The sequence below is a fragment of the Neolamprologus brichardi genome, chromosome 11 (assembly GCF_056152115.1).
Source record: "Neolamprologus brichardi isolate AB-2024 chromosome 11, ASM5615211v1, whole genome shotgun sequence".
Classification (NCBI taxonomy): Eukaryota; Metazoa; Chordata; class Actinopteri; order Cichliformes; family Cichlidae; genus Neolamprologus; species Neolamprologus brichardi.
The window spans coordinates 3,516,156-3,588,098 of record NC_142114.1 but is presented as its reverse complement, the minus strand read 5'-3'; the positions used below and the strand labels follow the sequence as shown (position 1 = coordinate 3,588,098).

General features: G+C 40.7%; 4 protein-coding genes and 1 pseudogene across 4 annotated transcripts in view; all 5 read left to right on the top strand.

The window, feature by feature from the left end:
• Nucleotides 1-2,008, top strand: part of tent5ba (terminal nucleotidyltransferase 5ba) — a 4,564-nt gene extending 2,556 nt beyond the window's left edge. Inside the window, exon 2 of the mRNA XM_006795911.3 lies at nt 219-2,008. Within this exon, the coding sequence (XP_006795974.1) occupies nt 219-1,247 (1,029 nt within the window). The 3' untranslated portion in view covers nt 1,248-2,008. The remainder of the gene's footprint in view (nt 1-218) is intronic.
• Nucleotides 2,009-21,932: 19,924 nt separating this feature from the next.
• Nucleotides 21,933-33,637, top strand: tcea3 (transcription elongation factor A (SII), 3). Its single transcript, XM_087847979.1, has 21 exons — nt 21,933-22,161; nt 22,910-22,972; nt 23,059-23,164; nt 23,296-23,401; nt 27,055-27,564; nt 27,647-27,757; nt 27,961-28,062; nt 28,164-28,235; nt 28,345-28,452; nt 28,552-28,620; nt 28,779-28,838; nt 28,985-29,056; nt 29,169-29,225; nt 29,319-29,381; nt 29,503-29,577; nt 31,582-31,742; nt 31,847-31,908; nt 32,072-32,221; nt 32,319-32,465; nt 33,058-33,129; nt 33,241-33,637. Exons 1-21 carry the CDS (start codon nt 22,093-22,095, stop codon nt 33,247-33,249), a joined length of 2,244 nt encoding a protein of 747 aa, XP_087704105.1. The 5' UTR covers nt 21,933-22,092; the 3' UTR covers nt 33,250-33,637.
• A 12,934-nt stretch (nt 33,638-46,571) lies between these two features.
• On the top strand, nt 46,572-47,118 carry LOC148100438 (thymosin beta-12). The gene has a single exon (XM_087847682.1). The coding sequence runs from the start codon at nt 46,638-46,640 to the stop codon at nt 46,767-46,769; it is 132 nt and encodes a 43-aa protein (XP_087703808.1). The 5' UTR covers nt 46,572-46,637; the 3' UTR covers nt 46,770-47,118.
• A 14,856-nt stretch (nt 47,119-61,974) lies between these two features.
• Nucleotides 61,975-65,270, top strand: oprd1b (opioid receptor, delta 1b). Its single transcript, XM_006795913.3, has 3 exons — nt 61,975-62,518; nt 63,776-64,131; nt 64,306-65,270. The coding sequence occupies exons 1-3, from the start codon at nt 62,307-62,309 to the stop codon at nt 64,833-64,835; spliced, it is 1,098 nt and encodes a 365-aa protein (XP_006795976.1). The 5' UTR covers nt 61,975-62,306; the 3' UTR covers nt 64,836-65,270.
• A 4,372-nt stretch (nt 65,271-69,642) lies between these two features.
• On the top strand, nt 69,643-70,520 carry LOC148100437 (uncharacterized; annotated as a pseudogene).
• The last annotated feature ends 1,423 nt before the right edge of the window (nt 70,521-71,943 follow it).

Sequence of the window (71,943 nt, the reverse complement as noted above, 5' to 3'; positions counted from 1 at the left end):
CTTTTCAGATGTGGCTACACAAAGAGAAGACGCCTGTGTTTAAATATCGTGCTGATCACTGGAGCAAAGGAAAGGCTATTGACCCTTAATGCCAGCTATTGATTTGACTTGAGTCTTTTTAAATGCCATTTTTGATCCTATGAAGCAATTACTTTCGCCTCCTGTTCAAGGAACCTGTATGTTATTAATAAGATTGTATTTGTCTCGTCCCTGTCCAGGTTGTGCGAGCGAGGCTTGAGGAAAGAGGTGTGCATGTTAAGGATGTGAGGTTGAACGGCTCGGCTGCCAGCCACGTGCTCCATCAGGACACGGGACTGGGCTACAAGGACCTCGACCTGATCTTTGGTGTGTCGCTGAAAGATGACCAGGCCTTCCGTCTGGTGAAGGACGTCGTGCTGGACTGCCTGTTGGACTTCTTGCCAGCCGGGGTCTCTAAGGAGCGCATCACAGCACTGACCCTTAAAGAGGCCTACGTGCAGAAACTTGTGAAAGTCTGCAATGACACGGACCGCTGGAGCCTCATCTCGCTGTCCAACAACACAGGCAAGAACGTGGAGCTTAAGTTTGTGGACTCTTTACGGCGGCAGTTTGAATTCAGTGTAGACTCCTTCCAGATTTGCCTCGATTCTCTGCTCTTGTTCGACCGCTGCTCTGAGACGCCCATGTCTGAGAGCTTTCACCCCACCGTAATTGGCGAAAGCGTGTACGGTGACTTCAAAGAAGCTATGGAACATCTGTGTCAGAGGACCATAGCTACTCGCACCCCTGAAGAAATCAGAGGGGGCGGCTTGTTGAAGTACTGCCACTTGCTCGTGCGAGGCTTCAGACCCTCGTCAGAGGCGGACATGAAACAGATGCAGCGCTACATGTGCTCGCGCTTCTTCATCGACTTCCCCGACATAGGTGAGCAGCAGAGAAAGCTCGAGGCTTACCTGCAGAACCACTTCGCCGGCATGGAGCACAAGCGGTACGAGTGCCTCACGACTCTGCACGAAGTAGTGAACGAGAGCACAGTGTGTCTGATGGGCCACGAGCGGCGCCAGACGCTCAGCCTCATCTCCATGCTGGCGCTGAAGGTGCTGGCTGAGCAGAATGCTATCCCCACGGTAACCAATGTGACCTGTTACTACCAGCCAGCGCCGTATGTGCAGGACATAAACTTCAGCAACTATTATATTGCACACGTGCAGCCGCCACAGGTCGCTGCGTGCAGCGCTTCATATCAGACGTGGCTGCCCTGCAGTTGAGCTGGTGTCAGGGCGCGGAGGTCACCGTGTCTCCACTGCATCGCTCTGTCCAGGATGTGGACTGAAAACAATCAATAAAGAAACCCATTTGCCAAATGTGACTTTATAAAAACAACCCTGTACTGCTGTACATCTGATTGAGCCGACAAGTTTTTTTTTTCCCACTTGTTTTCTCTTGCAAGAGAAAAGAGTCTGTAAGATTGCTGGTCATTTCTGAGATGTAGCGATAATATCTTTAAGTATTAAAAAAAATCAACTTTGTCAGGTGTGCATTTTTGAGGAAGCAGACAATGAAGCTGGTGGTGTTTTCATACCCTGGCTTTTATTTTGTTTTATTTTTTTTAAATTGCATACGGACCAAAGATATGTGGTTTTTCTTTTTTTTGTTCTTTGTTCTGAAAGGGAATGTAATCACACTTCCAAGTGCCTTAAAAAAAAACAACCAAAAAAACCCCACAATGTTCTGAAAACATCTGTAAAGTGAGAATTGTGCATCCAGTGTTTTCTAGATTACTGTTTCTCTTTTCAAGAACAGAAGCATTCGTTTTTGAGGTTCCCCCCCCCCCCCTCCTTTTGTATTGTGGTTATTTTCTGCTGGCCTGTAATGATTGTTGATATTTTAATCTTTGGTTTTTAGGACTGCAGTTGGTTCCAACTGGTCATTGTCTGAGCTGCTTCAAAATTCACACAGTTGAGTTTTTATATTGTTACGTGTCCACAATAAACGATGTGCTTTGGCCAAGACGTGACACACACAGTGACTCCAAAGTCTGTCCTCTTTTCCTCTCGGTGTTTGGTCCCACGCTTAATAAACTGATGAGTTGGTTCGTTTGCAGTAACCAGGACCATTGAAATGCATACACTGTTGGCCGGAGTCACTTACATTTGTTAAACTGGGGCTGAGGATCCATTACAATCTGAGGACATGAACCATAAGGAGGCTTTTCTAAAGCACAATGGCTGCTCTCTGTGATACTAAAGCTTTATAACAAAGGCTGGCTTGTTCTCCCAACCCATGTTACTGCTGGAAACGCAGCCCAGTTTGCTTGACTGATACTATATCCATGTCATTTTGTCTGAGTCAAAATCAAAAATCCTTAAACACATAGGTCTTTCTTTTTTTAAACACTGAGTGACTGAGCCCGTATGGATTCATAGCAGACCACAGATCTTCTTATTTGGGCCAATAATTACATCTGCTCAGAAAACTGAGAACAAAAAACATCATTTTTGCCATATGTGACTCTCTCACACATGTTCTTGTTTTTTAAACAGAACTACTCACGCTGATGCTGAAAGGCAGAATTAGACATGTGGTATTATTAAAGCGATGCACAGCCCTGTCTTTGCATAAATCTGTTAAATGCAGGGTATTGGTCTTGGTCACAGAGTCAGGTCGCTGTGGAGTAACAGTGCTGGAGCCAAGATAAAGTACAGTTAGCCTGATCATTTTTGCAATATGAAATTATTTTACTTATCCTCTTTCACACATGGCCAGAATAGCCTGTTTAGAGACTGTGGACTCCCAGTGCCTTCAAATCCTTAGAAAGGCTTGCAGTTCTTTTCCACTCTGCATTTAATCATTAGTTATTTATCTCTAAATCTTTTTTTTTTTGGTACCGTCTTCCTTCCATCATCCCAAACTGGTTGCGGTAGAGGTTATCACCCACTGGTTTGTGGTCTTGCAGCTATGGTGGTCCTGAGAGGTCAAACACTCCATCTTAATAAAAAACTGACCAATAGAAAAATGGAACAGAAGTGTTTCTGGGGGCACAATAAGGTGATGGAGCAGCTGCAGAGGTAGAAACCAAAACATGCAAAAGATAACACTGAAAAAGAAGTGTAAGATTCATCGCTGTTGTGACCGAGAAAAAGACACAGGTAGTGTGTGTTTTAATCACATGATTCATTTAATCGTCTACATACATCTTTGCTTTTAGCCACTTACTGTTCTGCGCTCTTCCACCTCCAACATCCTTTTTTTGGGTCTATTTTTGTTTCGTTTTGTTTTCTTTTGAGCTGTCAGGGCCACCATACCCATCTCTCTTTCTTAAACGCAAGAAATGACAAATGAGAAGTTAGAAACCGACTCTCGGTCACAATGCAGAAAAATCAGTTTAATGGTACATTTGACTCTAAAATATCATTTTCCACAATATATATATATTTTTTAGCTCCGAGTGACTTGAGCGTAAAATCACTTACAAAATATTTCCTGGTGTAATAAAGTTTGACATTTAGGGGTTAAAAAAGTCTCCTTATTTAAAATGATGATGCTACTTAAAGGACAAAATATAACATTAAAGTTTCTCACAGATCTGATCTGTGTATAGTTAAACACCGCCAACCAGATCTCTTCCTGTTAAACGGGAGTTTTTCCTTCTCACTGTTGACAAGTGCTCGCTCAGAGGTGGTCGTCTGATTGTTGGGGTTTCTCTCTATTATTGTAAGGTCTTTACCTTACAATGTCACGCACCTTGACTGTTGTTGTGACTATATAAATAAAAGGGAATTTAATTGAATTCAGTCATTTTACAATAAGGGCAGGGATAATACAGTCACGTTTCCTTGATTTTCATTGGTAGACGAAGCATTTAAGAGTTGAGTAAGAGATGAAGGTTACAGGGGAAACATGATGTTATGGTTCGCACTATGCCTCAATGCAAAAAGACCCTGGGTTTGAATGCACCAGTCTGCTGAAAGCTTTGTGTGTGGAATTTGCATATAGGTAGTCCAGCTTCATCCCACACTGAAGACATGCATGTCAGGTTGCCTGTGGTCCTTGTTAGCCCTGCAACAGACTGACTCCAGTGCAGCCGCCACCCTGAATAGAATAAGTGTTTACCATCGCAGGTTGCGAGAGGGTTGCGTCCTCTTAAAGGTACACATAAAAACCTACACTCTTCATTCATTGTCTTTTCTGCATTCAACCCTGAACATGATCATCTTTTCTTACGCTCTATAAAATGAGAGCTTCAGGAAAATTGAAATTTAAGAGCCACAGAGTTACATTGGGTGTAAATAGCAACAAGCTTACTGGAAATGATTTCTTGCTGGTTTGAACCCCTCTCCAATGACAATCCCCATTAATCTGTCATGATCACTGGCCCTGCTTGCTCTGGAACACTGTGTGCTCTCTTTTCTTTTTTTTCTTTTTTTTTTACCCGCGAGTGATTCACCACACGTCCCAAAGTGTGCGTTCATTTCCCATTCCTATAATGTTTGCACACTAGTCAAGCGGCAACACAATCGTTTCAGTGGTTCTAAGGTCAACATTAATCCTTGTGTGAAGATATTGTCAATGGCTTCTAGCTAAAATTCTGACCTGTTATGGTATTATCATATGAAACATTAGGATTCAAAGAAAGGAAAAGTGAGCTACGTTGCTGATAGACTTATAATAATAGTGGCAGTAGTTGAAATGAAACATTTTATCATAGAGATAACAAAGCAATTTCTGTGAGAGATTTAATTCAGGCTTTAATTAGGAGTTTGTGTGCGGGCTGAGGTTCTGCGCACGCCTGTGCGAAACCAGGGTGAGGACAGGACAGAGACGCAGTAATGACAGAGATTTCGCAAATTTCTTGCCACAACACAAATCAAACTCACCCTGTCCTGGTATGTGTGCTATTATCTCGCCCAAGAAAGGGTTTATTCGCCCAAGGGAGCGATTATGAAGTCCCACTAACCCATTATCCGCAGGAAGTTTCTCACTCTGTACCTCTTTCTGTTGTTGTTGTGTACTTTTCCCTTCATGTTAGCTCTCTGATGCAAAACAAAAATTTAAGAGCGGATCACACTGACCTGACTCAGGGATGTGGATATGTTTTAAATTAGGCTGTACTTGGGGAGCACATGACTCTGTGGATGTGACATCATCCTCAGGGTGCAAAAGGGAAACACATGTCTCGGTTGAACTGGATGATTGGAGCACACTGACAGTGCAGCTTCAGCTGGTGGAGATATGTGTTGCGGTCTGTGTGTTGCTGGTTGCTGGGGTACAGTGCTGAGAAATCCATGAGCTCAACAAAAGTTCTGCACGAGGCGAATTTGTCCGAGCGGCTCTGATCTCTGCATCCCGTTTAATGCACTTTAAAGTGTCACCCGGTTAGGACTTTAAGCATGTTGCTACCAAAATGACAAGTTTCAGAGGGGTGGTTTACTCTCTGCTTAGAAAGTGTTTTATGAGCATATTTCAGAAAAGTCGGGATGCTGTGTAAAGTGTAAATAAAAACAGAATGTACTTTCAAATCTCATAAAGACCCCGTATTATATTCACAGCAGAACATAGAAGGCACATCAAATGTTTGAGCTGAGAAAATGTATCACATTAAGAAAAATACTAGCTCATTTTCTATTTGATGGCAGCCACATGTAACAAAAAGTTAGGACATTATCATGGTACATCTGTGTCAGTAAACATCTGGGAACTGAGGAGAACAGCTGGTGGACGTCTGGAGAGAAATGCCGCTCCATTCTGGTCCTATAAAAGATTCTTAGCTGCTCAACAGTGCTGGGTCTGCTTTCTCACGTTTTTCATCTCCATTGTTTTTTATTGGGTAAAAGTTGTCAACTGCAGGCCAGTTCAGCACCCTGACTCCTCTAACATGAAGCCATGCTGTTGCAATAAATGCAATACGTGATTAAGCATTATCTTGCTAAAATATGCAAGGCCATACCTGAAAAAGACACAGCCTGGATAAGAAACCTGTATTTGCCTTTCAGCATTGATGGTGCCTCTTCAGATGTGCAAGCTGTCAGCTCCATCGGCACTGACGCACCCCAATACCTTCAGAGATTGAGTCGTTTAAAGTGAGCGCTGATAAAAAGCTGGTTGGTCCTTCTGCTCTGTAGTCCAGATGACACGGCATCTGTGCTTTCCAAAAATAACGACAGATTTTGATTCATCCGACCACAGAACAGTTTCCTGCTTTGCCTCAGTCCATTTTAAAGCTAATGAGCTAATGAGCTAATGAGCTACGTAGCAGAAACGCCAGCATTTCTGGATCATGTTCACATACAGCTTCTTTGAAATGGCAGAGCTTTAATCTGCATTTGTGGATGGCACGGGGTTCACAGGAAGTTATCTTCCATGCAGTGATTTACATCACAGAATCACTGCTGTTTATAACGCGGTGCTGCCAGGCGGCCCCAAGGCTGATGTTTGACATTATCCCTACGGCGCAGCGATTTCTCCAGATTCTCTGAGTCTTTTGATGATATTTGAATGCAGATGATTATATATTCATTCTTGACAATTTTTTGTCGTTGAACGTTATTTTGAAATTGTTCCACATTTTAAAGCTGTAATCTTTTCTTTTTACAGATCTGCCCATCTTTACTTCTGAGAAACTCTCTCTAAGAGTAACCTAATCAGCTGCATAATGTTCCTCCAGCTGTTTCTTTTATTTGTTGCCCTCATCCTTTGGGGGTTTTTTTTGACATGTTGCTGGCATCAAAATCAAAATGAGCTAATATTTTTCATGAAATAGTTTAAACATTTCAAATGTTTTATGGTCTAATGTGAATGAAATATGGGGTCATTAGCAAATCTCTTCTTTTTATTTTCATTTTACACAGCGTTCCAACTTTTTTGTGTGTGGATTTAGTTTCTTTTTTAGATTTTATGCCAGAATGAATGAATAAATAAATAAATTAATAAATAGCAAGCTTGCAATTATTAAGTTACCAGATCTGGAAAACACAAGGTTTTCACAATAAGAAGATGAAGAAATGACAGTCTGCCCTGAGTATTTATTGATTTCTTTTATTTATTGATTTCTTTTAGCCCAGACTAAAGTTTTTCACAGCGTACTAGGTATCCTTAATAACTTCAAATCGCTCTTAAACTCCCCAACACATTTCGAAGGAGAGAAGCAAGATGTGGATTCAGGACACTACTTCGACCAAAGCTGTGAATCATCAGAGTGGCCTGAACGATCGTGTACATCTGTATGTGCATTCGTTTAGAGGGTGATGTCATTATGGGCTGGTGGAACAAACTAGAAAAGCCAATGCAGAGTTTAAAGTGAACAGTCTGGGTTAGCTGGCTAAAGGAAGGGGTAATCTGAAGGAGCGTGTTGAGGTACAAAGATAGCTCACAGGAGAGGAATAGACTCTATGATTTCACCTCAGGGTTCAGGGAGCATGAGTTGTCACCACAGCTGCTGGAGAGGCAGAAGTGTGAGAGACACTCACACACACAGGGGGAGGCAGCCCTGAGCATTCCTGGCATTACAGCCCACTGACAAACAATCCTAACTTTATCCAGTGAGCCGGTCCAACTGAATGGCTGCAGTGTGTAGAGTTTACCCACTGAGAGGGCCACTCTGTCCCCATCCGAACATTATGATGTCTCAGGTGGGACTGTCAACTCATTTTATTATCAGCAATTGATAAGCATTTAGTCAGCTAAATTACTACAATTTAATTTTTGCAAATAAATCTCCCGTGTCCTGAGATTTAGTGCATAAATCTCTTTAAAGATTTATGCACTAAAGCACATTCATAAATCCTAAGAGAAACAAATAAGCACATGGCTGTGTCTATAAAAATAATATTATAATAAAAAAAAGTTCTGTCAGCACGATTTTAAAAGATTTGAAAGCAAACGTTACCACTTGTTTCATTCAGCTATAAAAATGATTTTATGAGAACACAACGACACAAAGCTATTTTGCAACCACACGCCCAGTCACGCACACGAAAAAATCCACACTACAAGGATGCTGCATAATTTATACTGTTGTTGGGATAAAATGTTACATGTTACTAGTAAAATAAGCAAATACTGTAAGATTATCTGCATTTTTTTACTAATATTTGGAATATTATATTTGGAACAAAGGGTCAGAAGGCCAAAGACTACACACAAAAAAAAGATCAAAAAGATCAAAAAAGTGATCTCACAGGACCTCGCACTGAGGAGTGGTGATTTGAATCATCCTGCAACAGGCTACAAAGTAGTGCAGAAATAGTTCAGATGAAATCAGTGTTTCACAACGAACTGTGATGTGCAAAAAGACAAAACTTTTGCAGGGTTTTGGTAATATTTACCCGCTTCAGTAGCTCATCTTTGAACCATCATCAATGTCCCATTTCCTCTACCTTTTATAAGTATGCACCACCTGCTGCTCTTACTGGACTAAAAAGGATGACACATTTGTTGTAATTCGAGTTATGGCTGATACTTAATGGCACAGGATCATTGATGTGTTTGTCACAGCCAACTTTCAAACCTGACAGTTTTTTTAAGCAGAGGTAAAAATGTTAATTTTGTGATTTTCTCCGCCCCGTGCTAGTCATCTTTGGTCCGTTCAGTCTTACTGGATGAATTTGGAGGCTTTTTAAGATGGAAATGTTCAGCCTGGGAAAAGGTCTATAATCTCAGAAATAATATTAATTTTGACAACTACTATTTAAAAGCAACTGGGCGAACTTCCATCTTCTGTGGAAGTTGACATGATTAGATCAACAGCTCTAGACGAGCCACCAAATGGCGCTTGTGGTGGCAGTTTTTCTAAAATTTATATTTCCAAGATTTTTCACGTGAGAGCCCATCAAGAAAGCTCCTTTCACTGGTGTCCCCCTTCCCGCATTCCCAAAGCAGGACAGGAAGTGAAATGTTGACAAAGGGGCTTCGTCGCACTCTTCATCAACGCTAGCCGAACATCCTCGCAGGAGGGGGTTTCCAGGAGGAGAGGCGGGTGACACATGCGTACCTGGGTCCAAACTGTTGTGTATTTGTTTACCCACAGCCCAATAAAAGTCATTGTTCCACATTTCAAGTTTTCCACGTCTCAAAGCAGCTCTGTATTCCCAACCACCGCCGCTGTCTGGCTGCTCAACCCCCACAATCTGCCTCCTGCTGCGAGTGGCTGGAGTTTTTTGGCTACCAGTTTGCTGAGCACATCAGGCTGATCTGGTTATAATAATTCCATGGCTTTGTGTTGATATTAATGTGAGCAAAATCATTAAACGCTCCACGTCTTGGTGTTGCTCCAAGGTCATTGGAGAACGTCTGAGGATGGCAGTTTCCCCACTCAAAACCAACATTTCTATCAAACTGCGTTTCTTCTCCATCTAAAGCTGAGATCAGATGGAAAAACGAGGCCTCGTCAAAACACATGAATCAGACATTTATTTTGGCAATGCGCATTTTACTTTTACTTTTTTTTTGTTCCAACCATGTCCATCTGTAACACGGATCAACGTCAGTATCGGGACTCTCAAATAAATCATTTCAGTTTAAAAAAAGCTTTTTTAAATCGTAAGTTTTCTTTGATTTGACATGTGAATGACAATGTTTTGAAATCTAGTGGAACATTGGTTTTCACTGATTTAGATCAGATTTGGAAACGTCGCTTGACAAACCGTATTTCTTTCAATTAAAAAATAAAACTCAATCCATCTTCACTATCTTCACTTATCCGAGTATAAATTTCATAAATGGCAGAGGCTGTCAGAGGAAGAAATGATTCCAGATGCATTTAAGAAATCACACAATTCACTTGGATTAATTTTAAGAAAACAATATGAAATGAGTTTGAATGAGACATTTAATGCTGAGAAATCTGTTCCTGGTGACACAAAGATGACTCCCAAGATAAAACTTTTCTGGTCCCTGGGATGAACACGACGGATTTTCCATTTTATTACTTGAACGCCTTTCGAAACATCCAGCCACACTTGTTAAACAGTCAAAGGGGAGTGAGTTATGAGCATGTAATAGCCGTTGTGTGTTCCAGCTGTTTTGTTGATAATTTTAATTCTTGTACTGTCGAGCAATTTTTATAGTGAGATATAAAACTGAGCAGTTCTCTTTCTCATGAAATCATTTTGTCTCGCCACCAAAAAGGTTTAAAGTTCATTGTTAAAAGCTGTGACATGAGCGGGAGAACCCCAAGAAAAATAACTATTCGAAAACATAATTTTCCTTTATGCCACAGAGTCTGTAACTCATCATTAGCTGCTTTTTCAAATACCCAGCTGACACAGTGTTTCAAGAGGATAAGAGGATTTAATATTTGAGTTATCCAGTATGCTCTGTTGACTTTGGTCAGTCTGTTGAGTGCTTTGGACGCTGTGTTTTCCAGTGCTTAGATATTTATCTCCCTGGCAGGAAGTGAAGACCAGAACACATAGATATGAAAACAACTTTCTTCATTCATTGGTATCAGACTCATTGGATACAAGACTGTAGAGACTAATACCATCAGATCTGGACAAAGTAAGGACAGGGGGCACATGAGGATTCAGTCGTGCTTTCGCTGGATATTAGGCTATTAGCATGTCCAGCATTGCTGTTTTCCCCCCAGATGGCTTTATGTTAATGGCTCTCCTCCACAGTATGTTGTTTGTTCTATCTCTCTCCCATCACCCCCAGCAGGTTGCAGCACAGGGGTCGGCAACCTTTCTGATGATGAGTGCCATCTAAACACCTTCGACTTCCTCAGAAGTCAATGTGCCATATGATTGCATTAGCAATAAATTTCATAACGCTCTATAGTAACAGTAACACACTATATAGAACCACTTTGTAGAATTATTTGTTCGCAGATGTTGGCAGCTATCAGCGAATAGGTATCAGTTATTTTGAAACCAAAAAAAGACACTTTTTATCCATAACAGCAAATGAACTGTACAACAGAAAATGCAAATGATATTTATGGTCTCCTCACAACAATGAGAAGAAAAATAAACTGGGCCAATATGGCATGTTTGTTAATACAGAGACACACATGTTAATGTGATCTTAGATTAATTCGCTGCGTGTCGTGCCCAGGGCTAGACTGGGACCAAAAAAATCAGCCCGGGCATTTTGACTAGAGACCGGCCCACCAGGTATTAAAGCCATAAAGCCTTTGAATGAAAACAAACACTGTTGTGACAGTGATGTACAGTCTTGTTGGTATATGTATGATTTCTATGCATTTTACATAATAAAAGCTTTGGTTGTAAGATTCAGATAATTATTTAATGAAAGCGACACATTTTAAATAAGAATAAGAAAGAAAAGTATTTCTTTGTGCCCCCCTCTCCCTGTTAATGCCCTACCTGGCCCCCTGGCAAAACCTTGCTAGACCCGCCCCTGCACAGTTACCAGCTGTCAGTTACGTACAAAAGGATCTTGGTGTTATTTGTCTCTCAGAAACAGTTCATAACTTCCCTTCAAGTCATTTATGTCACCAAAAGGGTAAACCTGTTTCTCCATCACAGCTCTGATGATTCAGTAAGGACATCTCCTGGATCATCTTCATGTTTCCCTCTCATCAGACATCCAAACCGATACCTGTCTTCCTTCTCTCACCCCAACCGGTCGCAGCAGATGGCCGCCCCTCCCTGAGCCTGGTTCTGCTGGAGGTTTCTTCCTGTTAAAAGGGAGTTTTTCCTTCCCACTGTCACCAAAGTGCTGCTCATAGGGGGTCATATGATTGTTGGGTTTTTCTCTGTATCTATGAAGCGCCTTGAGGCGACTTTTGTTGGGATTTGGTGCTGTATAAATAAAATTGAATAAAATTAAATTGAATATCATGACCAGCAGCTTTTACAGCTGTGGCTCCAACATCAGCTGATACTAGAAATTAATATTAAATAAATTTTAACAACAGCTGATCAAGCTTAAACGTGCTGCTGTTGTTTAGAGCAACATCCGCTGGTTTCCTCTTTCTGGCGCAAAGTGGGCGATAAACAAACACGAGAGAAAAGCCGATCAGCTGATCATTGATCAGTTTCATGACTGAAGTAGAAACGGGAGAGGGAGGGGGGAGAATGAAAGAAGAAGAGGCAGCTGACAGCGTAACAACAGAAAAACTCCAGCTTTGTGTCTTTTTCCATTCTAGCTGAAGTCCGGGACAAACTGTGTTCCTTTGCGGCTCAATATTTTCTCTGAATGCGGGACAGTTCCATTTTTTACGGGACAGTTGGCAACTCTACTAACTTATGAATAAAATAAAGTTCACTATCAGTAACATCATAGCACCCACCCAGCTGTAAACTCCGTCATGCTAGCTAGTACGCAGTACGAGTTATTGTAACTGACGGTAAAAAATCAGCACAACGAAAATAAACTCCACCTAAACTCGGTTTATATCTGACCCAGATAGACTGCAGGTCATAACTTCTTACCTGAAGTTCAGTTCACCTGACACTCGGACCGGCAGCCACCTCGGGTCTCTGCTCCACCTGCCTCCCCTTTCCCTCATCCACCTGCTGACCTCTGTGGAAGCTCCGCGATAGCCACCACCAAACAACTGAACAAGTTATTTTTACACATGTGCCAGCATCTGGCCAATGCACCACCTTTCGTTGTTTATACCGTTACACACACACATACACACACACAAAAAAACATCGGCCCATAAAAACGAAAAATCACCATCGGCCCACCGGGGAAACCCGCTATGCCGGATGGCCAGTCCAGCTATGGTCGTGCCATCACTTAACCCTTCGCGTGCCAGCTGTGGCACGCGTGCCCAGGGTTGCTGACCCCTGTTGCAGCAGATGGCCATCCCTCCCTGAGCCTGGTTCTGCCTGAGGTTTCTTCCAGTTGAAAGGGTTTTTTTCCTTCCCACTGTCACCAAGTGCTTGCTCATAGGGGGTAATCTGATTGATGGGGTTTTCTCTGTATTATTGTAGGGTCTTTACTTTATAATATAAAGTGCCTTAAAGAAGCTGTTCTTGTGATTTGCCAGCATATAATATTGAATTGAACTTGCCTAAACTGAATTGACAGAAAAAAGACCTTTCTGATTGTACCATCTGCTACTTCCTCCTTTGTTGTGCACCAAGTTCCCTTAGAACCCTGTTAATTTGCTATCTACATGTTTCTGTGAGCCAACTATAGAAGCTATAGAAAGTTCAGTAAATGCATCACTGACTACCTGATAGATGGGCCGCAGTATAAGTCTGACTTGGCGATGGGTGCACAGGAGATCCACAAGAAACTGTCTCCATTTCTGTCCACCTCGTACACCTTAGACCATGCCAGCTATAGAAATGCTAAATTAGATGATTTTGCAGTGGATGGATGTATCAGTGATGCACTGGTGGATGATTTTGTGGAGTTGTTTGGGAGGAATCTACTGCTTCTGAATGTGAGTAAAACCCGAGAGATGGAAGAAGGAAGAGGATAGTCGCAAAGCTCATGTCTGTTGTGGGAAAGGATGCAGTGGAGTGCAGCTACCTGGGTCCTCTGAACTGGAATACAAACACAGGGGGTGCAAAATGAAAACAACGAGGGAAGAGCAGGACTTTAAACTTTAAAGCAACTTAAATGTTTGTTGCAGTTCAAACATTGAATCCTTACTGGTACAAATAACTGACCTGAAATGAGGTTTGTCCACCAGTTAGTGGCGAAACTGATGTGATTCTCCTACAATTTATTTTTGTTTTCATTGTATTTAACAGTCTTCTCTTAAACAGACAAGTAACAAATAACTACATTTACATGAAAGTTTTCAACGTCATTTAAAGGGCGAGTAACACAGCCCTGCTAAAGCACGCTGTAGCAGACTTATGGTATCCTTTGGCCTTCAGCCAAGTGATGTAACCCCATAACCCGATTTCCCCAGCTCTGCAGACACAGATACATTAATGGTTTGATTGGATAACATTGCTTTTCCTTGTCTTAATAATCTTTTTGTTTTCCTGTTGCTTCACTGTGTCCTCCTGTGTCCTCCTGAGGACAAACAGATATCCTGTATCTGTCTTCATCTATCTATCTATCTATCTATCTATCTATCTATCTATCTATCTATCTATCTATCTATCTATCTATCTATCTATCTATCTATATATATATATATGATGGCTTGAATGAGCCTATGAGGCTTAAAGTTAGCTTAACCCAGGTTAACCTTGGGGTGATCTCTAAGGCCATTAGGAGGATATTTTTTTCCTCAATAGAAGTTCATTGGACAAAATTCCTTTTCCTCTGGGCAGCTGAGTCTCATGTGGAAACAGTAAATCCACCACAGACTTGAAATAAGCTAAGCCAAAAGATGTTTGGATAACTAAGCTCATTTTCTTCATCTTTTTCTTTTCCATATCATATCCTGATTTTCTTGCTTTTGGATGTTAGTTTTTGTCCTGTTAGTTTTTTCTCTCCACAAAGCAGTGGAGAGAAGAAGTTCACGTTAAATAGTCAGTGTAGAAAATATACTGTGACATGTCAGTATGCTGCATTTGCTAAGCTACCGTGTAACGTTTCAATTAAGAAGACAGAGAAAAAAAGTTTTAAAACAGTTTTCATTTTAAGACAAAGCAACCTGGCAGATGAAGCAATGAAGCTAAAAGAACAAACAACGTAATAAGAGACCAGATGAACCCCCAAAGAGAGAAAAAAACCTCTCATACCCTGAGAGCAAATATACAAAGTTTAAGGGGTAATTGGTTTAAATAATGTTGTCACAACTGTTAATGATATCATTAGTCAGTGTTTTGTTTCAGCCAGTCTCAGAGTGAGGCTCTTCATTATCTTTTGATCAAATGTTTTTTTTCATAATTTTCACACATCTTTCCCCCCAGTTAAGCACGAACGGCCTACTGACTAAACCACTGTCTTTTTTTGGGTTGCTTTTAGTCATTTTTGCACTTTCCTTAACGCTTGGAGAATCTGTTTCACAAACATGCAGGAGCACAAAGTTCTTGCTATAGCAGCTTCTTTCCATGCAGCAGATCCTGAAGATCCATTAGGGTTAAGTAATTGCAGACTCAACTCTTCTGGACATTATGTATGATTTTCCAAAGGTTTACCTGTTTAATGTCAGTTAGCAGGTACTCACTCTGACCTGCTAACTGACATCAAAGAATACATGTGGATTTCTGTAAATGGGCATATTCAGTAAGAGAGCACATGTATGCAAGCTGTGTCAGAAAATTGATTCTTCTTGTTCTTCTGGCTATTATTCAATTTCAATTCAGTTTTAAATATATAGTAACAAATCACAACAGCAGTTGTCACTAGGCGCTTTATATTGTATGACAAAGACTGTACAATATTACAGAGAAGACAGAACCAACCCCAACAATCAGATAACACCCTTATGAGCAAGTGCTTTGGCGACAGTGGGAAGGAAAAACCCCCTTTCCAACAGAACCCAGCTCAGGAAAGACAGCCATCTGCTGTGACTGGTTGTGGGTGAGACGAAGAAGACAAGACAAATGCTCTGGAAGATGAAGAGGTAATGATGATGAGGGACATGACAGCAGATGACCTGCTCCCTCTCATCTTAACCCTCGCATCCTCTTCACTCATACCAACATCCATGAACTTTCTCTGTGGTCCTGTTTTCCCTCCTACCTGGCAGCTTTAGCTTCAGCTATGGCAGCGATGAAGCCACAGACCCCCCCCCCCCCCCCCCCCTCGTGGCTTCATAAACCAGTGTGCTCTTATTGCCTGTCCTAAGCCTGAATAAATGGGGAAGGTTGTGTCAGGAAGGGCACCCGGAGTAAAATCATCGCCAAATAAAAACATCAGCTGCTTGATTAGGCTGCTGGAAAAAACGACATCCTCTCTCAGATCTGTTAACTGTCAGTCACAAATGAGGAAGTCCAGTCCAGACATCAGCAACTGCACTCATGTTATGGGAAACTTTTTAAAAATTTGTATCTAGTTGCATTAATCAGCTGATAAAGGTCTGCCTTACAGCTCTGCTGATAACTTACGCTACGATGTTTAAACAAAGCCAGATGTGCTATTGTGTATAGCAGGAAGAGATACTACACAAAGTTTCCATTCCAGCTTCTCTTAAAACACAGTAGAAGGAGAGTTCAACAGAAAGCTCGGCAATAGCTGCAAATACAGAGGAAAGGTGTAATCGATTTTGTAGCTTTAGAAATATGGTGCAGTAACTGGATTAGTGAGCATTTGAAAAGGAAATGAGACTAAGAAGGGATTTACACACTAACACAATTCAGCCTGCTAGCATGCGAACTCAGCTTTGTCAGTTTCACAGGTTCATCTAAAGGGCTCATGCACTGGGATGTTTGCAAACAGCCAGGTTCTCCAGCACAGAGAGCGGGGATCGAATCCCACCCTCCCATCCAAAAACTGCAGCATCCGTCTAAGCTGCGCTTCCATTCACGACTAACTGATTTGTTTCTGTGTTTTGAAGGACTTTCCCCATCCCTCTTTCAGTCTACAGTGAGAGGCTTTCTGAACTTGTTTGTCAGCATAAAGCAGAAGCTCAAACACAAACGAGAAAGAGCTCAGAGATCAAATCGCAGCCTTTGGAAGAACCACAGGATCTTTTTGCAGACACACTATACAAATGACTCAGTGTCTGTCCAGAGTGCCAGTGTGTAATTGATGGTTCTGGATAAGTTATAGTACATATTTTACATATCCCTTTCCAGTTTTTTTTCTGTCTTTGAAGGCATATTTGGAGTATTGACCCTACTTCAATTGCAGACTGAAAGATTTCTTTATAATCTGCACATAAAATAATGCTACATTTTGTTCTCAGAAATTGGGTCAGTCATCTCCTTCTCCTTCTAGTTTATTCACTCATTTGGTTATTTTGGCTGGATTGTGTCTAGCAGTGGCACCACCAGTTATTTTGGTCAAAGGTAGCCTGAAACTGCGGCACCTGCCAAAATAGTGTTGGATATGGCAGATTTGGTGTGTGTGTGTGTGGCGGTAAATAGAGACTTACACACAGCTGAAGGTACAAGGATGTTCTTAAAGTCTTTGGGTGGTCCAACCTCTCAGGGAGCTCGAGCCTACTCTTTGCGAGTGCCGCCACTGAACACTGGTCATTATTAACAGACAAACCAGCCCCACCAGCCTGGGATTACCTTCCAGCCAACTGCAGATGTGAACGCCTAAACATTTCTGCTACTTTGTTTTGACATGCTCTATTATAGGTTCTGCATCCTACAGCAGATCCAGAAAAAAAATTGACAGCTAAATGAAATCATTCATTTTCTGGTCTGATGTCATCCAAAAATTGCCATAATTGCCCAGGCCTGGCGTCTCTGGTCTGTGACTGGCAAAGACACCAGTGCTGGGCGAGGTGCACGGAGAGGAAAGCAGACTGTTGGATGTTCCCTGTTGGATCTGTGGTGACTCTTTGTCTATTTAAACTCAAGTGCAGTTATACTCTGCACTTTCTTCCATCTGCTCGAAAACTGACATCTCACTTGGGTGGGTGGGGGTTCCAACGTGTACCTAAGCCTAAGGGATGTAATCTCTCCAGTGTGTCCTGCATCTGCTCCAGGGCGAAAAACCCCCCATCCCTAAACGCAGTCAGTAACAACTCCACAACTGGAAGACTAAGCTGAACAACACAGGGCCCTATGGATAAGAATAACTCTCCTCACCTGGCCACAGTTTTCATTTTTGCTTCCACCACATTGAAAACTGTACATTAGAAGCTTGATTAAAGGCTCACAACAACAAACCAGAAACCACTTTTGGTAAATATTGTCAGATTTAACCCAGAACAAAATTTCCCTCATATCAAATTTTGAAATACAGATCTATTTAGAATATATAAGTACGTTGATGAGAAGAAAGGGTGCATTTACTGGGTTTTGGAGAAAAATGTCTTCTTTTGAACAACACAATGTTCTTTTTTTACGTAAGACATGAAAATATGGCAGGCATACCAATTTCATTATATTTTATTAAGAGGGGAAATGAAAAGCACATTCTGGAGCTGCTGGCATTTATTATATGACCACATATAACCACTAAAGCCATTTAACACTATCCTCATTCATGTATCATAATTGTTAATTTAATATTCATCAACACTTAGAGCGCAAACAATACCCATTCCAGGCTAGTCTGTGCATTCAAAGCACTGATAGGAAATGTTGCTCGTGTGGGATTTGCATGTTTCCAGCACTCACTGAAATGGCAGCACAGGTGCCGTTATAATATTAGGACTTCTCTAACCATTCCTTTGATCTCATTTTTTATTCTCAGTTGGATCAGAATAAATAAACAATTAAATTACAAATAATTTGTTCATTGTTAGAATATTTTCTTGCACAGTGGATTCTTGTACTTTTAATGTATTTGCATTTATAGAGCATCATTTTAGTCCTACCGACTACTCAAAGCACTTTTAACTGCAAGTTACTTTTTAATCGTACATTCATGCAGCAGCACCTCACAGGTGTGGCAGTTAACCTGACACATTGCTCCAGACTGTGGGGGAACCCCAAATACCTGTAGGAGACCCACTCCAGGCACTCTATCATGTGTTAAACTTGCAAATTCCACACAGAAAGGTCCCACTCATGATTTGTTAGGCAGTGCCACCATGCCACCCTTTTTCAGATGTCATGTTTCTTATGTGTGCCATAAACCATCGCTCCTGTGCTGTTTTACTGTTAAGCTGTTTGGATATTCACCCATGATCCTTTAAAGAGCAGCAGGTGCCTGTGTCTGTGGGAACCTGGGCTAATGTGGTGGGAACACAAACATTTACCTTGACAGTAACAAGGTTCTCCTTGAACTCTATCACTATTGTCCCATAAAAAAGCACACACACACACACACACACACACACACACACACACACACACACACACACACACACACACACACACACACACACACACACACACACACGTACAGTTTTACAGTTTCAAATTCTCTGAAATCATCATTTTTTCCCTTGACCCACACTGGTGGATTTAAAATACATCTGAATAGATACGGGATAAAATTTGACCTAGAACGGCTTAAGTGTATAAACATCTGTAACAGCTGCACAACAAGGGTTTTAATTTAAAAATTTTTGGGTATATTTAAGAAAAAACATCAAATTTCCAGGTAAAAAGAAATAAATTTAGGGTATTTTTACAGATTTGAACTGAACAGTATGTAAGGGTTAAAATAGATGAGTTTAAAGTTTATTGGTTGAAGTTTAAAATTTGCCTGTTTTATAAAGATTTAAATCCAAAACTGGAACACCTCGATGTTATTTGCTACAGATGAGGAGAAAATGCATGCAGCATGCTGCAATACTTCTAATGCATGATTATGGAGGCAGAAGGGCTGTCCACGGTTAAAATGATTATAACTTATTATACTTGTTATAACAGTTTCAACCTATTTTCAACCCGTCTGGTATTCATTAATTTCCCATCAACACCTCCTCATCACTGCCCTCACTTGTTTTTGGTCCTGCTTGTGTCAGTTCACTTTGCATTTTCACAAATTTATCATAGGTGCACAGAAAAGCAAACAACAGAAGATCTGAAACACGGCTTAACTCTAGCGCTCAATTTGCTGCTGGAGACCAGGCGGATGTTAAGAAGGTAATATTTAGCGCATTTGCCTAATTTAAGGTTTAAGAAAAAGGCTAAAGGAACAAAGAGAACGTTGGACTTTTCCTAAGAATGAAGAGATCAGAAAGTTCATTTAAGTGGGTCAGCACATCCACCTTTCCTTTCCACCACCCCAAAAGTGAGCCGTTTAGTGCTTGGAGGATGTTGCTTGATCACTGCTTCTTCCTCTTGGCCTGCTTCCTCTGTTACCTCACAGTGAGCTGTCCCACTTCTCGACTTGGCCGCCTCGGTCGTTACCTGCCAGACAGATTGCTGTCTTGAAGCACGGAGGCAGGAGTGGGTTGTACTCTCAGCCTGTTGTGTAAGGAGATAATGAGCTCTTAGTCTGCACTTTCACCTGCGGTCATTAACACAGTTATCTTAAAATCCCTGCTCTACAAACAAGACTGTCACACTTTGATTCTGGATTAATGGGCCCTTCATATTTTATACTGCGTATAATTTATATTTGAAAACATAAAAATTCCCCAACAACCCCCGAATGGTTAGACTTTATCTTTAGGCAGGCGTTTCAGATTTCCAACCATTGCTGTTCTGTAATGATATACAATTAAGTCGGCACTGGTGTCTACATAAACTGTGTCCCTATAAACTGCTGGCTATGAATATATTTTGGATGAGAGGCAGAGAGATCTAAACTATCTGACTTTCTTCATCCCTCTGATATTTAATCTAACTTCTAAAACTAACTGATGCATGCATATTGTGTGTCATGCCTTTGCTTCCCACAGTGGAGGGGGGGGGGGGGGGGGGGGACATCTCTAAGATCTTAATTGTTTCTGGTCTCAGTGTCTGTTGGACTGTGGGAGTGTCTGGCTATTCTATTTCCCTCTGAAAGAAATAGTGATTGCTATCCCAAGCTGTCACAGCAGGAGATACAAACACAAGGATATAAAGAAATCCCTCGCTCAAGTAATTTCTTCGACTTTAACAATATAAATTTAGATGAATATTGTGCTAATATTTCACTAATTGTGTCTGTGGAGTTCTTGGAAAATGTATTTGGCTTTCACCCTTTAAATCAGGGGTGTCAAACATAAGGCCAGGGTCCCAGAATCGGCCGGGCATAGACATAAAATATCCCTTTGGAAAATGTGAAGGAGGGCATAAATTTTGGAAACATTTTTTCGAATCTAACATAATGAAATGTAATTTTACACATTTAGATTTTTGTGATGACAGATTTGTTACAGTTACCGCAGCGCCATTTCTTCATCGTGTAGAAAAACTGAGATGCACTGTTGAAAGTTTTTTAAAATTGTTCTTCATTTTTTGTTCTACTATGTGTTTTATTCTATTGTTAAGTGTCCCTGGGTGTCTTGAAAGCTTCTTTTAAAAAATTTATTCTTCTTCTTCTTATTATTATTATTATAAATTTGCACTTATTTGTAAAATGACCTTAAATGTGTAGTTAAACACCTTCAGACTGACAAAAAGCCAGTTTTCTCTGGTTCTATGCAATAAGATCAAAGTAAAGGTCAAAGGAGTAAAATGAGTTTGACATCCCCGCTAACGTCCACAAATGTTTTCTCATAAGAAAAAAAAAGGATGAAAACCTTAATTTTTCTCATAAGATTGATATGCCTTATGCCTTATTTACTATGTTTTTTAAACACAATATAACTATAGAAAGTCAATACTTATCGAATAAGCATTATTTTTTTTTAAAGGAGAGCACGCATGTTTTACTTTTATAAAACATGTATAAATGTAAAGGTTGACTATTCGGTTCAATTGGAACCGAATTGGAAGCTTTTCTGTTTCTTTCTCGCTTCCTCGAGAAGAAGAAGAAAACTATCAGATCTTAATGTTAGGTCCACTGCAAGACAAACAGAAGCAAACACGAAGGTTCGTGGCTTTCAGTGCAAAACGAAAGTTAATTCTCATGTCGACTTATATCACACCACCCTCTGGTGGCCGTGACACAGACACACTTTTCAGGACGTGTTTTTTCCCCATTTTGTGAGAGAAAGTGAAATTGTTGTCTGATTTAGTGTTCGAGGTGACCTTGTTCCGTGTTACAAAAAACGAAGTAACTAACAAAGAATCAAAGAAAGAAACAGGCGGTAAACGGTGACTTAGTGTCGGGCTGCAGCAGCAGCTGCCCGAGTTCTGCCTTCAGTGTAGGAAAGATTAATCATTACACAGTGACCTCGTTTTTGCTGGAAAATCTTAAAGAGACATCATTTTGTGATATAATCCGTCCAGAGTGTAGAGAAATCTAAGGAGCCACAGGAGAGCAAAGCATGATAAGACAAAATAAAGTTGATTTTTTTTAAGTAAACTCTCTCACACTAAACTTCAGTCATCCCTGTTGTCCACGGGTCTACAACTGTGTCTATATTTAGTTTGTCATTTGTGGAGCAGGTCAGCTGGGACCCCTCCGCAGGACACGCCTCTCGGCTGAATGGAGTGCGTCGCGCGTAAAGTCCGACCTGTAGCACATACAAACTTTTCTGTTTCTCGGGAGTTTTTGTCTTTTTTAAAATAAGTATCCATTTGGCGCAACCGATCGGTCTTTAGACGACTAAATGCAGCGATGACTCGAGAGGAAGATCTCATCCGGATTGCAAAAAAACTGGACAAGATGGTGTCTAGAAATAACACGGTGAGACTATATTTTGACACCCACAGGTGGCGCGTTGTCCCGCCACCTCGCGCTGCGCAGAAGGCCTGCAATAGACTTTTCCATAAATTAAAATGGGCTCCTCTTCTTTTCTGTTAAACAACGAGTTTGATTCCTGCTGACTCGGTGTGTTTGGAAAGTGTGCAGAAGTGAAGCGCGAGCTTGACCGTAACAAACGATCAACAGGTGTTCGTGGGTTTGCGTGTATTTCTCTTGCAGGACCGTTTCAGTTGCCAGTGTGCAGCTCTGCTGTGTAGCCCAGCTCTTTTGTGTTTGTCAAAAGCTTTTCTCTCTCTCTCTCTCTGTTTCTGAAAATGCTTAGCGAGTTTAACTGACATGGAAGTGCGCAGAACAGAAAGTAAACACCGCGGCCTGTGGGCGTAAGGCCGTGCTCGTGTTGTGACTGAATCTGCAAACACGACATTGTTCGCGTCGCTCCTGCACAGTTAGGGGGCTGCACAAGATAATGCCACCAGCTGTAATCCGAGTAAACAGCCGTGCAAAACAGTGAATCTAATGTTGTAAAAATGCCATCGAGTGCTAATGAAAAAATAATAATAAAGAAGTGAAACTGTTCTTGTTTGCTAACCACATTGCGCTTTCTTTTTTGAAAGGTTAACGCATTCTTGTTGCCAGATCTGTGCATTACACTGTTATTACGCATTTCTAAATGAACCCTTTCAAGAGTTAGGGGGTTGCAAGTAACGATGTCACTGTTTGGTGAATACAGGAGGGCGCCATTGACCTGCTGAAGGAGCTGAAAGGCGTCAATATGACTCTCAAACTTCTACAGGTGGGTTACATTTTAATTTTGCTGATCATCCTGGGGAAATGTGAAAAAAAGAAAATAATTAACCCACGTGTCTATGTTGGCTTCAGGAAACGAGAATTGGAATGTCTGTTAATGGTATCAGGAAACACTGCACAGATGAAGAAGTGATTGCTTTGGCAAAAGTCCTCATTAAAGACTGGAAAAGACTTCTGGGTACACACACTGATTTACATGCATACTACAGTGTTTTCACAGCGGTGAAATGGTTGCTTGTGCAGTAAATACATCAGCACGGAGTCTGATTCGCTGATATGATTTCTCCTCCAAAACACGCACTCATGCAGACTCTGGCCGCTCGCATCCCGAGAAATCGTCTGAGACCAAGAATGGTTTGAACTCCAGCAAAACGGCAGCTTCTCCAAATAGCTCTCCCTCGGAGACGCAGAGCAGGTCAGTGGTTTCACGGCGGTTACACAGAAACTACACAGGTACACTTAACGTGACATTTAATACAAAGAGCACACACACATTATGAAGTGAAGTTCTGGTTAATGTCCGCATACCTGCTGTGCCTGCCTGCTGTCAGGTCTGTAATGATCTGTGTGTGTGTGGCTTTACAGTACACTGGAACAAAAGTATTTTCTTCACATTCATAAAAACACCTTGAAAAATAACTCTCTACTAAAAGTGACAACAGCTTCGTTAAAAAAAAAGGCATTGAACTGTTTAAAGTTCAAATAAAATTTCAAGGTAATCTACTGCCTGGCTGATCTACATTCAGACGATTTAATTCAGTTCAGTTGTATTTGTATAGTGCTGAATCACAACTGGAGCTGCCTCAAAACCCTACAATAAGACAACAGTCAAATGACCCCTTTGACAAGCACTTGGCAATTGTGGGAAAGAAAAACTCCCTTTTAACAGGAAGAAACCTCCAGCAGAACCAGGCTCAGTGAGGGGCAGCTATTTGCTGCAAACAGTTTGGGGTGTGTAATGACATTAAGGACAGAACAGACTTGTGAGCCACTGTAATGTCACATTTTATCCTTTAGGTAGCATCATAACTTTAAATAGGGAGACTTCTTTTAATGATAAACTGCACATAAAAGCCCGTTTGAAAGTGTGTTAAACCTTCTGGTAGAACAGTTCTCCTAAGAAGTGAAACACACAGAGTAGTGAGCTCCAACGTGTTCATTTTTACTTGCAAGGAAGCAAAAGCAGGGCAGAGTTTCATTTATACACTTTTTCCAATGTTATCCACTTTTTTTATTGTTAACAGTTACTTGGCGTCCTTGTACTGAACATGATTCTGTCTGCTTTGGATAACAGATAGCAGAGTAGCCACAACAAAGCCTGAGAAGAGCACAGATGGAGAGAAACATTGAGAGATAAACTCTTCAGCTTACTGCAAAGCGTGTTACATAACTTTAATAGTTTTTCTATCACCGTCATTCTTCCTAACAGCCAGCAGGGGGCGACTCCAGAAGTCTGTGGGACAATTTATTACCCCAGGATACATTTTCCAAATTATTTTATGTTCTCAGTAACAAGTTAAAATCTCATGAATTGGACTCTGACTTTCTCTTTTTTTTTGGACTGTCTTTCTCTCCCATCACCCCCAGCAGGTCCCTTTTCCTTTTTCCTTCCCACTGTTGGCGAGTGCTTACTCATAGGAGATGATTTGATTGTTGGGATTTTCCATGCATTATTGTAGGTTCTTTACCTTACCACATAAAGTGCACTGGGGTGTCAGTTGTTGTGAATAGACACGACTGAATCAGGTTATTTTGCATTGTGACTGACAGATTGATACCATATTAGCATGCAGACTCGCCAACAAGAAAGAAAGATGGGTATGGTGCTCCTGAGAGTTCCAACGAACAAATTAAGAAAACAGCAGCTAATAAAAAAATGCTACGAAAGCACACAAAACACAACAGCAAATATGCATCTAAAGTATTACATGAATAATGTGATTAAAACACACATTACCTGCGTCTTTTTCTCCCTCACAACAGCGATGAATCCTCTACTTCTTTAAGCGTGTCTCACTGCGATCCTTCACACGTTTTGGTTTCTACTTCTGCAGCTGGTCCGTGATGTTATTGTGCCCCCAGAAACACTTCAATTGTGGATTTTTTTCCCAATTCTGCTGTGTTTTGTCTGCTTTTCCAGCATTTTTCTGTTAGTTGGTGTTTTCTTAAGTTGCGGTGGGTTTGACCTCTCGGGACCACCGTAGATGGGAGACCACAAATCAGTGGATGATGATGATGTCTTAAGGGCTACATGTCAGACTCGTTGTTTTTTTTCTATTTCGTAATTCAGTTTAGTGTCAGGCAGGTTCTTGTTTGGTTTTGCTTGTTTCACTTTCACTGAAGATGTTTTAATCCTGGGTTATCGTTAGTGTTTTTAAATATCACAATATGCTGGGTCCATGGTGTAGTGGTTACGTGTGAAGGATCCCTGTTTTGAGACCCAGTCTCAGGCAAACACAGGCTAGCGTACCAGTCTAAAAGCCTGGATTGATGGCAGGGTTGTGTCAGGAAGGATATCTGGTGTAAAAGTTGTGCTAAATTAAACAAGGGAAATCAGCCAAAAGCACCTGCTGCCAGTGGATATTTGTTAGAGTCCAAATTTAGGAAGTTCTGAACAGGTATAATAATACAAACCTTGCTCTTTGTGAGGGCAGGTGACTCACAGTTATGCAGACATCCTGTGTCTAAGTAAACGTGTCCCTGAAAGCCTCGCTTGATGTTAATAATGTCTGTGTCTGACGTCTGTGTTAGGTAAAGCTTCAGCGTTGCTCAGACGTCCTTATTAGACTGAAGAATCTCAGTTCAGGAGTGACTAAGACTCAACGTTTTACCCTTTATGTTTCTGTTGAGCTAATTGACTTCATGCTTAACAAGTCCCGGGCTCCTGATGCTGCTTAGGACCTAACATTGAACCAAGTTCACCATGTAAAAAGCATCAAATTTTCTTTAAAAACAGGTTTTGGTTATATTGTCTGTGTGGAGAAGACGTCACAATCATGTACTAACCAAATGAGTTGTTGTTAAAGAGAAAACAAAGACAGATGTATTAATCGGATCTATACATGTTTTACTTTGTAAGAGATGGTCGGACCTGTATTGTACTTGTGAACAACATCAACATCCACCTGCTTGCTGTTCAGTTTTTGGTGTCGTGATTCATTTTGAGAAGGGAGATGACGCTGGGGCGTCAATCATGTTTGCTGGGATGTGACCCAACTGACTAAAACTAAAAATATTTCCTTCTTTGTTTCTCTTTAGTTAGTTTTTTTTTTTTTGACATCGGGCAGGATGATGGTCCGGTGGTTAGCACTATTGCCACACAGCAAGAAGGTCCTGGGTTCGACTCCACTGTGTGGTCCGACCTAACTGTGTGGAGTTTGCATGTTCTCACTGTGTTTGGGTGGGTTCTCTCTCATTTCCTCCCACAGTGATTTCCCCAATTTTAGTGATTTACTCATAGGTGTGAATGGTTGTTTGTCTCTTTGTGTTAGTCCTGTGGTCGGCTAGTGACCCGTCCCTTTGCCTTTCACCGTGTGACGGCTGGAATAGGCACAAGCCTGACCGTGAGACCCCACCTGCTCACCCTGGTGACCCAGAATTGAATAAGAAGATGGATAGTTTCCTAACTACACTATAGCAAATTAGTTAGTTTCTTTTTCTTTTTCAAGAGTCTACTTTTAATTAATTTAATTTTATAGTTTTTAGTTTACCTCTATAATAACCTTGCTACATATATATTTTAAAGTCTATCCTTAAAGCTATTTTTCCATGTTAGATGGGATAGATTATAGAATATAAGGCTTAGGCTTAGCGTGTCAGCACAGTGATGTTGTTCTGTGCTGCAAGGCAGCACTGTTTACAAGTGCATATGTCAGGTAAAAGCTGAGACGCTATGAAGTGTCCTTCACTGTTTAACTGCATGAAAGCACTGACTTCTGCTTGTCAGTGATTTAAATCATATTCGTGTTAATATATTTGCCATTTTTTCAACCCACTTCCACCTCCAACACTCACTGTGGTAATTCTTGCATAGAGGTAAAAACAGTGCTTCTCTTTTTTCTCTCTTAGTCACGGCGAGCAGGAAGTCAAACTAAAACAAGACTCCGATCATGACAAAAAACACGCTAATACAATCAGGAAAGACAAACACAATGATGGCCATGAAATCAAAAAGAGACATGCTGACGACCTCGTGGAAGAAAAGCACCTGGAGGACCTTGGAAATGCAAAACATCTGCAGGAAATCAGGAAAGAGAAACAAGCACCCCCAGAAAATCCCAAAGTGGAGGTCGATAACAAGAAGCCGAAGCCTGCGCAAGACCCACGGGGTGAGAAGCACGAGCCGAGAAGAGGGAGACCATTAGAGGAACCAAAAAAGACGAGGCACGTGGAAGAGCTCAAAAAAGAGAAAAACCCCACGGAGCTCAAGAAGTGCAGCTCTGCAGATGAGATGAGGAAGGACAAACAGAGAGAAGAAAACAACCACGAGAGGCTCACCAGCACACCTCAGAGGGAGAGACCTCTGAGCGAGCCTCAGAGAGAGAGACCCACTGACCCCCACAAGCCCTTGTTTGAAAGGTGAGAACGTAGAGGCTCAGAAAAACGCACGACACTTCCCAGTAAGATCCAGCAGAGCTTCAGACTCTGTTGTATATTTCAGGAGAGGTGTGCTGGACAGCAGTGTGCTCTATCCCACCCGTTTCCCCTCTCCTCCTCGACCCGCTCGGCCTCCTCCCATCAAACGCCCCGCCATGGATTTTCTGAAAGACAGGTTTGGACTCTGGTGCTGCCTGAGCTGCAGAGCGCGCGGTTGCTGCTAATGACTTAACGTGCATCAGTGTGTTCCACGTGGCCTAACAGGATTCCTGCCGTGCATGGTGCATGCTGACAAGAGTCACTCAGGTGTGTTTTTGTGAACAGCATGCCGCATCGTCAGGTGGCCTTTTGACCTCTGCTGTTGTGACATATGTCCAGGAAGGATGGCAAAGACTCTTCCTCCCGGCCTCCTCGCCCTCACGCTCCCCGACCTCCTTCTCCACCGACTAAACGACCTCCCGTGGAAGTAAAGAAGGAGAGGTCAGATGTGGTTTGGTGCATGTTTCTGAAGTTCTTGAGTGACGTTAGACAGAAAATAACGAGAGACTTTTAAAAAATCTCAAACAAGTGCTGATTTTCAGGAAAGTTCCATTGGATCCAAACGCTCCGATTCCTCCTCTTCCTCTTCACCTACATCCTCCTCCTCCCTTAAGGTCAGGCTCTGCATGCCTGCTTTCTTTGCAGTGCCGTAACGATTTTCTGTCATTATTCACTCTGTTTATGAAGTGATTCATCTGAGCTCAGAGGTGTCTTTTCATTTAGAAAAGAGCCTCCTGACCCCAACGCTCCTCTTCCTCCGCTTCCTCTTCACCTTCACCCTCCTCCTCCTACGAAGCGGCCCTCTCTAGATGGAATGAAGGAGAGAGACAGGTCTGAATCAGACGAGTTACAGACGGGAAAATATTTTTTGGAAAAAAAATAATTTTTTATTCGGACTCAGAATTTGAATCTGTTTTTTATTTGCTAAAGCAGGAAGGAGTCAGACTCTAAGCTGCTTCCTCCACAGAAAAAGACGTCAGATCATGTGAAGAAAGACAGGTCTGGGATCTGGGAATGGTTCTGTTTCTCATTCATGTAAAAAAAAACAAGTTGGCTGCAGTCTCTGGATGATCAGTGGCCTTAAGAAATCTGTGTCTTTGGTTTTACATAAAACACTGGTGTTCAGTGTTGGTACCAAAGCTGTGTTCTTTTTGCAGGAAAGACTCAGTGGATACCAAAATGTCTAGAAAACATTCAGATGAAACCAAAAGAGAAAGGTTTGCAAGTCATCTGCATGAAAATATCTGTTCATTCCCTGTGTGAAGACTGTTGGATTTTAGAGCAAAGGGAGATGGATGCATTCTCGTTTTATTGTTCACAGACGGGTTTGGTTAAATCACACACAAACTCTTCCTCTTGTCAGGAAAGATTCATCAGACTCTAAATCCCCCCCTCCCAAAAAGCCCACCCCGGAGGCCAAAAAAGACAAACACAGGTGTGCAGGAGCAGGAAATAAGTTTGAGAATACAACATAAACGTGTGTGTGTGTGTGTGTTCACTCATCTTATATGAAATGTGATGCTAGTGATGCTAATCCTTTGTTGCAGAAAGGACTCCTGTGAGTCAAAGCCTGGCCAACCTGTGAAACGTCATTCAGCTGACAGGTATCAGTTCTGTCCAGTTTAAATCTCACCAGTACTTAAACGTGAAATCCAAATGATTAAACCCAGACTGACTGAAAGTGTTTCACTGCTTAGACGGGAATCGACTGACTCAAAGACGAGCAGCTCGCCAGCAGCAAAGAAGCTAACAGGAGAAAGGTAAATAACAGCGACCGGTGCTGATCAAATACAAGCTCACCAAACTATCAACTCTCAGGTGTTAAAGTTTTCTGTACTTCTGCACGTGAAAAACATAAATGACCTTGAGTTTGAATTACAGGAGAGAGTCTCAGGGCTCGAAGGCTCCTCAGCTTGGACCTCTACAGAGGAAGCCCTCTACTGACAGCATCGAAAGGTATTTAATTATGTTTCTCAGGTTCTTGGGATGATTTTATCTTCGATCTTGCTGGGTACAAAATAAGATTCACTGTAGATTTACAGTACTGTGCAAAAGTCTTGCCGCCCAATATCTATATTGGTAGGAAAATGGAAAATTCAAACATTCATAGAACTACAGCATATAAAGAATATATGATTCTATATGATTCTAGCTAGCTTGAAAGTAAATATTTGGTCTGATCACCTTTATTCTTGAACACAGCAGGAACTCTCTGAGGCAGCATTCTTCTCATCTCCTTAACTAGTCTTCAGAGTTGTTCTTCAGGCTTCTTGAAGGACATTGAAAGCTCCTTTTTGGATGTTAAGTGCCTTTTGTTCTGTTTTCTGCTAAGATGATCCCACACTGCTTTAGTAATGTTGAGGCTCGGGCTCTGGGGAGGCCTTGTGTGTTTTTCTATCTACATATGTTTCGACGTTGTGCTTGGGGTCATTGTAGGGCTGCTTGATTATGGCAAAAATGATAATCACGATTATTTTCACTGAAATTGAGATCTCGATTATTTGACGATATTTATTTAACCCTTTAATACCTACTATAGAACCAAGTCTTATATTATTTTTTTTACATGTTGTAGTGCCATTTGTGGGAGCATTTCAAGTTGCTATACATCAATACAACTGTTATAGCCCATATTTTAATAATATGTATGCATTAATTAAGTCCATAGTAATTACATTAATTGCAAAAAAGTGCAATAAACTACAAAAAAATTGTTTTTGTTTTTTTTTACATATATTTTAAGATTTTAGATTTAAAAATAGTTACACAAAACGGAGCGTGCTGCTCTGACCGGCTTTAAAGGGTTAACAATAACAATGTGTTGAATAATGACTTTAAAAAATAATATAAAATAGTGTGCAAATACTGATAACAGTGCAAATGTTTGCAATATAAGAAATAAATGAAAAACGTAAACATCTATGTTTAGTGAACTTTGCAGTGTTGCTCTGTGGTGCAGCTACGACACCGTAGCAAAGTTTACACACTATGTCTACTTGATCCACGTCTGACTCCGCGAACCCATAATGTTTCCACACCACTGAAGTTTTTTCACCTCTCTTTTCAACCAACGGCAGAGTGACTGCCGTTGGTTGAAAAGAGTGTGATTCACACACTTCTTGTGTGAATGGGTGAATGACTGAATGTAGTGTGAAGCGCTTTGTGTTCCTTAGGGACTAGAAAAGCGCTATACACATCCAGGCCATTTACCATTTACCATCTCCTCTCCAAATAACTTCTGCTTAGCTTTCCGAGCTTCCCTCGGGTCCTCTTAATTGTTGTGACGCGTGTTCGAAATGCAGAGAGGTGCGCTCGATTTGCCACACGGAGCAGTGCGAGAGTAAAGCACGAGGGAGGGGCTAATAATCGGCTCAGTCATTTTTAATGATCGTTGAAAACCCAGATCGTAATCGTGATTAAAATTCGATTAATTGAGCAGCCCTAGGTCATTGTCATGCTGGAAAATGAAGCCGTAGGTATGGTATCGCACAATGGATCAAAATCTGATATAGTCTAAAATTGGTCCGCAACATCTCTTGAGTTAGGTGCATTTTTAAATGCTTGAATGATTCATCGGTCAGTGTTGAGTAGCTTAACAAACAAAAAAAAGTTGAGTAGAGTGGTGGCTCAAGACTTTTGCACAGCACTGTATCCTTATTATTTTGCACTCCTGTTTGACAAGCTGCCAGTTCGTGGGAGGACTCAGTGGGTGGCAACAAGCGACTCCAAATAGCCTCTTTATCAGTGTTGACATTCATCATTCTTTAATATTTTTTCAAGGACTGATGAGTCAGAGCGTTTCAGGATGGGTTCTTTACATGATGGATGTTAGTAAATGAATTACTGCTAAAGGTTAAAGCTGCACTTGTGTGGCTGGTGTGCAGCACCAACAACGTTTTGATCCGTATTTAATGAATTTGACACTAAAAATCTTTGTTTTTTTTGTTTTTTTTTTTACAGAAAGAGTAAATCCGAGGCTCCCAAAACTCCCACTACCCCGACCAGCCCCATGTCACCCAGCTTTAGTTCTCCTGGGGGTCCACTGTCCCCTCACCTGACCACTGGAGACTCCATCAGAGACAAGTGCATTGAGATGCTGGCAGCTGCCCTGCGCACAGATAGTGAGGCTTTAGACGTTATCATTGCTGCAGTTTTAATATTCACATTAAGACGCGCTGCAGACTGCCTGCTGACTTACATCAAATGTAATTTCTGAACTTCACAGATGATTACAAGGAATTTGGAGCTAACTGTGAGAGCATGGCAGCAGAGATTGAAGATCATATCCTTCAGAGTTGATAATTCACCACTATGCTTGCTTTGATTAATTAAACTGTAGTTCTTTCAGTGTTGAACCACAGGGAAAGCATCTCGTTTCAACATTATAGCTGTTATCAAGCATGCTACTCGGAGGAATTAGTTTGCCCTTGACAGCGTGATCGCACATATCTACCAGGAGATAAAAGCCACTGATATGAAGTATAAGAACCGAGTGAGGAGCCGCATCAGCAACTTGAAGGACCCGAAGAACCCAGGCCTTCGCAAAAATGTGCTCGCAGGAAGCATCGAGTTACGCCGCATCGCCACCATGTCTGCTGAGGTACAAGTTCACCTCTCCTCAGCAATGAGCAACACTTTGCACATTCCTGCCTTTTCTTTCCTCTTTCGTTATCACACATCATGTCGTCTTTATTAAGGAAATGGCCAGCGACGAGCTGAAACAGCTGAGGAACGTGCTCACCCAGGAGGCCATCAGGGAACACCAGATGGCTAAAACCGGTGGCACCACCACCGACCTGCTGCAGTGCGGCAAGTGCAAGAAGAAAAACTGCACCTATAACCAGGTACACGCATGTGTCAGAGCAAAGCAGATCACAGGACTAATAAGGCTCTAATGGTGGCATTAAGGCGAGTGAGCGTGTGAAACCGATGTGTCTCCAGAGTGAAGCAGGCTGTGATGTTTGTGCCTTTTTCACAGAGCGAGGTGGTGTTGTAATAGGGCAGTTATTTCTCCAGCTGTTTGCTTTTAGTTATCACATAATAATGAGACATTTTTTGCTGTTTCACACGATGTGACCGCACTGAGTCGGCTATTTACTGCTGGTGTTTGTGATGTTCTGAAAAGCCTGTAGAGTAACTGTTTCTCTTTTGAATGCCACAGAAAAACAAGAAAGCTGTGGCGCTGTATTAGAGCTGGGGCTTAAATCAGCTTCAGCGATGCTATTTGATAATTTGGGGAGTTATATGGGAACATAGTGGCTCAAATAAATATAACGAGATTGATGTATTTCAGTCACAGAGTGGGTTATATACACTGTACTAGTGAGGAAGGAGTGTTTCAGCTTCACTGTAGGTCATATAAACCGCTTCCTTTCAGTTTGGTGTTTTGTTTACAGTTAAACCTGCTGTGTGTGTGTCTGTGTGTGTGTGTTTTAGGTGCAGACACGCAGTGCTGATGAGCCAATGACCACATTTGTTCTGTGCAATGAGTGTGGCAACCGCTGGAAGGTAAGACTTTTCCTGAACCTGAACAGCTCTGCTCTGACACGATTTCATGCTCTGTTAAATAACTTTAAAGAGATTTTTTAATGCTTTTTATTGTTCTTCTCTAAATTTCAGTTCTGCTGATGCCATCAAAGGTCACCCCACATTTGTTTTCTGAGCAAACTGAGAAGCTTATTTTCTATAATGGGATGGGAATGGAGTTTATAAACTGTTGCAGCTAGTGATTTAAAGTGATGACGTTGTTCTTAAGATTTCCATTTTATCTTTTTTTTTTTTTTTTTTTTTTTTTTTAGATTTATAAGCATGTGCTAATAATCAGAGTTTGCTTTATGCAGCTTTGAGAACTAAGAGTGTAAGACAGTTTGATGACTGAGTCATTAAATCAACCTAGCTGTAACTTAATAATAATCATGGTGCTGTCATGATGGAGAGAATCATAATCCATTTAATAAGCTGTGACATATTACGACTGCTCACTTTGTACATATCTAAAGCCAATAAAACTGCATCAATCAACGTTATGGTTGCTTTAAAAACTGTTAAGATGTTCTATCGTCTTCCTCTTCTGGTCCGCCCTGCCACCCTATTCATAGCATCTACTTGTGTCGGACCCACTGCATGTCCTCCTTCACTACATCAGCATCATTCAACATCCTTTGTCCAACATATCCACATGCCCAAACTCTCTCAGCCTCCATATCTGTCTCCATACATTATTGTATAAGATTATTATGTATGTGGCCATCATCCATCCATCCGTCCATCGTGTAAGGGAAAGACCCCACATAAATACAGAGAAAACCTCGACAATCAGATGATCCCCTTTGAGCGAGCACTTGGCGATAATGGGAAGGAAAAACTCCCCTTTAACAGGAAGAGACCTTCATCAGATCCAGGTTTAAGGAGGGGCAGCCATCTGCACTGACTGGTTGGGGGTGAGGGGAGAAAAACAGGACAAAAGACTTGCTGTGGAAGAGAGCAAGGGATTCATCCACCTCTTCATTGATTCATCTTCTGCCACTTATTCCTTTCAGGGTTGTGGGCGGGGGCCGGAGCCTGCCTGCCCAGGGCTCGTGATTTATACATTAAATTATATTCATACGTATTACAAATGTATTAAGACTCATAATGTTGGGCAAAAAGTTGCAGTGCATGTGCAATTTGCTAATATTCAAGAGGGTTAAGATGTAACAGACAAATGATTCACCTTCGTTCATGAGCACGTCCAACATTTGAATGGTAGTGGTGCAATGGTAGTTTTCCTGTTGCACATCTAAAAGCAAACAGTAGGTGGCAACAATTCACCAAAACACATTCAGCAGCAGTTCCCAGATTTCCATTGTTCTATTCAGAGGTTACTGACATCAGGTTAGAGGCTTGCAGGTTAGTGTCAGTTTGACAGGCTGCTAAAGCTGGAGCAAGTTGCTGCTGAGTTCTTAATGGGATCATATTAAAGTCATTCAGCAGCATTTCTGATCAAGAAACAAGCCTATGATGAATAATAAATAACAGGCTGCATCTGTGCCTGGAGCGATGACATCCCATCATTCCCCCATGAAGGTGTGTGTTGTTATTGTTGGAGATGCAGTCTGTATTTCAGCAGAAAAGAACCACGGGAACAGCTTTCTGGCTACCCTCGGCTGAGTGTGGACCATCTGATTTTCCTGTGAGTTTAAACCTAATTCATTTACTTCTTCTGCATCGGTTGCACCATTAACGTCTCCTCTAATGTGCAGGCAGAGATGAGAAAGCATAACCACTCACCACTCATCTTTTTATTCTGTCACACTACACTTGTGTTGACGTTGCTTTGTGAGCTTAAAATCTACACCTAGCCATGAAATGTTACTTGGACATAATCCTGAAATGAAGCCTAAATTAAAAACACTCGTGAGGCATTATATTGTGTTCTGGAAATACTCTCACTGGCAAATACAACTAATAATCAGTGCAAAGCCCCCAATTTTTCTCTGTAATAATTTGTTAATGGATTCTGCGCCATCATTCCCATCTCTTCATTTAATGACAGCTGCTCAGCTCTGTGACCTCTGTGTCTCTGACAGCTGGTGTGGAAAAAACCCCAAACAGAAAACTGTTGAAATCATCTCTAAACTCTGTTCCAAACACCTAAATGCTTTGCAAGGAAGGGCTAATTGTTATCATGCAAATAGAAAAGCAAAAAAACAGCCTTTTGACTTAAGTGGATGCTTTTATCATTAGCAGTTCTAGACTTTTCTAAAGCCTTATAAGCTTTTCCTGCAGTAAAATACACAGCAGTTGTTTTATGTCAGTTTTGGTCACTACATTTATTGACCTTTAATTTACATCCACACAGAAAAGTCTTCACATTGATTTAAAAGTGTTCAATTTTTAATCTAAATATTGAGTCCTTTGTGGTTTAGATGTGATACACTGAGCAGCAAACAGATGCTCTGAGCCATTTCTCAAAATAAAGGCAATTTTTACATTTTAAATTCACCTGATATGGATCATAAAATCCTGCAAAAATCATAAATTCCTTCAGATCGTCTGCGTGTTTAATTTTCTTGCAGGCTTATTTTAAACGAATAACTGTTGGTATCCATCAGTCTTCCTATTGTTTTTCAACTGTTTATCGGGGTCCAAGCCATGGGGCTCTACAGCAGCTGTGACTGAGCTCCTACCACATCTCTGAGGGTGAGCCCCAGAGGAAACTCAGTCCTGCTGCTAGAACCTCTGATCTTATTCTTTCGGTCACTGCCCACAGCTCAATACCATAGCTGAGTGTAGCAAACATAGATCGACCAGTAAATCGACAGCTTCACCTTTACGCTGAGCTTTCTATTCACCACAACGGAGCAGTGCAGTGTCCGCCAGTTTGCCTTTCAGTCTCCCGCTCTGCTCTTACCCCGCTCACGAACAAGACCCTGAGATACTTGAACTCCTCCACTTGAGGCAGCAGCTCATCTCGGAGTGGGCACTTCACCGTTTTGTCTCTTGGAAACAATGGCCTTGCCTCTGTAAACACTCAATAGCCAAAACCTCATAATGAAAAACTGAATGTTTATGCAAATTCACAAATTGACAAGAGATTTAATCTGCTGTGATGCTGTTTGCTTTAATTATTCTTGAGATAAATCTAGAGCTTGATTGTGATACATGTATGCAATGCACCTGTTCACATAAAGTCCCACAAATCACACTGAATGACAGGCAGAACTCAAGAAATTAGGTTTCAGTAACTCTCTGCAGACCTCACAGAGCAAAGGTGGTGGCACAGTGGCCTTCACAAAGAAGATTGATCAGGACTTGAAGGGTTGAACAAAGCTCCCTGACCAAGAATCAGTTTAGAAGAGTTTGCAGAGGTGGGGGAAGCTGTTAAAGCATTTAACTCTGAGACCATGACCATAATGATTCTTTCATATAATGAGATGGAAAATGGAGCTTTTTGGGTCAGAACTCCAAGCTGTGCTCATATGTCACTAAGGCTACGTTCACACTGCAGGTTTTTCGATTTTTTGATCAAATCCGATTTTTTTGTCTGCTCGTTCACACTACAAATAAAATGCGACAGCAAACGCGCTCTAGTGTGAACGCTCAAAGCGGCCCGTATGCGCAAAAGAAGACGTCACACACAACGCGCTCTGTGTAGACCCAGAGCAAACAATATTGTTTGACTGATGGCCCTTAATCAGAATCAGAATACTTTATTAATCCCGAAGGAAAATAGGGACTATAAAGACTTCAGACTTTACGTTTCCCAATTTTTGCTTTAAGTTATTTTGTTATTTACATAATAATGCAGATAACCTAATAATGATCCTTATTGCTGTTTTAGAGAGGAGCGGTGCTTCAAAGGATAGTTGCAGATTTCTGTCAGAATCTGCAGATTATACAGAACAAATAAAATGTTCACGTTTCTCCAACGTTGTCTTCCCAACAGTTTCACTGACATCTACACTGGATGGCCAGGAAGCGTTCGTGATGTCTTCTCCGGAGCTGATAATTGGCGTCTGTCTTGTGTCAGTGACGTAAAAGACGGATTTAATGCGACATGACCGTTCAAACAGCAGTCGCTTTCTAAAACATCAGATATGTATCGGATTCAGTACCACATACAAAAGTGACCCAGATCGGATTTGAAAATATCGGACTGTCATACCATGATCGGATATGGGTCGCATAGGGTCAAAAATATCGGATTTGATGCGCTTTCGCCTGCAGTGTGAACGTAACCTAATATAACCCTGTACATGCTGACTGATATGACAACAGACAAATCTGTCCTTCAGTTGTTGTGTCTAAGCTTCGATCAGTATTTTCATTCTTTTCATTATGGCTTATCAAGTGCAGATTTGATGGCCCTAATGGGAACACTGGGCTCACTTTAAAAGGTTTATGCAGTGACCTGCTCATTTATTGTTCACGTGGTTTGTGGTGAGATTTTTAGTTGACTTCAATTATGCTGCACACAACTAGCCTACTTTGTGTCTTTCCTTCTGACGTGACCCATAATGCAAGTCTTTGCACGTGTGACATGAAACGCATGTCAGGTAAATTAAAGACCCACTGTGATGTACATGCAGTATTAATGTCAAAGTTGCTCCTGGGAGCATTTCTGCCAATTCCACTCCTGTCCAATCAGATGAGTCCCTGTGCATCGTAAGAGCCAGACCTCAGGGGGTCAACGTGGCTGTCATTTGGAATGAGTTTATTTCACCGCTTGGTGGAACATTTTTGTCATAATTGCATCTCTGTCAGAGGAAAACAAGCATTACAGGAATGTCTGGGACCTTTTTCTTTTTTTTTTTTACCAGCCTTGCTAATAGCCGATAAAAAGCTGCATAATTCAGTCTGCTTTATCTTGAGGAGCTCAAAATTGAACTCTTATGAGAGTCACTGATCCTGTTAATATATTCACACCTCCTGTTATTATGTTGCATACATGGTTCATAGTGGCTGTGGCCTATTTTTGAAAGCTTTCCCTTCTGACTCTGTCTGAAATTTTTCTCTGGAGTGAAGTGATGAATTTGTAACACTGTCCTTTGTTGTTGCTGCATGCAGCCTCTCTATAAATGGAATCAGATGAGACTTGGTAGGCAGGCAGTTTCCCCCACATAACATAATCATGCAGGCAATTAAAGATTGTAGTGAACACTGGACCTATGGTGGTATGAATGTGTTGAACAGTATCTTTACGATTCAGCAACTGATAATTCTGACATGATATTATAGTCATTAGTGTGTTGACGTGAGTTTAGTGTGTTTTAGTTACGTTCACCGAGTGCAGATGTGTCTCAGCCGACAGACAGCATTGTCATCAGAGTTATTATGCCGCTGGTGGGGCTAAAAAAAGTGAAAAAACTATTGTGCAAACATTATATAACAGCAGAATAACAGCTCCATCCTCAAAGCTCAGTATGTCTGCCTTCATGTGTACCTGCAGCTAATACAGGTTTAACTTTTAAGTTTTAGCCTCTCCCAGGTCTCAGAGGGCAAGAGTCACACTCTCAGATCAAAACGCTCTGGCCAACTTAGAAGCAGAACCTTCATTTAGTTTTTTTTCTTAAACAAATCCATTCAAAGGTGGACTTGCTGGTGTGTTTCAGATTGTGGACATGCTGCATAACCCAAGATTTTCTGGATAGAGCTGAATTCATGGTTTCATCAATTACAGCAAATCCTCCATGTCATGACCCACTGGCCAGTTGCAGACACACTGCTGGCCCAGAACAGTTTCAGCTCTGGCCCCAGATGTGTACCGTAATCAAACCATGTAATAACAACATGTGCTGGAACATAATAGTGCAAAAGAAACATGATGAAACTGTGTTCAGACTGATTCTTATACTGCGCTTTTCTACTCTCCCAGATTACTCAAAGTGCTCAACATGCCACATTCACCCAATCACACACTTTCTCTAAACTGAGTGCTTCCTAACTACATTCATACTCTCGACATGTAGACTGGAGGAGTCAGGGATCAAACCACTAACCTTCCGGTCAGTAGGTGACCTGCTCTACCTTCTGAGCTGCAGCCACCCGGTGGTAAACATGAGTAAACCCTCGCTAGGTTTTGGATAAAGTGTACACTCACAAACCTGTCAAACTTGCATTTAAAACGCTGGCTACCATAGCAGTATAGTATTGCAACATGACATTTGGGTCTTCAAACAAAAATAGGAAAATAGAAACATAAATAGTGCCATCGTTGCTGGTTGACATACACCAGTCCGCCAGAAGTGCCAGGTTGATGCTGGATCCGGGCCAGACCTGTTTTCTATGAGCTTGGGCCACATAAACCAAACCACAATCGGGCCAGATGTGGAATGCCATCACATAAACAGTGCCATCTACTCCAGGCCTGGCCCATATCTGGATGACACCACTTATCATGCCAGAAGTCAGCCAGCAGTGCCGGCTTGACACCAGATCCAGGCCAGACCTGTCTGCTATGTGGGGAGGTGGCAAAGCAGCTCCAGACCATCACACTACCTAATGGGACTTAAACCTTCCAAAAACTTCAGCTTTTGTCTTGTCAGTCCACCGAATATTTTCCCAAAACATCTTGAAGATCATCAAGATGTTTTTTGTTTGTTTTTTCCCACAAATGTGAGATTTGTGTTCTTTTTAGTAGTGGTTTTCACCTTGGCACTGTACCTAACAAACTGACAGGAACAAATTAAATCCAGATGCAGATGAAAGAAAAGACAGGATTACAGCTGTTACACACATTTTAATCAGATGTTGGAAGTATCTTAGGGCTGGGTATCGATTTTAATTTCTATAACTGATTCGATTCAATTCAATTTTTAGTCAGTCAGAAATATTATAAATCTGATCATTTATCAGTACATATCTATATTTACATATCTATGAATAAAAACAAAGCTGACACTTGTGAGACTTCATCAGAGGTGTGAGCATCACAGCAGATACCTTTGTGTCAAAGTAACTGAGGATAAAACACAGAAAAATATGAAGGAGATTTTCGTGGCCTCGCTTTTTATAGCAGTTAACCTTAAAAATATTCTGCAGTAAAACAATAACAGAAGAAAAGCATGAATCAACATATGAACATTACCTGATGCTGCTGAAGTGACGCAGAGCAAAGGTACAGAGGTTTTATTAGAGTCACAGCTAAGAGTTTTGCAATTTGGCATAATTTTGAAAAGTTTACATGTCTTTGGTATTGAACAGCAGACATGAGGCTTTCTTGTTGGAGGTCAAAAGGTGAGAGATGAAAATCAAACAAACAAACAAAAAAAAAAAACAGCCGCTGACATCGCTGTACACAACGGTAGACTGGTGTGTAATAAGCAAGCAAATAATAAAGAAAACATATTTTTGTTGGGAAACTGTTCTCTCGCTGAGAGAGAGAAAGAGCTGTGCAGGAAGTGTGATTTCATTGTGGTGGAAGCAAAATTGCCAAAGTAAGTTTATCAAATGTGAAGCGTAGTTTTCATCTTCTTTGGCTGCTGGTTCAGTGAATTTTGGTCAGAGTGACGAAACCTGCAGTGATGTTTACAGAACTTTTATTTTGAAAGGTCGAATGTAAGGCGGAAGGAGGATATAGAAAAAAGGAGACAACAGAAAACGGTAGATGAACAAGTTAGCGCTGCAGACTGTGTTGCCGCTGCAAGCCTGAGAATTAAAGAATGGAACTGAGAAATACTGAAGGTGTCATCATTAATGTTTGAGGCATGCAAACATTACACCTGCTGCTTCAGAATCTGTGATATGTCGGCTTCCAGCACGCGATGGCATGTCTGTGTACGAATCCGTTTACCTCCTCTCATTTTAGCTGGAAAGGGGGAAAACCAAGGTATCTGAAGGAAACCCACAAGTTCAATGTTAGAAAGGGAAGGCTGGAATGTTAAATAAAAGGCAAAAGGTGAAACCGAGACTTGACTAAACTGGGCAAACCAAAGCAAAGCTAAGACACCAAAACACAGGGAAACCGGATCATGAGACCTGGACGAGGGAACTGGAACATGATGCGAGGAACACAGACAACCCGACAAAGGACAAAAGAAAACAGACACAATATAAGCACATGAGGTCATTAGGGAGAGAGGAAACACATGGGAACACTGCTGGGATGAATAGACCTAACGACACAGAGGAAGCAAAATTAAACACACTGAACACAGGACCGACACTGTCAAAGTAAAACAGGAAACACTAAGATGCAGACTAATGCACTCAATTTGACACAGGAGCCAGGAGGAAAGAATGCTCAGGGAAACTAGACGGGCTAGTCACAAAGAGTGGAAACGCAGAAACAGTAAAGGGAGATGATACATGGTGCGAGGGACATGGAGAAAGAGAGAGAGACATGACGGGCTGGGGACAACATACATGCAAGCACGGACGGAAGACACGGAGTGATAACACGAGGGGAATATGTAAATGGGAAAGGGAGGTGAGACAGGAAGGAGACACTGTATAACTTAAGAGACATACACAGAGGACAGACTAACACAGGAAATCGACAAGAAAACACAGATCATAAAATTAACTAAACTTAACACTTAAACATTTCCCCAAAACACCAAAAAGAAATCTAAATGACAGAAGACAGTCCAAATGATTGGTCAACAACCCAGCACCCTGACAAAAATCCTCCTTTGGAAGCAATATTGACTTATAAAATGTTACAAATGTTACATGTAATAATCTTTTGTCCTTTTGTTTAGTAAGCCCTGAAGTTTATTACGTAAAATATCTTTTATTTTAAAACACCCAGTGGGAACTTCTGTTATTCTCTTATTTTATTGTACATTTCACGTTAGTGCACATGTTCAGGAACTGAAAATGAATCCCCATGTTCAGAAGAATTACATATCAAATGCTGCAAACTCACAAGAGGCACCATCTGTATTGTGAAGTGCTATTTTCTGTTGCATAGTTTTGAAAAGAGTATGTGACTCCGTTTTTGCCTAGAAGAGACAAGTGTTCAGGAAAGTGAACGAGTCCCTGCAATATCAGTTTTCCTCCTGCCTCTAATGCATCTCAAAAGCGATGTTATACCAACCTGCTGCCAGGAAACATTATCTCTCTATGAAACTTTTCAATTTGGAACATCTGCAGTTTCTAAAGCATCCAAACTGTCTTCACACTTTAAAACGGTGCCATTAATGCACTCCAGCACCCTGCTGATCTCTCACAACCTCTGCAACTGTTTCAGAAGCCTGTGATGCTCTAAATTTACACTTCCAAACCTACTAAGATTTTTTCATGTTGCTGCCTGAGGTATTGTGTATTTGGATTTTGGACTAGTCAAACAGCAGGCTGTCACTGCGTCACCTGAGTCACTGCTAACTAAAATGAAAGGAAAATGCACTTGCAGAAGTAGAAGCAGGGATGTTTCAGCAAGCTTTATGCCTCGTGTTTTGAATCTTCCTTGTTAAACCCGAGCATAAAGTTTTTAGTGTTCACCTTTATGACTGTTGTGTCTGAGAGAAGACTCTTTGAACTGCACAGACTCAATGATCTATAACTCTGTACTCCGACTGCCTCATCTTCCAGCTCTTGAGTGCCGTTTTGCTACCTTTGCTCATGAGTTGTTAAATGAAATGCATTTGATGTTGAGAGCTGTCAGACCCTGGTGTGATATTCATGTCTTGGATATACACCTGCCTCTTTGATATACAATCCATTTAATTAGGAATTGCAAAGCAAACTTCACCTCGACCAACTGCCTCCTGATGGGTAAATAATCGCGTAGCTCATACAGTTCAGAGGAAGGGAAGCCTGGAGCCGTGGCTGTTCTTAAATCTGGTGAAAACTCGTCACCTGTGTCCTTCCATTGCCGCTACCATAATAAATACTACTGCTTTCATTTTAAGGTTACTTGCTCAAACAGATGCTTGCACAAAAGACCTATGAGGCTGCTTTCCACTCTCACTTGATTACATACAACTTAGCAGATGTTTGGAAAAAGTCGTGTTTGTCAGAAAAGGGAGCCAGGGGAACGGCATTCAGACAGTACCAGATATTACATGCATGGTTGCTTATGTCTATGTGAAATGACCCAGACCAAAAAGAGACACAGTAGTGTGCTTGAGAGCACTGGAGGACAGAATACAGGATTCTGTTTGGATATTAAAAAGCTATTTCAGAGCTGCTCCTAAAAGACAGTTTGATAAACTACTGCAAACAAATGTAGTAACAAAAGTTCCCACTGTATAAACTTTACAATGGGCGCTTAAACCAATATATCTTTTCAGCTTTGCTATTTCTCTCGAGCTATTAAGGTGGGATGTTGGGAAAAATGAATTTGTCTTTATGCAAGCTGTCTGCAGTGGTCTATAAACAGAAATGTGCAGACCTCAGAGTTCATACAAAGATGTCCGATCTAAGGAGATTTAAAACAAAAACGCAATAATGACACAGCAGGAAGATTTGTTACAAATCAAAACCAGCAGGATGTCTTTGCTGGAGTCAGGAGTGCTGAATAATAGCTCCAAAAGCTTTTTAATAATAATGATAATAATAATAATAATTATACTATTACTGCTACTACTAATAATAAAAAAATAATAATAATAATAATGAATATTCACATTTTCCTCCTTAAATGGTGGCCAAAGTGTCTCCTCCATTTCAGACAGTCCTCACAAACAAAATTATCAAGTGTAATGAGGCTGAAGCATCGAGCATTTGCAGTCGTAGCGCCTAAGCTGTGGAATAATTTACCCCTATACATCAGACAGGCTCCCACTGTCAATCTTTTTAAATCTTATCTTAAAACACATTTTTATTTACTGCCTTTTAATACAGCGTGAGAGTTACTTGTTAATTCATATTTGGCGTTTGCTATCAATACTCTAAGTTATTTTATTAGGTATGTTGTATTCTTGTACAGCACTTTGGTCAACGCTCCTGTTGTAATTAAATGTGCTATATAAATAATTAAACCATTAAACCATTGAAGCCATTCTCATGGAAATTTAGCTCTCCTTGCCTCTTCTATTCAATGAGCCTTGTGGGAACTCGAAATGAGTGGAAAAACTCAGACTTTTCACCAAAGCAGGAGGAGGGAACTTCTATAAAAAACACCAGCTTTTATTAAAAATATGTAAAAAGAGAAAAAAAATGCACAAATGTTTAACAAAAGCACTTCGACGGAATAATGCATGTCTTTTATCCTGTCTTCCTTCTCGCACCCTAACTGGTCGCGGCAGATGGCCCCGCCCCTCCCCGAGCCTGGTTCTGCCGGAGGTTTCTTCCTGTTAAAAGGGAGTTTTTCCTTCCCGCTGTTGCCAAAGTGCTTGCTAACAGGGGGTCACATGATTGTTGAGGTTTTCTCTGTATGTATTATTGTAGGGTCTACCTAACCATATAAAGCGCCTTGAGGTGACTGTTGTTGTGATTTGGCGTTATATAAATAAAATTGAATTGAATTAATGAAGCTCTCGCTCACTATTTCTCCTTGTTTTCTCAGTGGCCTTGTAGGACATGATATACAGTCAGACATAAAATACACCTGTAGGTATATGTGGTAAACATTATATATAATATATAATATATAATACATAATGTGATATAATTTTTTTTAAATGCTTTAAAAACATAATTTCAGGTCTCTTCAAAAGCTCACACCCTTAGTCACTCCACCCTCACAAGTAAAAAAGGGCTTGCCTTCTTTACCTTTCAGAATAAAATGAACCAGATGTTCTTTTTATTGACACAAGAACTATTACTGTGTACCCTCTCAGTTAAACATCGCTGATAGGATCTTGTTTATGGCTCTATTTCCACAATTAGATAAACATCTCAGTTGCACTGAGCCAACAAAGCCGTGATCCATTTGGAGGTCGATGAGAGCCGGCTGCTATTAGGAAGGCACTGTTCCTCACTGTCTTCTGATGGGTGAGAGGAGGGAGCTACAGTATTCACCGTCACATCTGTTTTCTTGGATGACTAATCTCGCTACAGAGTAACTCTGTCCAGCACGCCGTTTCTCAATAAGGACCTAATGAGGACTTTGGTTCGCAGTCGGCCTTTTCCTATCGAGCTCCTTTGAAGGAAAACAGGAAGCTCGCAATTAGCTGTTCAATTGCCTGCTTTTTAAATCTTCATTCATTCAGCAACTCATTCCATTTTGTGGTTACAATACGGTTATTTTCTAGGTAGAATTAAAAATGTAAAATGTTTGAAGGAGCCTCTGCAACCCTGTCTTCATTGTAAGTTCATTTAGTCATTTCTTCTATTTGCTGCTAATGCAGAATTTATGTTTTGGTATATTTTCAAGCCAGAAATGATTAATGTCTTCTTGCCCACATTGTGCTGCTGACATTTCTGAGATAAAACTTTCATTCAAACAAGTTTCTGTTTATAATGTAACAAATATATAATATGAGTTTGTTATTATCATCATTGTATAACATTCTGTCAGTCCTACACTTACAGAACCTTGACCACATAATCCTCCTCATCAATCCAGTCCTGGGAAAGGCTTCCTACATTGGGTCCCATCCTGGTTTAAGCCTTTGGTCATAATCCTACAGACCACGTGTTTGAGCCACAGAGGACTCTTAACCTATTCCTTTTAGTTCAAATAATCTTTGGAAGAAACCCCGAGCTGCTGAGGGGGCCAGTGATGCAACGATGTCAAACACTTTACATCAACAGAAACGATACAGCACAGGATCACTCAGTGTACAGGAATTAGCCATGCTGTGTTTCAGGGAAACAAGGTTAAGGTGGAAATGATGCCATTGCCTTTAGCCAGCTGTAAATGTCAGTGTCGATCAGGAGCTACTAACACAAATGCAACCATGCAGCGAGTCCTCCGCTTCCAGAGAGTGAAGGTCTGAATGGCAACAAGTTGTTGAGTTGATGTAATGCCTTCAACCCCTGTTCAGAAAACCAAACACATCGTCTGTCTTGTATGTATGGTATTTATAATATTTACATTTCTGTTTTTTCTCCCACTGTTGATGATTATGCTTGTCTGGGTTTATAGACTGTGTTATGGAAAGATATGAAAAATAATATTGCTTTTCTGTTTATCTTTTGCTATAGACATTCCTCACTGGTTATGGTCACCTTCTGCTCAGCTCCTTTATCACAGCTGTGAGCAGTGACAGCTCTTTTCTTCCTTTAATAACATTCGAAAACATTGTTTAACAAATACGAACATAGATGGGCTGCAGACGCCTCCTTCTGCCCTGCCAGCGCCACAGTGGCTCTCTCTCTCTCTCTCGCTGACAAATTATACCTTATAGCTGCACCATATTCACAATGATGAGTGAATTGGAAAAGCCAAACCATTTTTGTCCTATAATAACATCTTCCTTTAGTCAGCTGAGTGATTTGGTTCCCGTGGGTTCTGTATCCATCTGTTGAAGGAATAATTTTTCACATTTTTGAGGTAAATTTACTTTCTTTCATACCAACAGTAACCAAAGATGACTTTTAACTCTATTGTTATGTAAGGAAGGCTAAATATGGACTCTGCTCCTGCAACAACCGGACCCGCATCCTGTGATTTCTGTGAGTCGTGCTCTTAACTTTCTGCAAACATGTCTGACAAGCCTGACGTCACTGAGGTTACAACCTTTGACAAGACCAAGCTGAAGAAGACCGAGACTCAAGAGAAAAACCCACTGCCAACCAAAGAAGTCATCGAACAGGAGAAGGCAGAGTCATCATGAAGACCAGGCCTCCTACGTGCTGTACATTTGACAAGCTTTGTCTCTATCAAGATGCATTTCAAGTTTCATAACCTACTTGAGAAATGGCTGTAAAACTCACACTATTCACTTGGCTTGATGACCCTCTGTGCAGTGTGGCTTTGTCACCTTTAGGACCTGGTCATCTGTTTGCATCGTGTGGCATCAATGAGCAGGGGGGAAACAACTGACAAATCTGCACTTGGCAATTTGTGGCCCTACTCCAGTCACCTGTAATGCTCACAAGCAAGCTGTTGTAAAACCTGAAATGCGCAAGATTTGTTTAATATGCACAATAAAAAAAAAATGTAAATTTCAAAAAAAAAAAAAAAAAAAAGGAAGGCTAAATATGAAACTACTGCAATGCTGAAATCATACCCAGTGTGTCCTTGAGCTTAATAGAAACTCCCACTCGTCAAATGGACGTCCTATCTTTTTACACTTTGGCTGATTTTTACTGATATAAATACAAATATAAACAGGCAGAGAGAACAAGTTTAACTTTCTTGACATTCCTTCTTTCTACTTAGCTAAGGCTTGAGTCACACAGGCCAACTCGTGAGGCCGTTCGGTGACTCCCTGGTTGGTGAGTGGCTGAAGGTTGTTGGCAGTTGCTGGATGAATACCAGTTCCAATACCAATGCTGGTACTGGCATTCAATGGGTCGGACTGGAGTCATCACAAGGCTAATTCTGGCCCCCGGGCCTTATGTCTGTCACCCCATCATTAGCATGAAGCCGTGAGAGTAGTCCAATGTTTACAATTGAAAACTTGGATTTCAAACAACTTTCAATAGTTACAATTACAGACATTTAAGTTGCCCATTACAAGCTTACAGACCTCTGACCCCATATTAATGACCTCATTACTCAAAAGCAGTTCTTAATAATGACAATGGACAGACCTTTGACTGAGTGATTTGTTAACATTTCATAACAAGAACAACATTAGCTATAACTTGTAAACACTTTATAAAGGGTCATTGTAATTGGAGCAACTCTGAAGTGCAGGTTCAACCCCAGCTCTAAGCCGCCCACTGCACAATCAAAGGGAACTATAAAGGAGAACCATAGACTACATAAAGATGCCTGTTTATCATGTTTATATATGTATGGGTTTGTATACATACATAGATTTTGGAGAACATACAGTTCTCCACAACTAGGAGCTAATCCGACCCTCCCCCCTCTCTTGGGATTGCACTGCCATCTGCAAACACTGTTGAGCCATATGAAGGGAAGGGAACGAACGCAGTCTGGTGGTGCTTCCACAGCTGTCGAAAACACAAGTCTCAACCACTGCAGCAGAACTGAAAAGCTCCAAGTCATCAAAAAAAGATAAAAAATCACCACATATGCCTTTGAACGATGAGTCGTAATAAACACAGGAGTGTTTTCAGCCAGTGCTCATTTTTATAAATTTGGACCAAAAACAAAATATCACCAGCATTGCTGTGTGTCATCACGGTGGTGTAATATCACTTAGTAAACAGCTTTTAAAAAATGCCCAGAAGTGTGGAGAACCTCTGTAACCGTCACCCTCTAATTGCCACAGCTGCCAGTGGGAAAACTGGCAGGTTATATTTACAAAGCTGCTTCTGTAAAACAACCAAAATGTGCTGTTGATTTGCAGATAGAAACTAAGCACTGAAAAGCAATTTGCAGCAAGTAAACCTTATGCATTTCACCTAAAAAAAAATCAGTGAGAATTTCATAGAGACCAGGTAATTACATGAAATTGCAGGAAATGTGCAAAATAAGCTTCCTCAATGAATGCTTTTGTAATCTAATTTATGGGAGAGAGCAGAAATCAGAGTAAGGATGATTTAAGCTGTCAATAGTTAAATTTTAAATTTGGTTTTATGGTGTGGATCTTATCTCTTTCCACTTACAGGACAAAGTAACCTTTCACTCACTTGTCAGCTAAAATTAACGTCTAACACCGTGGATCCACTCGACAGCTTTTCTACTCCACAGAAATTATCCGTGTTTACTATTTTCTAATTACTTTCCTTTAAAAGCTTTCATTTTTTTCATTGTTTTCCTTTAGGCAGCTCTCAGTTGGTTTTCAGCTAAACCTCAGTTTCCATTTCCGCATATTCATCATTCAGCGTCCTTTCTGGCCTAATGCAGATATAAACTTCTCAGTATGTGTCACTGCCCTCGAATGTTGCAGGGAGGTTAGCGGGGCTTCCAGAGGACAGCAAAAGGCAGAATTGTAGAAGCGCTCTCTCGTTCTCTTTCAGGGAGAATACATATGGAGATAGCGCCACTGTTTCCCTGACAACTGCATTTTACCGTCGACTGGGGGGGGGGCAGTGCTCACTGAAGTCCTCCAAATCCGACTTTCTCTTCTCTCATTTCCACCCAATATAAATGCATACTTTTCTGTCACTCTTCTTTCTTTTCTTTGCTCCTAAATTTGCCTCTCAGGGCTGTGTTTTTTTTGTAAAATCTCTTCACTTCATCTCGTTCTGTAATTTTTTTCCCTCTCATCCTGAGCCAGTTTGGTATATTTTTCTGTTTCTGTCACCCTTGGATTATCTATGGTGGCCCTGAGAGCTCAATGAACTGCAAATGAAGAAAAACAAGCAAAAAAAGGAAAGCAGTAGCTGCGAGTCACACTGACGACACTGTCTTTGCTTCCAGGGAACACAATAAAGTGATGGACTCAGCTGGGACATGCTCGTTGTTTATTGCTTTTGTAACCTTGGAAGTCATTTAATGTCTGTGAAGCTTTATTTTGACATTACATTGGTGTTACATGATTCATGCGACCATGATTCATACAGCCTTTTCCTTATTCGCCAGCTCCCGTATTTCAAATACTCTGAAAGAACAAACACTGTTAAGTGTAAACTGCTGTATTCATTTTGACAATATCTTGCAGATGAACTAAGACAGTCCTAGAAATTTGTTTTAAGTTTAATTAAATTCAACTCCTGAGACCTAGTGGCACCACTGGTATATTCACTTATACATCATAAACACTTTAAAATTATTGTTTACATATTTGGAGCTGTGCCTTTGTTTTGCATGACAAAAGCCAGAAAAACATTGCTGTAGAACTTGACCTCAGCTTCTACAGATGGATGTACTCTGTGGTATCAAGGGACATAACAGTCAAATGCTTTTCTCAACCTTTTAGCAGGTTTCCTTTTAACAGAGAAAGCTGATGAGCCACAGAAACAGTCATGTGTATAATAAAATTCTGTCTCATCCAGCTGTTAGAGAAGCCTTTTCCTCCCTCCCCTCATGTAATTTTTGATTTTTCTAATAAGTTTTTGTACAGTTTTGCAAGCTCTGTGTCTGTGCCTTACACTCCTGCGATTGCTAGAGAAGTACCTCGTTCTTCCATCTAATTTCCCACCTGACACCCATTTTCATACTGCACCGTCACTACAAATTAGCGCAGATATCCAGCGACCCTCAAGGAAATTGTCCAGTGAGAGCAGGAGTAAGGACAGTCAATGAAAGAAAATAACGTGTGTGTGTGTGTGTGCGTGTGTGTGTATAAACATAATTAGTGTAAAAACCTTCAGGTAAAGAGGCATTAAAGATTTATTGCTGAAATATTGCAGGCCATTTGGAGTGTGTGTTACAGACATGCTCCATTAAACAAACACTTGTCAATTAACAAAAGAGCAGTTCAATTACAAAACCATTTATTATTCCTTTTTTCAAACCATTACTCAGGCATATGTTAACAGCCCAGAACCACCATCTCTGCTGCAGAACTCAGAAGTGCCTTAATGTGCCGGTAAAGGACCTAAATGCATGATTTAAAAGGCAGGCAGAGTTACATTTTATTCAGATTGTGGAGGAGTCGAATGAGAAACACAAAGCAGCAATTCTAATTCCATAATTCTTCAAAAGTGGCCCAAAAACGTCAAATAAACCACAGGGAGGAAAGCAAAGGGAAACAAACAGGTATATAAGGAGCTTCCAAAGCAAAAGACAAAAGGGAAACTAAAAGAAACAAACAGGATTTATTGAAGTACAGAGTTTGAGTAATAAACCATTTGTTGTTTAGACTGTGAGGAAGCCACATAGCAGAGCAGAGTCCAAGAGCAGAGCAGGATGGGAAGTAGGACAGAGCAATTCTGCCAAGAGGAGTGCTCAAATATGCAGCCAGGGGTGTAAAGGATCACAGGTGAGGCAGGACTTACTCAGACGGTTCAGTGATTTATTCACTGTGCCAAAACTGTTCAAACAGAAGATAAACTCTAGGGAAGATCCAGGGCTTCCGTACGACAGGGATAATCCACAAATCCACACAGATCCAAAGCTTCAGTCACAAGAACACAAAACAGCTCACTGCTCTTTAGCCAGGGTGTCTCCAGAATGTGCTGACAAGGAAACAGGTAAGCACCGACACAGAGATAAAAGCTCCAGATCACACCAGCTGCTCTCTTTACACCATCCATCAAAGACTGAAGGTCTTCCACCGCCTTAACTAGAGGCCACAGACGAGGACAGCAGGAGCAGGTGTGTGACTGCATCGTGTGTGTGGAAGCAAAAGGTGGGAAGTTGAGGAAGGCCTCGTTTCAGCATCAAAACCAAAACACACACACACGAGCGAGAGGAAACGGACCAAAGGTGGTGAGCCAGCATGGCGAGGACAGAGGGATCGTGACAAGAAGATTGTTGGTGGCAACTAAGTCATTAAAGGTGTATCCTGTACAATTATTCAATCTGTGAACAAAAACAGTTCAAAGGAATCATTAAAAGTCCAACAAACACCACGACGTTCATGCCCGTGATGAATTTATGCTTGAAACTTTTGCAACGACTTGATACGACAGACGCCCAAGGCCAGTTGGGAGGAGTCAACACAACAGGGGCGAAAACAGAGAGCAACAGGAGCGGAAACTATTTTAAACCAACATCATATTGTCAACCTAAGTTTCACTGAATCAATATTATATTACTAATACACTTACCACTTTTCAAATGCGACGTCAAATTCTGTCATTGATTATTGTTTGATTAATACTGAAGCAGATACATCACAAAAGAAGATTAACAGAGCCTCAGTGGTATTTCAGCAAAGTACCAAAGTAACATTAGGCCTGATGTAACATGTAAATGACAACAGACAACTTCAAATCAGGTAAAAACACAAGTCTTTCATCTTTTTAACGTCACATTTGGTGAATTCGCTCCTACATCTTGTCCTGCCTCCACCCGGTCTGGATCGAAGCTGTGAACTGCCAGGGGAAACGGCCAGTTTGCTGAGTCAGAAGACATAAAGGAAAAAAACTGAATAAGCACGTGAAAAAAATATGACAGGACCACACTTTGCTCAGATTTTCCAATTTGTATCTATCTTTCTGTCTATTTCCCTAATTCATCCTAGCAAACATAATCATTCTAAGTTCTATCAGTTACGTTACCAAGGAAACTTCACTAAATGACATTTTAGAAGTATCTGATAGTGAGCGCTCTGACAGCCATAAATATAATGAGTGTTTTACAATACACATACAAAATAAGATCAGATAAGCTTTGCTGTCATTAAGCACAAGCATACAATTAAATTACTGCTATACTTGGTGCATATAAACAAATATGAACAGTCAGACCATTAGAATAAAAGGGCAATAAAAAACAATACGTCCTGTTCTGTTATAGATAAAAACAAGAGATATGTAGGTGATAATCCTGACGATAGCAGCTTTAATGGCATAAGCAGGCAGTGATGGATATTACTGATTAAATAAATACATTATTAACTCTGATGTATTCACAGAGGAGATTTATGGAGTATGGTAATATTGTCTACCACGAGATCATCTCCCGGGCAACTATAAATCAGCGACTTGTCAATCTCATCATTGTCACCTGATCCGCTGTCACTTATGAGCAGGACTATGAATCAATGCCGTTGCTGTCACACTGCCAGGTTTCATCAGTATTTTAATGTTGATCCGACATTAATTTAGCAGTGAGACTTCAATCTCAGACATAATAACGATTCAGACGAGAACAATTTTTCGGTGCTGTCTTCCTATCTGTGAGTGTTTAACAGGCGAGGACAATAGGATCAAGGGGAGGAACAAGAAGACTAATGGAAGTGAACAGGTAGCTGGATAAACACAGAAAAGAAAAAGACACGGAGCAGACAAATCCAGGATAAAAGCCCAAAAGCACTCAAGGAACTAAGTAAACAACATATAACAGGAAACAGCTAAATAAACACTGAAGTCGGGCTTGTTATAACCCCGAGTGAATAATGTTTTTCCAGAAGGAGAGCTGCTCCAGAATTTGAACCTTTAAAAAAGATATATTAAAAAAAATAAAAGCCTGACTTCCCAATTGAAGGCTGTTTCTGCCTCCTCTTTGGTTTGCTGTGTTGCCTCTGCTCACGCAGCATTACAACAAATCATGTCCCCCTAAATAAAAACTGATTTTAGGCTCTCATCGCTCTCACCGTGAAAGCTTGACTACAAAGCTCACGTTAACGGCTGACACAACGTGTGCTGAAAGCATTTTAAATTAGCACACGCTGCCTGGGTCTTGTCGAATCTACATTGTGCGGGCTGTCTCTTCCCAGTGGAAATCAGAAAAGCTCATCAAGTGCTAGACCCAAACAAATCACTGTTGCATAATTATCAACAGAAACTGCTGAAACTCATTATCCATTATTACTAAACATGGCTGTGAATGGAAAAACACACACACACACACTCAGAAGAAAACAGCATCTTGTGGATTTTCATTTAGCTCGTCCATGATCAGACAGAGGATTGTCAGTCACAGCTATCATGTCAGGGGAGACGTTCTCTTTACATAAGAAAATATTATTACCTCAATATTGTTAAGAAAGGGGGAAAACACTGAATGGATTTGGCACCAATGCTTTCATTATTGTTTGAAGTGAAAAGCTTGAATTAGTCCGAATAATTAATTTGTGCACACCAGTCAACCAAGTCTAAACTCTGAATTCATAAGACATGAGGTTTGAATTTAATAATGGAGGGAAATATATTTGACTGTGTGTTCTCTGTCTGTATTTATGCCCACTATTTATCAAGTTATGAAGGAAAAGACCACAGACATAAAACGAAGGAGAAGACTAAACCTCTCCAAGGACGCTATGGCACAAATAATATTCTTCAATATCCTGAAAATGACTACCAGGCTGAGCTGACAGCTCAGTAGTTTACAGCCTCATAAAAATCGTGAGCAGCTAACTTCTGTGGTAGTTCATTTCAAATTTGACTGTCAAATTATAATCATAAAATCGTTGTGGAAGAAGGGGAAAGAACATTCAAATTAATATAGCAGCAAAAGTGAGGCTGAATTTTACATACTGTATTTGGAAAACTGACAATTGACAGCATTGTTAATATTTTCACTCACTGTCATTGTTGAAAACAAATAGTTTGAGATTATTTGAGTTTAGAGAAATGTTATACTGCAGAAAGCAGCCATCCATAGATGACTGTGGTCATAAGGGATGGATATCATCAGCAACAACACTCAACCTGGTGCTTAAACGATGCTTAGTTGGTATTAAACAGTCCAGAGTGTGCCAAGAAAACATCCCAGTCAACAGAGTTGACAAAAGTACAGACAAAAGTCCAACAGCTAGCAACACACTGTGTGACAGGCTGCCCACAAACACTTTGTGTGTTTGCTGATATTTGTTGAGCTGATGGAAACGCTGAAATTGCCTGAAACTTAAAAAACATTTCTCCCTTTATGCTTGTTCCTCTTCTGTAGCGCTAGTTGCGATTCAAGGACACCTGCAGTCCTTCTGGTGTTGTGACAAAAACAAAGCAAACAAAAAAAATTTATATTTTAAATCCTGACTCATCCTGTTTTATGCAACTTCCTCTGGTGATTAATAAACGAACAGGCCTGCCTTTCCTGTGGTTCTGTTTAGGCTCAAGTCTGTTTGATGTTTGGAGGTGAAATAATAACTCTCCTCAAATACATTAAACCAAAAGTAAGTTTTTGAAAACGTACTGAAGAAAAGTACCTGAAAATTGTAGTTAAGTACAGTAACAAACTATTGGTACTTCTTTGCTTCTCAACTCTGCCTCTCACCCATTACACCACCATCACTATCCTGAACTCATACAGTGAGGTCCATATATATTTGGACACGGACACAAGTTTTTTTTTTAATTGTAGTTTTATAATGAACATGGACATAATGTGTAGACTGTCAGCTTTTACTTGAGGATGTCCACTTTTAAATTGGATGAAGAGTTTAGGAATTTCTGCTCCTTAACATGTGCCACCCTCTCTTTAAAGGGGCCAAAAGTAATTGACTCAAAGTGTCTTTCATGGCAAGTGTGGGCAGTTCCTTCGTTATGTCATCAATTAAGCAGATAAAAGGCCTGGAGTTGATTTGAGGTGCGGTGCTTCCATTTGGAAGACTTTGCAGTGAACAGACAACATGCGGTTAAAGGATCGCTCTGTGTAGGTGAAACAAGCCGTCCTTAAACTGCGAAAACAGAAAAGTCCATCCAAGAAACTGCTGCAATATGGCAGAGCGTTAAAAAGAAGGAAAGCAGCGTCTGCTGATGTCCATGAGTTCAAGACTTCATGTCATTGCCAGCAAAGGGTTTTCAACCAAGTATTAGAAATGAACAATTTATTTTTAGTTATTTAATTTGTCCAATTTTGAGCCGCTGAAAAGAAAGGATTGTATTAAAAAATCCTGAGCTTCTCACCATTTTCTGCAATCTTTTTGCTCAGCCCACTGAATTAAAGCTGAGCGTCTGCTGAAACGGTAATGTACAGAACAAAGATTAGAAAAAAGTTTTCTCCACCCAACTACTTATGAACCTCGCTGCACACGGCAGGTTCAGTCATGTTTTCCTGTTGATTATATAATTCAGACCCTACCATCTCCATGTCACAGCAGAAACTGAGACTCATCAGACCAGGAGATGTTTTTCCAATCTTCTGTTGACCAGTTTTGGTGACCCTTTGTGAACCATAGCCTCAGTTTCCTGTTTCTACTGGCAGAAATGCCACCCAGTGTGGTCAGCTTGCAGCCCATCTGCTTCAAGATTCACTGTGTTGTACACTCAGAGAACTGCTACTCACTGGATATTTTCTCCCCTTTGAATGGTTTTCTTTAAACCCTACAGATGGTTGTTTGGGAAAATACCAGCAGTTTAGCAGTTTTTTAAATATTCAGACCAGCTGTCAATCATGGCATGCTCGAAGCCACTATCATCACCTTTCTTCCTCTGTCTGATAATTTACTTGAACTTCATCAGGTCATCTTGATTATGTCTGAATGCACTGAATTGCTACAGTCTGATTGGCTGATTAGATAATTGTTAATAATATGATGGCTAGTGAGTATGTGATTATAACAGACATATTTAGGGACATAGTGCAAGTACAGGAAGCAACTAAGTGAACCTGCTTCAGTGCAAACTCCTTTGGTGCTGTTTGACTTGAGCACAGCATTTTTCCTCCCCACTGCATTCAATTAAATATATTGAAACACTTTCTGTTTAAATGCAAAAAACTGAGCAAATACACCCTTTTCTAAGCTCCTCACCTTTATCAATTATTTCTCCCACCCCAAATAATAAATATTAAAACTACAAACCTCTGACTTGCCCTACCTTCATTACAACCATCAACTATTATTAATCTGTGTTCACTATAATATGATATAAACATATGTGCGCTTATCCATATCTTTCTCAAACGTGATTTAAAGATGTTCTGTTTAGTTTTAAACTCCGGTGCTAAAGCAGAATAAACAGGTGTGAGATGATTTGTAGACCAGAGCAGCTTCGTTGTGCACCATGACTGAATGAAAGCACAGCAGGGTGTCTGTTTACTTCCCTGCAAATTAAAACCGTTGGCCATAAGCACTGTCACTGCAGCGAGGGAAATGCATTTTTAGCTGGCACATGTAAAAGATAAAAAGTGTGCATTCCTGTTCAATTCTGCACAGCAGTTGTTCTGGTTGCATTTAACACACGCTCGCACACACAGTTTTCATTTGCCACACTATATCAGGCTTAAAGTTTTGACTTTATTACAAAGTCATACATTTACCAGGCTGCTGACTGCTGTGAATGAAATCTGCTCCTATCTTTTTCTTGAAATGATTTAGTTGTTTTTGTCACTGCTCATCCATTAAAAAGCATACTAAGAGGACATATTGATCATGCAATAACTTTTTCTGACAGAACATGAAGTGCAGATAGTACAAGAAAAAAAGTCTAACAGATGTGCATCGATAACACTACAAGCATGGCTTCATATCGGAAATTGCCATAATTTAGGTGAAGTATTATTTTATATAGACAATGTTTTACCTTCAGTCTGTTTACACAGTTTTGTTATGTGCACTTGTTCAGTTGCCCATTTATGCAAATGTCTGCTCTGGCAGCAACTCGGTATGCAGACATGATAAAGATAACCTGCTGAAGTTCAAACTGTGCTTGAGAATGGGGAAGAAAAGTGATTACAGTCACTTTGAACACAGCTTCTTGGATATGAAAATGAGTTCGCTGTACATAAATTACCTCCACAGTCACCAGAAATCAATCCAACACACTGTCTTTGGGACGATTTGACAGATTCCAAGATAACAACTCTGCAGCACGTGTCGGATGCTATCCCGGCAATATGGACCAATGTTGTTGCTGAGCAATGTTTCCAGAACCCTGTAATTAAAACAGGTCTGAAGGCAAAAGGAGGTTTAATCAGGTAGTAACACAAGGTGTAACTAACAAAATGTCCTTTAATCTTACAGCTAAGACAGAGCACGAGTGATTGCTTCCACTGTCCTTCAGCTCTGACAGATTCAGAACGTACAGCTAAATGATCATATTATTTAAAAAAGCCTCCATATGTTTGCTTTTTAGTTTCTCATCCATGTAATAACAGAAGAGAAACTCACAACGTGAGGAAATAAAATGTCAAGCGATGTACTTTATTCTCTGACCTTTAAGAAGTTAAAGTATTCTGGCTCACATCAGAACTGCTGTTGCATGCACGACACAGGGGACTAATTCCACACAATACAATGTGAAAATGCAATGTATAGACACTGAAAAGTTAATCTATTTAAAATTATTCATTAAAACGAAACAATCTGTTGGGAGCTGACAGGAGTCTGTCTGTCTTATGCAATCATTATGAAATCAAATATGCAACATCATCGTTGCATCTTTATGCAAAAACCCAACAACGAGTTCACTGAATGGGTTCAAGAAAGCAGCATAATGTTTCCCAAGGTTTCCATTGGGCTGATGAGTGATGCGGGTAATCACACTGCCTGTACACACTAATCATGAGTGATTCTCCCCGAGGAGCGAGGAGAATACAAACAAGAGCAACAGCAGCATTTTGTTCCTGCTGGTGACTCTATGTCCAGACCCATTTCTGTCTCCTTTGCAGCATATTTCCACCAGTTATAACAACTGTCTACAGAGAAACATGCATCTCAACGTGCACACTCTTTTATTATAGGAAGCACCTGCACAGAACTAACACACTACAGTATTTTTAGTCCTATTCATTAAGAGAGTAGATAGTCCTCCAACGTAACCTCTGTGGCATACATTGTTCTCCCACCCAGAAATTAAATGGAGTGGGTTTTGTTTCTGAACTGCTGAGTAAGTCATTTAATGCTGGTGGGATGTGCTGTCCCACTTGAACTATTATTTTTGAGATTGATTGCTGTGATCATGGCCGCCAGAAGTGTGTAAGTATATAAGCTAGATATACACAGAGCCCTCAGCAGGGCTTGTGAGCTGAATTTAATGAAATGTTTGAAGGAAAATGTCTGCGTGACAGTAACTGTGACCTCTCCACCTACGTGCCTCCTTCCTATCAGCTTACACTCACTTTTATATCAGCACATAATGGACTGGATTTATATAGCGCTTTTCAAGGTACCCAAAGCGCTTTACAATGCCACTATTCATTCACTCTCACATTCACACACTGGTGGAGGCAGCTACAGTTGTAGCCACAGCTGCCCTGGGGCAGACTGACAGAAGCGAGGCTGCCATATCGCGCCATCGGCCCCCGTGGCCAACACCAGTAGGCAGCAGGGTAAAGTGTCTTGCCCAAGGACACAACGACCAGGACAGAGAGCCCGGGGATCGAACCGGCGACCTTCCGGTTACAGATGCGCTGAGCCACGATCGCCACATGACACTCTTAGCACGGTACTCTGTTGAGAATGACAAAGCTGTAGTGCTTTCAAACTTGTTTATATGAGACATTTAATCATAAAAGTTGGGCATGAAAATAAAGATTGTGCAGAATTACTCATTTTTAATATACAGTACAAAAACACCACAAGATAACTATCCCACAATGCAATTCTCTTCCTTGACGTTAAAATGGTCATTACAGCCACCAAGAAAAGGAGGAGGCCTTGTTATGGTGCAGGTGCCACTGGCAGTGCAGAACCAGGCCAACGAGATGGTTGACCCTCCCCGAGCCTGGAACTGCCAGAGGTGTCTTCCTGTTAAAAGGGAGTTTTTCCTTCCCACTGTTGCCAAGTGGTTGCTCATAGGGGTTTGTCTGATTGTTGGTGTTTTCTCTGCATGATTGTGGGGACTTTGCCTTTTAATAATAAGCACCTTGAGGCAACTGTTGTTGTGAATTGGTTCCATGTAAATTGAACTGAATTGGAATGGAGTAGTGTGAGTCTATATCAGCATATATCTGTGACAGCATTTTGTGTTAATATTTCCCAGTTAGCATCTTTCTGCTTCTGCTCAGTTATACTTTGGATGCAAATATTTTACTTTCTGTTTGTTTGAAACCTTAAGTTACTTTTCAGATTTTAATATATTAGTCTAATAATCATTTTTCCACATTATTATAGATAAAGTTGCACCACATAATAAAGATTATTCAAATGATCTGTAACAGCAACATTAACCTCCTAAGACCCAAACTCTTTCATGGCATGCATTTTTAATTTCTCTTTGATATTTGGGCTGATTGGGGCCTGATAAATGTAAAAACAAAGAATTACTAGATTTCTTTTTACCTAATTTTTGTTTCTAAGAAAAATGAGAGCCACATATGAGGACATTCATTTAAAATTTTGATAGAACAGTAGCAGTATAATGTCCTCGTAAGTGGATATCAGGCCCTTATAGAGTAAAATTGAGTATTTTGGTCTAAATAACCCAAAATGTGGTGTCCACATATTTGGACGCCAGGTCCTAGGAGGTTAAAGTGATGTACATGTGAATAAATCCCTACTGTTAAAGCCTATTTTAAAAATCCCAGAAAAGCACCTGCTTGATACTCTCAGCTTACACTTTCCAGGGTTTGAGAACTGAATGTTGTTTAGCCTTATGTTGCAGGAATTGGTTCAAGTTTCATGGGAAGGAATGAAAATAGTGAGGAAGCCTTAGTGTGACTCTTGTGTCAGAAGCCAAACTTTGGTCCCAGCAGTTTTTGTTTTTGCCACCTGCACCACTAAATTGAATTGTGCAGCTGTGTTAGACAGAGCATGTCAGTTTTGAAGAGCAGAAAAAAGACAATGGGAAATCTCACAGAGATTTTAAAGGAAAAGAGCAGCAAGTTAGAAAATGATGGAAAGGTAAAGGATCACTAAAAGTCTGACTGAACATCAGAAATGTTAACCTGGCTGCTCTCAAGGAACAGTCCTCCTCACCAGACTTCATAGCACTCAAACCAAAACACTGAACAACTGGCAGATCAGCCCAATACAAAACACAAGCTTGTGAAATCTAAAAATGCTCTTTTCTTAGGGAGACACAAATAGTCTATTTCAAAGACACTGCAAAGGCATTAAAGTGTTACCTGCTATGGCTTACCAGAGATTATGGCTCTTCCATTAACTGGAGGTGATGGTTTGATCATTGCCTGTCTGTATGGCAGAGTTTCCACAGGCAAGATACTGAAAACCTAACATGTTCTCCAGCATGTCCATTAGTATGTAATAGGACAAACACACTGTGTGAATGTTCCTAGTAAGTAAGCACTAAATAAATGCAGTCCATTTACCATTTAAATGCTGCCCGTTCACTGTTTTGTGCTGCGCTGATGGCCGTCCCTTAAAGGTCAGTCTGCAGAGTGCATTGATTATTGCAATTTTAATACAGCCACAGGAGAATCTGTATCTGTGCATGTTCAAAAAACCCCACATGTTAGAGAAAGACTCAAATGCACGACACACTCAATTTCAGGAGCCATAAAGCATTACATGCTGCAGCCTGTCTGTAATGGTTTTTGATGTCCAGGTTAATGGAAAGGCAGCTACAGATAAATGAATGCTTTCATTAAAATTGGAAAAAGATGTCTGCTTGGCACTCTCAGAAAAAGAGTAATGAAGGACCTATATGATCTGCTGCCAGCTGTACGTGTTAGGCTGTAAAGCTTCAGTAAATCTAATGTTAGTAAACAAATTAAATGTTCTAATAAGTAAAAACAGAACAGTGATACAGTGATATCCAGGGACAAGAAAGGCTTCATCACATTTATATTACTAAAAAATGGCCCTCACTTATTAAATATTCACCCAGAGTAAATACACAGTTCTCAAATGGAGGCGCATATGTATTTGTAGGCTTGCGTCAGTGTGTTTGCTCATGTAGCTGTGATCAGTACTGTGAGGGTCATAAGCCGGTAATTTGGGACATTAAGGTTTTACAACTTAGACTCTTTAAACATTTGCAACCCATCGCTAAACAGTTATTGACTGATCTGCCATAACTAGGATGGATGACAGGAACAGCAGGAAAACCACAGGTTTACAGAGCGTGTTTAACGAGATCTATTTAGGCAAAATTACTAAATTAGGGTACAAAGGTCACTGATAGGATTCATGAGTGAAATGATAAACTGGTTTAACCATTAAAAAAACAGTTAACATAATTGAGTTGTTAATAAAGCTGGTGATCTTTATTAACATCAGCTGACTGTCTCGTTTTACCCTAATACATCATTAATGTGTAAAGTTCTTAAAGTGTTTCACTTGGCAGCATGTTTTTTCTTTCAAAAATATCAAAATCAATAAAAAGTTATCAAAGTATCTTAAGATCTGCAGACTTCCGTGGGGTTTTCACAACGACCTCCCAAAGGCGGTTCCAAATCACATGACTTCATTTGTAATTCCCTAACATCCACGCACTTGCTGCTATGCAGTAATGCTATCAAAAGCAAGCTAAATGTTTCCTTGGTGCTGTCAGGTGGTAACGTGATGGTGACCGCCCGGTGAGAAGAGTCAGGCTGTAGAACATGTTATGGCAGCTTGGTTATGACTGGCAATCGTTTGATGATGAAGCATTTTTAATTCACGCGTTCTGAAAAAAAAAGTCTCTTTAGGCAAGGTAAGAACTTGTCAGAGAAACGGTCTGCTTGTTCTTTGTGCGCCAGTGCGCAGAGACGCACGCGCCACTCACACGCGGACGGGCGAGACGCAGAGGCACAGCTCTCACATCCTCCGAGCGCCCGATGACTTAATTTGTAGCACAGTTTTCGTGCGCTCGTACTTCTCGAATTATTGCGCTCTGTTCGCACCTGGATCCCCGCGATGGAGTTTTCCACTCTTCTCCCGGACTATTTCAACTCGGTCTCAGTAACTCCTTTCAATGTTACGCACTCTGGGGGTCTGCTTTCCATTCCTGGCAACGAGGCCAACAAGGACAGAAGACTTGTCATCCACGTTTGCATCACGGCTCTCTACTCTCTCATCTGCGTGGTGGGACTGGTGGGAAACGTGCTTGTAATGTACGGGGTGGTCAGGTAAGAAGGACACGCTATTCAGATAACGATGACCCAAAGGGAATGTGCTGAAAGGAAGACAAAATAATTTACTTGCTCGACACATTTTAAAAGGTGAAAAGCGACACACTCATGCACATATGACAGAAACCCCAATATGGATAGGATAAATATGTTTTTATATGATCAGGGTTTATTTTAAATGACCATAAAGTACTCTGTATGTTCGTATTAAAATATAGCAGAACAATTTCACATATTTCTATTCGAGGGAAATCCATTTTCACTTTCGTACTTTATTTGTGATGGTCCCCTTTGTAACTGCCCACAGTGCCAGTTGTGCCTGAGAGCCGCTCTCCATCACATCCACCCACACACAACATACACACACACACACACACACACACACACACACACACCTCCCACATGTAAGAAGAGGATGGAGCATAATAATAAAATCATAATTGCACCAATTATTTCCGTAAGAGAGTGGGGTTGTAAATTAAGATGATAAACCAAAGCTCAACCTTAAAAAGCGATACTGTGTCGATATGATGTATTCTCCATTTTGAGGATTTTTTTTACATTTTTGAAAACGAAATGAAGAAAACTTTAAACATATCACTCACACTCCCAGGCAAAGCAGTTACGCACAGGATGAGATCAGTGTGCTGTAATACATAGATGTCTTTATACCTGGGAATAAGATGTGTCTCCCTCAATCCTTTCAGAGTCTGATATTTTACAGCAAAACACTTCAGAAACATAATTTAATCAAATGTGACCCACAGAGTGTCATGTTGTGGGCTGATGTGGAGCAATCCATATTAAAAGAGCCAGGCAAATGTTAAGCTGGCACTCAGAAAAAAAAACACACACACACAAAATAATTTTAATCTGAAATCAAGTAGGAGTTTGGAGGGCTTTGAGCTATAATCAATTCATTACATGGAAATGTGTTTTAATGGAGGCTCCAGAGAAGCTCACGAGCTGCTGTGCATTTAGTGTAGTGCTCTAATGACATTATGCACCTAAAAAAAATCTTGTTTATTTAGAGGAAATAGCAGATTATTGGTTTTATGGTTAAATGAATTAAATAAAACTTTGTAACTTTTGAAATTTTAATGGAAGTCGTGAGTCAGCCACATGAGACATCCTCTTTGTGTTATAGCAACAGCCAGACCTTGGGAAGAAATCCAGTCTCCTCCAATTGTTCCCATCCGCTGTGTGTCACAATCTGTTTAAAGTGTGCTCTGCGCTTTTCTTCCCACCAAACAGGTACACGAAGATGAAGACAGCCACAAACATTTACATCTTCAACTTGGCTCTGGCCGACGCTCTCGCCACCAGCACCCTTCCTTTCCAGAGCGCCAAGTACCTGATGAGCACGTGGCCGTTTGGGGAGCTCCTGTGTAAAGTGGTGATAGCCATTGACTACTACAACATGTTCACCAGCATCTTCACGCTCACCATGATGAGCGTGGATCGCTACATCGCTGTGTGTCATCCGGTCAAGGCCCTGGACTTCCGCACGCCCGCCAAAGCCAAGCTCATCAACGTCGCCATCTGGATCCTCTCCTCTGCTATCGGAGTCCCCGTGATGATCATGGCTGTTACCAAGGTGACAAAAGAAGGTGAGGGAATTTTCATTGCTGCTGTTAAAAAAAAAAGGTGCTGGAAAATACTATCGCTCTGTGAAAACATACTGGCTGTTTAAAAGGAAAAATAAAACAGACTTTTGAGTTGTGTTATTAATTTCAGTTAGCCTCTCCTTCTTTTATAAACTTGCAATTGTTTTACCTCCTCAGAAGTCACTTTGTGCTCTCTTGGATTTCCTGAACCGGAAAGGTACTGGGACACGGTGACAAAAATATGTGTATTCATTTTTGCCTTCGTGATGCCCGTCCTGGTCATCACCATTTGCTATGGGCTGATGATCCTGCGTCTTAAGAGTGTCCGTCTGCTTTCTGGCTCCAAAGAGAAGGACAAGAACCTGCGGCGGATCACCCGGATGGTCCTGGTTGTCGTGGCGGTTTTCATAATCTGCTGGACTCCCATTCACATCTTCGTCATTGTCACGACCGCTGTGAAAATTGACCGCGAGAATCTCCTGACCATGGCCTGCTGGCATATTTGCATAGCTCTGGGCTACGCCAACAGCAGTCTGAACCCTGTGCTGTATGCCTTGATGGATGAGAACTTCAAAAGGTGCTTCAGGGATTTCTGCCTGCCCTATCGCTCCCGCCCGGAGCAGAGCAGCTTCTCCAGAGTCCGCAACAGCACGCGGGAGCCCGCGTCCGTTTGTGCCCCTGCGCCGACAGCGAAGCCGCCCGCCTGACTAGGTATGGATCAGCTGGGTGGGAGAGCAGTGCCTGATGACCTCCAGACTGAAGTCACGCAGTTCTCCACCACAGGAGTCTGAATTTAAACATGCAGGCTTCTGAGCTGCTGTTTAAATGAATGATTGATTGTTTTTTCTGTTTCATATAATGAAACTTTTATGTGTCACAAGGTTTTGGGGTGGGGGTTTTTTTTCAGGACAATCACAAACATCCCCGTGTGTCCCTGTGTATGATAATATGTATTTAAAAATGCATATAAATTACTGCAGTGTGTAAAAAAATACACATCAATAATGCACCTATCTCAACAGTACATCCGCACCGGGAAGCCAACAAGCTGACTTTTAGCTTTAACTATGTTTGTGGGATTTCACATCCATATTAGGTAAACAATGGGAGACATTGCACCATATGTGCTCAGTCCATAAATTAGCAGGATTTCCAGCAGGACATTGATCCTAAGCATACAGAGATTGCCAGCAAGGTGTCTTTTTATGGCCAAGCGGTGGCGATTGTGTGATTGGCCGAGTCAGTCAGCTGACCACAATCAAAAAGATCATATGTTTTCCTTACTGAAAACCAGACCAACTGATGATGCCAGTCGTTGCTGGATGAGCTAACACTGCTGTCTCCTCACATGTGTGTAGCACAGACTTTCACTGATTTACAGACAAATATCAGACCTGAGGACTTTATTGATTGCCGCTTGTTATTCATCTAACACTAAAATTGTGGGATCGTTTCATAAAAGGGCTACCAATCTGTTAATCTTACACACAAACCGGTTTCACCCCAAAGGTTGATTTGATAGAGCTCTTTCAAAGCTGGTGACCGTGTTAGCCAATGTGCACTCTGCCACTTTAACTGGCCATGTCATCAGAGTGAGGTAGAAGTTCCTTTTTGTTTGGCATTTTTGTTGGAAGTCTAAAAAGTGTCTCAACAACTGTTCAGAATGTGCACTAGTTTTCTAACATCTTGTTTTTTAATTTACAAACGTTTATCCTTGCAATTTAACAATTAGAAATTGCATGTTTATTCTCTTTCGTTAGCTCTGTTAGCTAGTAAAACCTCCACTATCTTATTGCTGTTGAGCTGAGTGATAATTCTCCGTGGGCTCGTCACTAAAAGCAGATTCTTTCATGTCAACACGTTTAAAAACTCACTAATATCATGAATGTAAGTTTGAGGCTTTATTTGCTTTCTGTCGGTGATATTTGAACTAGCAGATGTTTCACATTAGGGCTGCCACAAACGATTATTTTGATAGTCGACTAGTCACCGATTATTTTTGCGATTAGTCGACTAATCAGATCATCATCCATTGGACGTAAAACGTACAGCTTATTGCACAAGCATGCATCTGCTCTTATATAACTATCATTAGCTTACAGCTTTAAGTGTTTAAGGTATGTGCTAACTAAAAATAAAGACAAGATGATAGTTTATTAAATTTTAATGAAATTTGCAGATTGTTTCGGTGAAGTTTAATAAACTCCTTGCTATCTAAAATATAACAGGACACCGGAGTATATTCTCCAGCATCTCACACTTCTGATAATCAGTTGTCTGCTTGACGTTTATTCAGCTGTGTAAAAACTATAACTTTAATCTCAGCCAAACCGATTTACTCAGGAACAAATAAAATACTAAAAAAGCCAAACAATAACATTTTGAAGTTATCTAAGTGACTTATATATATTTAACCTGAGTAGCGAAAGACGGCGGTGGGTTTGAAAACGATTTGCCGGGACTCCGGTGTTCTCACGGGCTCTAGTGAACCTAGCCTTGCGATAGCCTAGCTATCGAGCTAGTGGGTAACAGACGTCTCCGAAAACGTCGGAGCGCTTTTGAAAATATGTGGTGTCTTGATAAACTGAGCAGATATTTGAGGTTTACACAGCTACATTCTCACCTGAAAATATGTTAAACGTTTATTTTGTGACCCTGAAAGAATAATAAGAGTAATATTAAAACTAACTAGCTGCCGCCATTGTTGGAAACTGAGCTGGGCTGCACTATGAATTCTGGGACAGAGCTACTTCTTCTTTGGGGTTTAACGGCAGCTGGCATCCTTGTACATGCAGTGCTGCCATCTTCTGTTTCAGTCCGTTATTACACTCTTAAATCCTACTACTTATTCCTGCGTCTTTTGTGATTCAAACGACGCGTCGACTATTAAATCAGTCGTCGACGATTTTGATTGTCGACGTAATCGTGACCTGTCAACTAATCGTGGCAGCCCTATTTCACATAAGGAAAGATGCCGGTTAAAGAGATATCAAAAAACATGAAAATACTGCCTTCGTGAATAAGCAGCGATGACTGTTTGGCTGACTCAATGTTTCTGCTCCTGTAGCAGTTAGGCAATAACCAAAAAGCTGTTCAGCTGACAGATGGGTGACAAGCTGAAGGGGACAATGGAAATGCAGTGGAAATGCTGTTTCAAGTCAGCAATAGATCACTAAATAGCCTCAAATTGACCTGGAGGAAAATCTGAATTAGATCAAATGCATTAGTGGGCAGGAAGAATCTTCCTGAACATAATAAACCTAATGGACAATTTTCCAGTGATGATTGCTGGACATTTACACAAGAGAGAGAATTCAAATTGATGCCTCTCATTTTGATAGTGCAGCAATGTAGTGTTGCTTTGGCAGTATTGTGTATATACACGAGTACGAACTGTGTCAGATCTGTACATAATATCACGGTGTAATGATATTTTTCAGTATTTTCAATGTGATTTATTTTATTTCAGTGTGCCGTTTAGCTGTCGTACCATCGAGTCAAGTCTGATATAACTATATACACATAGTTAAAATGTGAGGAGAAGTATTCCAGATCTTGAAAGGAAATAGGTTTCTGTCTCCTGTCTGGACAATCTCTAACTGGGTTTTTTATAGGCACAGTAAAAATGTCCTGCAGTGTGGACGATAGTATTTTCAGCTGAATGAAAGTAAGTAATGCCTTTTTCAACTTGTGTTTCTGTGTTTTTGCAGACAGATGTTTGACTGTCTGTGTTTGATCTTTAAAATCTGTTTATACTCTGCAGTATCTAAAGTACTTTAATGTGCATATGTAATAACTGCTTTTGTTTTTGAGAAAAAAAAAGAAGTCCCACTGTCATACAGACTAGTATAAGTTGTATCTTGGACTTTTATTTTGAAATATTGTTGATTATCATCACTGTTTCAATAAAACATCCACCTTTATGTGATGATTATTACAGATCCTGTTAAAAATTACTGACACTGTGGAAGTTTCACATGTGATCTCTTGGTTGGATTGAGTGTAATGAGCAGGCAGATGGGACATAGTGTCATCTGGTGGCCTGAGCGTAGGGCGTTGGGGTAGGAAGAACACATTTAAAGTCCATCTTTAAATTAAGCACAATTTAAAATAAGTGTGGAATAATCCTGTGATCCTTGTATGAATGGAAGGCTGAGGCTGGTAATCTCCTATACAGCACTGTGCAAAAGTCTCGAGACACCACTCACTTCTTTATATTTTGTTAGGAAAATGGGAAATTTATTTGGAAAATTGTATGGGATATGTATTGAAACACAAGTGAACATTTGCGGTTATTTGTTCTGTTCTGTGAAAATTAATAGCCAGCTCTTGTTCCCACTGATGCAAATTACGATTTCATGCAGTGAAGTCATAACAGCAACCAGTTAAAACTGGTTTGTTGTCTGGATTTTGATATTTTATTCTACCTTTTTATATTTATTTAAGTTAACAGTCTAATCATATTCTGATTATTAAAAATAATCTGCTTTTCTTGTTACATAATAAAAAGGCATACAATTCTGTATTCATACATGTTATACACTTCAAATGTAAATGAAGCTGTAATACACTGATTACAAATCATTTAGCTGTACCTCATTATATAATGACTGTAGCTTTTGTATGTCTGTATATCTCCTCCTAGACAAGTGGACCAATTTTGATGAAACTTTGCTCAAAGACTACTAACTTCTGCATTTTATAGAAATTCCACAATCAAATTTATTTGTACATTTGACAGCTCAATGAAACTGAACGCCAGCATTCAGTCATGCTCTGGAATATCAGATAAGAACAGTGTGTCAGTTCAAACACATTTCTGAAACACTTTGTTCATGTGGGACATTTATTTGATAGCTATATCAACAAGCCTTTCCACAGCTTACCTTTCAGCTGGTTTGAATGCTGTCCTTTTGCAGGGGCAGCATATGAAGCGTGGTTTGTTCACAGTCGTGAACACCTGGTGTGCAGTGGGAAATGGACTGGTTCTTATATAGTTTTTATTCTGCACTATACTGACGCATTCAGCAACTTATACAAGCACTTTTATATAGTTTATATGGTTTTAGTTTCATGTACTTTTAAAAACTAAACATTTCACTTACAGGCTACCACGGCTAACACTGCAATGCATTCTGGGTAGCTAGTTCAAATGGGTTGCACTCAGAATCCTGAATTGAAGAATTCAGAAGAAACTTCTACCGTCAGTTTTGCTCAACTTCAGAGCCACAGCACTGATGACAGATCCACAATGTGTGAATTCATGTCCAGTGCTCTTACATTCAGTCAGCTGGCTACAGCGGCCGTCTACGCCTTCAAATTACATTCTGGTTTCTACAAGTCCTGCTTAGAAACCAGAGTTTATGTTCCTAACTTGTATTTATTTTCAGAGACCTTTGCATTCTTAAGCTCTTAACCGCTGCTCCATCTCAAAGCAGCCTTTCCATTACGTCCCATGACGTAATGCGTCATTCGGTTATGTCGCAGAGACTTTCATTTCAATGGAAATGCTAGATGCTTGGTAAGCCTAATGAAAGCATATTAGAGAGTGGGAAGCACACCAAGAAATATTTCTGGAAGAGAAAAGAGGTAATGAAACACACATGGGTACTGAAGACACCAGTTCAGTATTCAGTATCTACAGGCACTTTGATCAAACACAGTAAAACAATCACAGACAAATGCATAGAAGATTTACCCAAACACCACCTACAGCCACACACAGAATCCAAAGTGGAAGACACACTAGTATTTTTAAGCCTGCTCGAGTGGATGCTGTGTTTGGATTCTGTAAAAAGAATCACACCTGCTGAGGGTCTGGGACATCGTTTTATTACGATGAAACATCTTCCCAAGGACCCTGCAGTAGATTGCTATGTGGAGTCATCCCGCATGAGCATGAAAGTGTGCCCACTCCTCAGTCCAGAAAATGAAATCGAAAACTTTGTTACCTCAAGTGAAATCATAAAAAACAGAAAACAAAGCAGTCGAGAATCTAGACTCTCATCCACTTCTGACAACCGTGCGATTGCAGCTGAAATCCAAAGAAACCGACAAAATAGAGCAGCTGCACGCAACAGGATCAGCCCACATTTAGAAGGCTTGCATAGCATGCAGAAGATGACATGTCTTGGGATAAAAAGGTCAAACCACTCCCTGCAGATAAATCAGATCAGCAGAGGCTGTATGTCAAACCTGGGATAACCCCCCAAAAAAATCTGGTAGAATCCAGTGATTCTAGCATGGAAAGTACAAGTACCTGTACAAGTACAGACAGCAGAGAAGGAACAGTCAATAGAGATCTTGCTGAACGTCGGATTTCATTACGGAAAGGGGTCAAAGACTTTTTCTTAAGGCTGTTTGGCTTTTCTTCAAAAATTGAAGAAACTTAACTTCTTTACCATCAACCCTCCCAGATGGCGGCCCCTTCCGGAGCCTGGTTCTGTCACAGGTTTCTTCCTGTTAAAAGGGAGTTTTTTCCTGTCCACTGTTGCCAAAGTGCTTGTTCACAGGGGATCATCAGATTGTTGGGGTTTCTTTCTTATATTGTGGGGTCTTTACTCTACAGCAGGGGTCTCGAACTCCAGGCCTCGAGGGCCGGTGTCCTGCAGGCTTTAGATGTGTCCTTGATCCAACACAGCTGATTTAAATGGCTAAATTACCTCCTCAACATGTCTTGAAGTTCTCCAGAGGCCTGATAATGAGCTAATCATTTGATTCAGGTGTGTTGACCCAGGGTGAGATCGAAAATCTGCAGGACACCGGCCCTCGAGGCCTGCAGTTCGAGACCCCTGCTCTACAGTATAAAACGCCTTGATGCAACTGCTTTTTGTTAATTTTTTAAAATGTAAAAAATAAAATGTAATCAAGTCTTACTTTCAAGGTGTTTTTTGTTTTGTCACTGGTGTCACTGTCTCTGGTTCTGCCACTTTTTGATAAGTGTTAACCTGATCTCCTTCAACCTTGAATTGATCAGGACCCTAGTAGCTCCAGAGTTGAATTTGAGGTGACTGGAAATACAGCATACGAAGCAAATACTGAGTTTGAAAGTCGAAATTTGACAAGATTTATTCTTCAACACACCCTGAACGTCATTTCTTTAAGCAGTCTTCAGGAATAGTTCTCCAGGCTTCTTGAAGGACATTCAGAGCTCTTCTTGGGATGTTTGCTGCCTTTTGCTCTGATCTCTGTTAAGGGCGTCTTACACTGCTTCACTAATACTGAGGTCGAGGCTTCGGGGAGGCCCATCCATGATTTGATGGTGGTCCATTGTGCGTTTTTCTATCCAGGTATATTTTTTACTGCATTGCCAGTGAGTTTGGGATCACTGTCATGCTGAAAATGTAAGCGTCTGATATTGCATGATGTATCAAATCCAGATCTGATGAAACTTTTCTGCGTTCATAATTCCATCAATCTTGAGAAGATCTGTCTCTCTGCTCTTGTTTCAGGTCTTTGCTGGATTTTTTTTCCCTTTTTCTTAAGGACATGACTTTCAGATACTGTTCATATGCTGTAGACAGTTGTTTAGCTCTACCATTTCTTCTTTTGTCCTCCATTTGTCTCGTTTCAATTTGGCAGAGTTTTTTGGGGGGAAAAATAGTATTTTAAAGCTGTCGAACTGTGTTTTATTCTGCATTTTTTAAATAGATTTAACTAAAGAAATGGGAACAAATTATCTGTTTTTGTGACATGTGGCTAGTAACACAGAGGCTAATGATGCTATTTAGAATTTGTTCTGTTATCTCTGTGATGTGTAGACACAATGCTGGTTAATCCCTTTAGTTAGGTGCCTTTCTATGTTTCAGTGATTCA

What these genes read in the sequence shown, in the direction of transcription:
- tcea3 (XM_087847979.1), top strand. Translation starts at nt 22,093, where the DNA reads ATGACTCGAGAGGAAGATCTCATCCGGATTGCAAAAAAACTGGACAAG. An exon ending in GTGGAAGTAAAGAAGGAGAG is followed by an intron (nt 28,063 to 28,163) that starts GTCAGATGTGGT and finishes GCTGATTTTCAG; the next exon opens with GAAAGTTCCATTGGATCCAA. An exon ending in TCGCCACCATGTCTGCTGAG is followed by an intron (nt 32,222 to 32,318) that starts GTACAAGTTCAC and finishes GTCTTTATTAAG; the next exon opens with GAAATGGCCAGCGACGAGCT.
- LOC148100438 (XM_087847682.1), top strand. Translation starts at nt 46,638, where the DNA reads ATGTCTGACAAGCCTGACGTCACTGAGGTTACAACCTTTGACAAGACC.
- oprd1b (XM_006795913.3), top strand. Translation starts at nt 62,307, where the DNA reads ATGGAGTTTTCCACTCTTCTCCCGGACTATTTCAACTCGGTCTCAGTA. An exon ending in GTAATGTACGGGGTGGTCAG is followed by an intron (nt 62,519 to 63,775) that starts GTAAGAAGGACA and finishes CCCACCAAACAG; the next exon opens with GTACACGAAGATGAAGACAG. An exon ending in TACCAAGGTGACAAAAGAAG is followed by an intron (nt 64,132 to 64,305) that starts GTGAGGGAATTT and finishes TTACCTCCTCAG; the next exon opens with AAGTCACTTTGTGCTCTCTT.